This window comes from Equus caballus, chromosome 5 (assembly GCF_041296265.1).
Source record: "Equus caballus isolate H_3958 breed thoroughbred chromosome 5, TB-T2T, whole genome shotgun sequence".
Lineage (NCBI taxonomy): Eukaryota > Metazoa > Chordata > Mammalia > Perissodactyla > Equidae > Equus > Equus caballus.
The window spans coordinates 7,689,972-7,747,675 of NC_091688.1; the positions used below are offsets into that span (position 1 = coordinate 7,689,972).

General features: G+C 46.5%; 2 protein-coding genes across 3 annotated transcripts; one reads left to right on the top strand and one right to left on the bottom strand.

Annotated features, from left to right (window-relative positions):
- The first annotated feature begins 14,789 nt into the window (after window positions 1–14,789).
- MYOCOS (myocilin opposite strand) lies at window positions 14,790–17,661 on the top strand. Its single transcript, XM_070266420.1, has 2 exons — window positions 14,790–14,884; window positions 17,514–17,661. The coding sequence occupies exons 1-2, from the start codon at window positions 14,790–14,792 to the stop codon at window positions 17,659–17,661; spliced, it is 243 nt and encodes an 80-aa protein (XP_070122521.1).
- A 3,679-nt stretch (window positions 17,662–21,340) lies between these two features.
- On the bottom strand, window positions 21,341–33,335 carry MYOC (myocilin). 2 transcript variants are annotated; one of them, XM_070266650.1, is made up of 4 exons: window positions 33,290–33,335; window positions 31,260–31,983; window positions 23,999–24,124; window positions 21,341–22,719 (listed from the first exon to the last, which is right to left on the bottom strand). In XM_070266650.1, the coding sequence occupies exons 2-4, from the start codon at window positions 31,819–31,821 to the stop codon at window positions 21,935–21,937; spliced, it is 1,473 nt and encodes a 490-aa protein (XP_070122751.1). In that variant the 5' UTR covers window positions 31,822–31,983; window positions 33,290–33,335; the 3' UTR covers window positions 21,341–21,934. The 2 variants fall into 2 exon arrangements, with proteins under 2 accessions (XP_070122751.1, XP_005609720.1); XM_005609663.4 differs by lacking the exon at window positions 33,290–33,335 and having other exon boundaries at window positions 31,260–32,415.
- Window positions 33,336–57,704: the final 24,369 nt, after the last annotated feature.

Here is a 57,704-nt window from a genome sequence, read left to right on the forward strand (position 1 = left end):
ATGAGAAGGGGATATAGATTGAAAAGGCATTTTATTTTCACAATACAAATTACAGAAAGGAAAGCTCCAACGTGCTCTTGGCTGGAGGCAAGACGTAGAAGGTAGAATCAGGATGTGTCGTAGATTTTTAAAAGTTGAGAGGAGACTGTCAGAATTTAAATGTATTAGAGAGGTCTTTTCTAACAGGTTACCAGCAATTTTTCATGCTGCCATTGAGGCGTATGTCATCGCTTAGCATTTTTAGTATTTTCATGTTCCCTTTTCAATCTCTTTTCTACCTGTAGTCTGCAGTTAACCACACTTGACCTATTTGTGAAAGGCATCTTAATTTGGTTGTATTTCAGGTGCTTTAAGAAATTTCAGTCATAAAAATTCCTCTTGTGAAATGAAATAGAAAAGCACAGGATGATGATGTCTTAATGTTACACTGGCCATCTTAGTATTTGCATGTTGCTTCCTTTACATTGGCCAAAGAGAAATGTTTCGTGGCCCTTTTCCTTGTGCTGGTCTCCATTCACACCCTCAGGTGTAGGACTGAGTCTGCTGGCAGCGCTCCAAGCAGTGGCTCTCTATGGTTTTCCTGAAATACCCAGAAGACAATGCAGTAGATTTCAGGCCAGGACTGCCGTTAATTTTCAGCCTCTCTTGGGGTACAATGGGTAGAAGCTCATTTCTGTGGTAGGGCAAACATGACACGGTGCCACTTGAATTCTTAAGTAGAAGCTCTCAGACCGTTCTGGACTGCTGGCAGGTCAAAGTGGGAAATCAAAAATTATAGATACCTTAATTGCTTGATGTTAGGTGTACATTTTTCACCCAGTCTTTTGCTGAAGCCAATGCCATTTATTTGAGATGTCTGCTAAACTGGAGTCTTACATGTGGTGAGTACAGAATTCCTTTGAATTTTTACCGGTACTTTCCCTCAGTTTTCCCCACACCTAATTTGACAAGAATTGTTTAGGTGAAAATTAGTAGAAATCAAATAATACAGACTTAAAAGCCTAGTCGCTATGGACATGAGTCAGTGTGTATCATCTCAGAGCAAGTGGTTAAAGTTTGGTTAAGAGTCACTAATTTACTCCATATTCCAATGCAAGAATTGTTTTTAAAAACACACATTTCCCTTGCCAGAGAACTAATGTACCATAGAAGAAAGGGATTTTACCCGAACTAGGGAGTTTAAGCAAGAGATGGGGCTCTGATATACCGAGGCAAGGGGTCACAGGTCAACTGTGTCAGCGGCTGGGCACGTGGAGGACCGTTTCTTCCCTCAACGGAGCCTGGGGGGGGCTCTGGAGACAGGCGGTGCCTTGATGTCTTTCAGGTTCCCTTCACTGAGACCTGACCTCCATTTCCTGGGTGCCTGCAGCCATCTTCCAGTCGAGGCTCTTTCCCTTTCCCTTTCCGTGTATCTACACCGCTTACCTTTCTAAATGTGATGATTAAAATCTTCTAAAGGTATTTAGGTAGTACTGCTTTATCGTTGTTTCTCACCATTTCTTGACAAACTAGCTAATAAGTACAATTGTATATAAATCTGTCTTACTGATTTCTGAGCAAAAGAAGCAGAAGTCAACAGTTTCCTCATCTGAGATGAAAAGGGAACTCCAAAATACGTTAATGTTCAATGGAGAATCGGCGAGGAAATTTCATTAAGCAGGCTGTGGTTCCAGATGACTAAGTCTCAGGTTCAAGGACAGAAAGAGGATGGACAGACGTATTCTGGCCCTCTGGAGTTAGATTTGCTAAGAGGGGAAGTGTTTCGGTTAATTTCGCACTGTCTTGTGTGGAACAATACCCGGTTTACTGACTTCGGCCTGTGGTTTCCAACTGGAAATACACACACTGGTGAACTGAAGCAGTTTTTCTTTAAAATTTTGTTTGACTAAGGGATTCAGTGGCTACAAAATATAAATAGATGAATAAGTTAATCGTCTCAGAGAGGAGCCGCCTCTCAAACTGGTTAGTATAAGTTGAAGAGAAGATTGCACCAAGAGTGAAGCCACACCCCCCAGAGAAGCTGATAGTGATGCCTGTGGAGCCAGTGAGTGGGGACTGGATTTCTATAACCTGGGAACAGAAGTGGATCTTACTACGTTTCCTCTTAAATGGCTCAGTTACCAGAATTTTATAGTCAGCCTAAAGCCTCACAGGAAAAAACAATTACTCATAAACATTACCCACCTATTTTTTTCTTTTGTCAGCAGCCCAGAATCAGGGAATTGAATTTTTACCTTCCTGCTGAAGGTATGTAGTTAGGAAGCACAGAATGGCCCAGTCAGCCTCCCGGGAACACGAGGCAATCCCATTCTTACCCACAGGGAAGAGTACATGGATACTCCTACTTATTCCAGAAGCATTTGTGCAGCACTTAACGTGGTAGGCAGCATGCTTGCTAGGTCCTGAATGTTTAAAGCCCAAAAAGGCCTGGTTCCATCTCCAAGGAGCTCACAGGTAAGTCAGAGTCCACCAAGACGGAGCAGTGGTGCTTCCCTGGTAGTTTAGATTGCTGAAGGGGACGGGAGCTGGCCTCTAGTGCCAGACCATGCTCATACTCTGTAACCTCCCATCACACCCCTAGTGCAAAGGCTTCTCCCAAGTGCGTTTTGACCAAAGGTCACAGGAAGAAAAAAGTGATAACGCAAAGGGTAATATTCTCTGGCCACACATGTCCATCTTCTTCCCTAGTCCTGCTATTTCTGCATCAAAATAGCAAACACTTGGAGACTGCCTCTGTGCCAGGCACTGTTCTAATTAACATGCCTCAGCTGACTCCTCCCAACACCTGTATAACAAGCAGTGGGTTTTTTCTCACCTGCACATGAGGAGAATGAGGCATCAAGAACTTGCCCAAGGATACACAGTAAGTGGAGGAGCCAGGACGTGGTGTGAGCAGTCTGGCGAGCACAAGCTCTTCGCCACTGAGCTACACGGCTGTGGAAGCTCTGGGCGTGAAGTTACGAAGAAAAATCACGACTCCAAAATGGCAATTATTTGTCTTCCTCACAGGCTGTTGATGATTCAATGAAATAAAGTAAAAATATATATAGGTAGGTTGCAATAAAATAATTAATTGCCTTCTTAAATCTACATAGCATAATCTAAACTAGTGTCTGTGCTCTTCACAAAGCTGGAGTTTCCTGAAGTTAACTTCCGTAAGCACGGGACTAGGCCAGGGTTTCTTGCTCATCTCATTTTACGGAGGAGGCGTCCGTCCCTCAGAGGCCTGTAATGGTAAAAGAAGCCAACTTGGGTAACTTTAAACCCTCTCTCCATTTTCATCTTATGTATTGAGGTCCCACATAAGGTTTCACCTCAGAAAAAGTGGTTCTCTACCAAGAAGAAAGAAATTTAAGGCCATTGACATCTTTTCCAATTCTATGGTTTTAACTTTGTTCCCACTCTAAGGTGCTGCATGTGCCCAAGTTCAGCTCCAGATCATCCCCTGCATTCAAAAACCCGCAAGTATCTGGTAGTCTCTCTATATGGGGTAAAAAGAGCACAATACACAGCCGGCCTCGTGGCGCAGCCGTTAAGTTCGCACATTCAGCTTCGGCGGCCCAGGGTTTACCAGTTCAAATCCCAGGTGTGGATGTGGCACCACTTGGCAAGCCATGCTGTGGTAGGCGTCCCACGTATAAAAAATAGAGGAAAATGGCCACGGATGTTAGCTCAGAGCCAGTCTTCCTCAGCAAAGAGGAGGATTGGCATCAGATGTTAGCTCAGGGCTAATCTTCCTCAAAAAAAAAAACCACAATACCCTGTTAGTAACTGTCCATTCATTTGTTCAGCAACTACCATAGTTTTCTTAAGTTCCACAGGAAAAGTGCAAAAGATATGGACAGGAAGTTTATTGGGGTCTGCCCTTGGGGTTAACACTTGTGAGGGATAAAACGTAGGACTGGGCAGAGGGAGGAATTGAAGTGAGACCCTGTTGTAACAAAGGTGGCTGGAGATAGAATATCCCTTCAGTATTACATGGCCTGGAGGCAAGGGGGCCAGCCTTTTATACTCTCACATTGTTCAGTTACTGCCCTGGATGGGGGAGGAGGGAACGCATGATCTTGGCTGGGGCATTTTCTTCAGCTGAGGGCAATTCCTGGAAAGGGACTTCACTCCGAGTCCACACTGCCAGCAGCTGGGGAAATGAGTACCGCAGTCCAGGAGAGGGATCCAGGTCGTGCACCACAGCATCCACTATAGTCCACCCTTTCGCCCCAGATAGACTTGCTTCAGAGAAGCAGCTCTGGGAACAGCTTCAGACTTGGATTGGTCTCCTCCTGGAGAAAAGCGGGTGGGTAAAGCATAGACCTTGCCATTGCAACTGGTCTCTGGGCCACCACTGATACACTTCTCTCCTACCCACTCTACATTTCCCTCACTATCAGCTAGCACCTTTGCTGGTCTAGATGGCTCAACCCAGGCCCTAATCTCTGGGAGGTTCCGAGCCCTTGCTCACCGTGCCATTCCACAACTGGCAGCTGCATTTGTCTGTTTCCTGTCGAAACTGGAGAAGCAAGTACCAAGAGACGCCCCATAGATTACCTGAGTGTCAGACATCTTCCCTTGCCTCCTCTCCTGATGACTGGAGTCAAGTGCCTCTGCTCTGTGATAACTTTCCTTACCTGCTGGTCTCTTTGCAAGGTGACCCCAAAGTAACTTTAAGCTGTAAAGTTTAATGGGTCCCTTCCTGTGTCTCTAGTGGCTGCATCCCTCTGCTGAGAGCAAGAACCTCTAAACTCACAGGGCCTAGAGTTGCAGGGATGAGAAACAAAAATTCCCCAAGTGGGTCATGGGAGTGATGGAAAGCTGTTCAGTTCCACCCTTGGTTCCTAGAAGGGCTATCTGTCTACTTTGGTTGTCTAATGCTGTGTAACAAATTACCCTGAGACTTGGTAGCTCAAATGACAAACATTATTTCAGTTTCCGTGGGTCAGGAATACAGGTGCAGTTGAGCTAAGTGCCTCTGGCTCAAGGTCTTTCACAAGTTCTGTCAAGCTGTCGACAGAGGCTGCAGCCTCATATTAAGGCTCGAATGGGGAAAATCCTCTTCCAAGACCAGTCACATGGTTGTTGGTGGGCCTCAGTCTCTCCACGGGGCTGCCTTCCATGGCAGCTGGCTTCAAAGCGATGAATCCAAGAGACAGTGAGAAAGCACCCAAGACAGAAGTCAGTCTTTTTAGAACTTCATCTTTTAAGTGACATCTTATCACACTGTCGTATTCTATCCAGTAAGTCCGTACTCAAGCGGCAGAGATCACTAAGGATGACCTTAGAAGCTGCCTGCCACACCACCTTCACAGGGTGTTATCTCCAAGCTGGCACCTCAGTTGTATCCTCAAAAGTCTATTCCATTCCACTATCAGGCTGGCGGCGTCTACTGGTACAGTATGTGATACGACTAGTAGACTCTGTGGTTATGCACCCACTGCCACATCTCCTTTGATGTAAGTTGGGTTCCTTGGTCCAAAGAGATGCGGAATACCATGAAGGTAGAACACACACTCTGTAAGCTCTCTGATGATGCTAGCAGAGGTTCTGCAGGCAGAAAAGGCAAACCCATTTACAGGATGCGTCAATTCCAGTCACCAAAGGGTTGGATGGTCTGCCAGTCATTTTCCTTCCAAGCTCCTGACCAACCAGCCAAGCTCTTTACCATTGCCCATGAGTTTGTATATATTCTTGCCTTGGGCCACATCTCTTTCCACCCAGAGTAAATAACCAGAGTTTCAGGTGCAAATTGCCTGAAATTCTGCCTATTGGGACAATTTTTCTCTTGTGGCTATCATATAGAGCCACCTCTGAGAAAAGCTGCAGAGCAGCAGCTGTCTAATTTTGGCTTGCACTCACATATTGAATTCCCAGAACCAAACGAGTTTTTCCTTCTCTAAGTTGACTGTAAGAGACCCTTCACACAAACATGGGGATGGGCTTAGGGAGAGGTGCTGGGACAATATTAGTGAAAGATATGGGGCTAGGCTACCTGCTTGTCCCTCAGGCCCTACTTATGCACAATTCTAGACGTGACACACCCATCACATAGTGGTTGCTGGGCTTGCTCAAACTTAGAATCTGAGGATCTAATAGAACTCAAGATGAACAGTTCTGGACATTTGGTCACTTCACGTCCCAAAGTCAGGTTCTCTGTTTCTCCCAGGAACCTTGCATAAAGGCAGATGGCCATGCATCGCAATTCTCCTGTTGGAGCTTGCCACACATGTGTTTCTGTCACCAATACCTTTATACCATGGGTGTTCTAGTTTGTCTCAACCAAGTGGGCTGTGTGTCCACTTGCCCCACTGCCTGCACCTACAGGGGTCTTTCCTGCTCTGTAACCTGCTTGAAGTTGGCCAACTTTCATGTCACTCAGTATGGGTGTTGGAGCAGTATTCCTAAGTACGGAATATGCTGCCTTAGAATCCAAAGAGGCCTGCAAGGCATTGTGCTTCCTTCTTATTGGTGGGAGGTGGGAGGTACAATCTTTTGTCCTTTAGTTTGGAGGTGGTGGAACAGCATGCCCAGCCTCTGGATCCCTAAAAACTTCACTGATGGGGTGGACCCACATCAATTGCCCCAACAAATAGATTCCTTCTGACTCAGCAGCTGCAATTAGGTTGAGTTGCAGTGGTCTTCAGTATGGTTTTCGTAGAGGCCAGAGGAGCGAATTACATGGGGGTCTTGTGGGAACCACTACCCCTGCACACTTTCCGTTTCTCAGGGTGGCACCAATCACAGCTATGCCTACCCACCACATAGATTTGATGTACTGTATTGACTAGAAGGAGGTAGTCTCAGAGACTCAGTTAGCAACTCAGCATTTCCCACTACAATGCTCTTACCTCAGGCCAAGACCCCATGTGGGAGTACTGCCAACTTCTAAGTAAGTCCATTCCAACTACATCTCAAAAGCATGTGGAAATGACACTGGGTAGGTCACAGACTCAGTGGACTCACTGTGAGAGGTGGACCAGGACTCTACTCCTGGCCTCCATGTGCCCCCAACTCTACCAGAGGGACCATGTTGACCCTTTGAATATCAGTCTCAACTTGAATCCCGTGTCCAAATATCTTCCAAATGTGTGGGTATTCCTCTGTCCCCAGTGTACGGTTACTTGAGTAAATGGCCCTACGTCCCTATGGGGAGTCACTACCATACACACTTGCCATAGTATTGTGTAGTCCTTCCTCCTGGGGCCCGGATTTCCCTTATAGCCAGTGAGTTCCTGGTCCAGAAACTGAGCAAGAGATGGTGACTTTTTATTGAGGTGGTTGTCCTCAGCCTCCTGATCATCCACTGTTGATTTGATTGTAGGAACTGAGCACCACTTGCTGACCATGATTCCTGGGAATGCTGTGTTCTGTTAACCACCTCATGGGGGGGGGGGGGCAGCGGGGAGGGCGGCGGTGGGGGGGAGTAGGGGGGGTTGGACGGGGGGGTAGGTGTCAAACCACCCAGCTGCCCCTCTGATTTTGCTGCTAGTTACGGTAATTTTATCCACCTGTTCCTGGTCACTAAGCACTGCCACCTGACTCTGTTAAGTATCTAATATGCCCGCTGCTGTATGTGAAGCCAATTCCAATAACAGCACGCCCACTGCCAGCCCTTGCCAACAGAGAACAGCCACTCCTGAGCTTCCCAGTGATGCAGGAGCCCTTTTGTGCACTACATTCTTTGTCCCTTTGGTAAAGTGAGTATCTTCCAGGCTCACCCACAGAGTATACCCAACTGGTGGGCTTTCCCCCCTTACACAGCAAGTCCAGTCTAGCATGCCCATTTCTCTGAGCCTTTTGTTCCCTTCTTCCATCATCTGTTCTGGAATTTCTATTTCATTTAATGTGGGCCATCCCTTACTCCAAGATTCAAGAGCCATTGCAGCAGCAGATGAGCACTATCTCCCAGGTCCTTGCTAGAGAATTAAAACGTGTCGCAGGAGAGTGCTCTCATAGACCCCCTGAACCAGCACTCTTGAGATCCAGTCTCATACATCCATAAATACTGGGCCCAATGATACGTGTTAGCCAAGTGCTGCGGCTACTTCCTACTCTAGTCCCTTTCCTCCCTTAGCAGGCCCAGCCCTTTCCTGGTGGGCTATGTGGTGACTTGACACTAGATTTTGGTGTGGTAGCTAGAAGGCAGATCCTGAAGGGGAGCATGTGTTGCCTTATGAGACAGAGGTCTCTGCAGCATCTTCAATCAAGAGGAGTGCTAGTCTCCAACAGGGAGGATTAAACCATTTCTACCCACCTCAAGGGTTTCCAGGTTTCCAAGGGTATCAACCCACAAGTCTTCATCCCAAGTCCCAGGATCCTGCTCTTTCCCAGCCTTGCCAGGACTGAGAAGTCAGCCCTCTCTGGATGCTACTTTTATCATGAAGTCCTCCGCTTTGTCTGCCCTTTGGCTTCAGGAAGTGAGTCTCTTTATATGCCTCCAAGGAAGCCTCTGACTTTCTCTCTTCACCTTCAAGTGCTGATTAATGACCCCTGTCTTTCATTGTCTTTCTCAAACGTATCAACAGCCCTCAGCAAGAGGCGTTGTCCTTATAATTAGTACTTCCCCTGAACTTCTCAAAAGCTTGAGATATTGAGCCTGCTGGTTCTTTCCCTACCGACAGAATTCCATCCCAATTCAGCACCAATGAAAATGTTAACAACTGGCCAGGAGCTATCAATGCTCTACTCGCCATCAGTGATGGGGTTCTCATTGCCAGGTAATCCACCACCAAAATCTCTTTTTAGAGTCTGCTTCCTCAAACCCCTGCTGGTACCCACAGTGTTGGGTTGAGTTTCCCGGGAAACAGAGCCTGAAGTGAAGGTCTGTGTGCAGGAAGTTCGCTGGAGTAGTGCCCTCTGCGTCAGTCCCTGAGGGAGAGTGAAGCATGTGGGACTGGGCAGAGGGAGGAGTTGAACTGCAATGCAATTACAAGGCCTCAATGGAGTCTATAGGAGCTCTGGAGCTGGGATGGAGCTACAGAGTCATCCCAAATTAAGGCAAGGGGGCGGGGCAGTCATACTCCAACAGTGGTCAGTCATTGGATGAGGGCTAGCCTTTATCTCTAGGGTAGGGGCATGAACTTGGCTGAAACAACTGTCTTCAGCTGAAAGCTGTGCCTGGTGAGGGACTCAGCTGGAATCCATCGGCCACCAACTCTCCCAGCAGCTGGGGAAATGAGTGCCTTGGTCTGAAAGGGGATCTGGATAGCATACCACAGCATGGCTACAATGTGCTGGGCATTGCTTTGGTGTTGAGATACAGCAGTGAACGTAGCAGACAAAATCCCATGTTCTTTTCTACGATTTAAATGGTGTGCTCAAGGAAGGCATCACTGTGCAGCTGGCGTTGAACAAAGACTTGGAGGAAGAGAGGAAACAAGCTATGCAGATATTTGGGGCAAATGTTTTCCAAGCAGCAGCAACAGTGAGTGCAAAGCCTGGCTTAAAGAGGGAGTGTCCCTGGGTGTTCGAGGAACAGTAAGAGGACCAGATGGTTGGAGCAGAGTGAGAAATAGGGGGAGAAATAATTGTTGAGGTCAGAGAAATTGGGAGTGAGGGAAGGAGGGAGATTGTATTGGCCTTGAGGGCCATTGTAAGGGTTTTGGCTTTGAGTGAAATGGAAAGTCATTGATGAGTTTGGAGCAGAGAAGTAATATTTTGAAAGGATCACTCTGGCTGTGTGTTGAGAACAGACTGAAGGAGGGACAAGGATGAAAAGAGGCAGATCAGTTAGGAGAGTTTTGAAATTATCCATGCCAAAGATGATGGCGCGCTGTGGACCAGAAGAGTAATAGTGAAGGAGGAGAGAAGTGGCTGGATTCTAGGTATATTGAAGAATAGAGCTGCAAATCCATCTGCTGATGGATTGAATGTGAGTTTGAGAGACAGAGAGAAGACAAAGATGACTTCTAGATTTGAGGCTCAAGCAGCTGAAAGGATGGAATGGCCATTGACAGAAACGGGGCAGTCAGCTGGTGGAACAGGTGTGAAGGAGTTGATCAAGAGCTCAGTCTTGGACATGTTGAATTTAAATGTTTATTAGTTAAACGGAGATGTCAAGTGGGCAGTTGATGTATTAGTCTGGGTTCAGGGGAGAGATCTGGACTGGAGAGATAGACAGATGGATGTCAGCATCCTATAGATGGTATTTAAGTGATGCAACGAGATGAGATCAACAAAGAAATCAGTGTAGAGAAGAGAAGAGATTCCAGGACTGAGCCTGGGATGCTCTAATGTTAAGAGTTTAGGAAGATGAGAAGAAGCAAAGGGAACTGAGAAAGAGTAACCAGCAAGGTCAAAAGAGGGGGAGTTTAGTGTTCTGGAAGTCAATGAAGAAAAGTTTTCAAGGAGAAGGAAGTGATCTATGGTTTCAAATCCCACTGACAGTTGAGTGAGATGAGCAGCATTTTGGTAAATCACTACTGGAGTAGATTTGATAGAGAATGAAAGGAAAGGAATTGGAGACAATGCGTATAGACAACTCTTTTTCAAGAAATTTTTGTTTACTTGTTTTATGGTGGGGAAAGCGGGTCCAAGAGAGGGTTTTAAGATGGGAGAATTAACATGTTTGTACACTGATGGGAAAGCTCCAGCAGAGAGGGGAAATTTGATATTCAAGAGGGGAGGGTGGCTGGAGCAAAGACCATGAATGGATGAGAGAGGATGGGATGTGGCGCCCCACTGGAAGGGTTGGCCTCTGAAAACAGTGCCATTAGTTTATCTACAATGACGGGAGGGGAGGCAAAGCATATGGCACAAAAGCTGGATGGTGGGTAGATGTGGAGGGTAGTGGGTACTTTTAGAAATTCTGATGATTGTTTCAGTTTCTGTCATCTGAGAATGAGAATTAGGAAGAAGCATTGGAGCTTTGAGAAGAGATGAGAAAGTTTCAAGGCCTGGGATAAGCACCCGCTTGAAGTTGCAGTCATGGATTCAAAGTGAGGCTAGTCATCAGTTGTGTGTTTTTCTCTAACCAAATCCAGCTGCATGGGTACAGGTGTCGAGAGGAAGAGACGGGAAAGTAACTCAGCTGGCACTCAACCAAGCAGATAGACCCACTTGAGAGTGGGTCAGGGAGCTGAGGGTTTATCTGAGGGACTCAATCCCATGTTAGTCAGTGCTAATTATCCTATTATCTCAGCTGTGCACATATGTCTATAAAATGTACACCAGGCTTATAAATTTTGCAGAGATTGGGAATAACTGAATCACATTCAAGGTAAAGTGCTAGATCCATAAACTTTTATTGTAGTGATGGCAAGATAAGATAGTCCCTGGAGGTGCCTTTGACTTTCCAGTTCAAGTTTTCCTGTGAGGCCCAGTAGGGTCACCCACCCTGTTCTTCCAAGAAGTTCCCTGTCCCTCTTTGGCTGTGCATATCCTCAAAGCAATCCCTTATCACTTGATCTATGTTCCATGCAACTGAGAGAGCCTAACAGAGATGTTTCAGTGCCTCTATTTTAGAATTCATAATAATGTTGGCAGTTGTATGTTTTTCTATTGTTTTATCTATTTATTTATTTGTGAGGAAGATTGGCCCTGAGCTAACATCTGTGCCAATCTTCCTCTATTTTGTATGTGGGATGCCACCACAGCAGGTCTGGGTGAGTGGTGTGTAGGTGTGCACCCGGGGTCTGAACCTGCGAACCCCAGGCTGCTGAAGCAGAGCGTGTGAACTTAACCACTACACCACCAGGCCAGCCCTTTTTCCTGTTGTTTTAGAGAATATATGTTCTTGTTTTATTTTACCCACATATGTATTTTGCAAGTTAAAAAACGTGGTTAAATTCATGGACTTTAGTGCTGGATAGACCATGTTTGGCATCCCAGCTTTGTCACATGTTATCTCACAAATAACAGCTTCCTTCTATTGTGGTTTCGTTACAGTCAATGTAAAGAGATACAGACTCTCTGACTGCCAATTCACTTTATTCCCGGGGCCTCGTCTCACCTGTCTCAAAAGTGAACTTCGTATTTGGTTGTCGGGATTCAGAAACACATTCTGGATAAGGATGGAGCATCACAGGACGGCTTGTGTCGGAGGTAGGGATTTCTCCTGGGTTGTGCTGTTGTTAATCACTCCAGATACGTCTGAACGACAACAAACTCCCCAAGGGTTCCTTTCGAAAGCTCACACTTTGTTCTCCAAAGCCATTGGGCCAAACAGCAACCAACAAACACAAAACAGCCCATTTAAGAAATCAATACAGAGCCAGTCTTGATGACCTAGTGGTTAAAGTTTGGTGCTCACTGAGTTTGCTGCGGCGGCCCGGGTTCGCTTCCAGGATGCAGAACCACACCACCCAACTGCCAGGTGCCATGCTGTGGGGGAGGCTCACACAGAAGAACCAGAACGACTTACAACCATGAGTACAACCGCATACTGGGGCTTTGGGAGGGGAAAAAAATAAAGAGGAAGATTGGCAACAGATGTTAGCTCAGGGACAATCTTTCTCTGCAAAAAAAAAAAAAAAAGTCTCTCTCTCAAAGAAACAAAGAAATCAGTACAATCACTGTGTCTTTTCTGAAATTTACATGCAGTAATTGCTTCTGACATATTCGACACGAAGCAGAGTTTGTTTATACTTTGAAAACCCTTCACAACCGAGGCACTTGGGTAATCATATAGCTAATGGAACAAGATGGGAACACATGCTAGTGCAGATTCTCCTTCCATTTAGGGAAGTGTTGGGCTCCAGCTGTGAACTCAGCACTCTGCCAAGCCCTGGGATAGGCGGAGGGAAAAATAGGGCTCCTGCTTTTCAGAAGTAAATACACAGTAAAAAAAATTTTTTGAAAAATATATACAGCCATGCGCCACATAACAGCATTTCAGCCAACAACAGACTGCATGTAGGACGGTACTCCCACAAGACTAGCACCAGGTAGCCCAGGTGAATAATGGGCTACACCATCTACGTGTGTGTAAGTGCTCTCTGTGATGTTCGCATGACGATGAAGTCGCCTAACCACACATTTCTCAGAACGTATCTCCATTGTTAAGCGATACGTGGCTGTAATTGAGTTTCTGAGAAAAAACACTACTGGGCTCAATGCATATATTTAAACATGCATTTAAACATTTAAAGATGCAAACAGAAAAATAAGAAGGTAAAATTAGAGGCTTTTGCAAATATTCTCTCCACTCTCACAACTGCCCCAGGAGAAAGAGAGTATTGCTCTCTTTTACAGTCAGAAAAAGCAAGGCTCATCGAAGTAAAATCACTGCCCAAGACCACGTGGCTCGAAAGGGAGTCATGCAATCAACCAGCTCTTTTCATTTCAAAGCCAAGACACCTGCCGCCTCAGCACCAGGGCCGTGAATCCTCAGCGATGGTGATGGTGCTGGGAGGAGGTGTGTGCATGAATTCGCTCTTTGAAATGCAGTCAACAGATAAGAAGTCCAGATGTCATGTTTACCAGCATCTAAGTCAGGGCTTCCTCACTGCCCGTGTGGCAGGCCGCCCCGCCCCTGCTCTGCACTCAGACCCATCTTCTCCCTGCAGCATCTTTGGGGATTTCTCAGGGTCACTTCTTCAGGGAAAGATTACGTCAGCTGCTACCTCTAAGGGCACAAACCAATCCCATTAACTCAGGCTCCTGAGAGAGATTGATGCAGGAGGATAAAAGATGAAAGGGGAGGCTGTTGATGGTGGTGGTGGTTTTTTGGCCTTTTCCTTCTCTAGGAAGGTGGAGTAACTGATACGTGGGTACAGAGCCTGTAACAAGGGCATTTCTTCACAAGACCCTGAGCAGAAGCGTGGAAGGGACCTCATACTGAGCTGATCTGGAATCAGAAGGTAAGTCAGTTGGGCATCCTCCCGGGAACAAATCTTTCCAACTGGAAGATCAGGCGGGCAAGCTCAGGCCAATGCAATTCGTGCTCTAAGAACAGGAGTGTCACCTGGAGAGCGTGACCGGTGTCCAGGAGTGGAGACTCATCTCCTGTTGCTTTGGCAATGGCTTGGCTCTGCAGTAGAGCCTTTGAAGCGAGACAGACCCAGGTTCAGATTCTAGCTCTGTGCCCCCTGGGGAAGCCACCTAATTTCTCCACTTCTCAGTTTCTCCATTCATTCGATGGGGATCATCATACTTAGCTTGTAGAGTTACTGTGGTTGTCAAATAAGAAAATATAAAAGGACATCCCACAGTGTCCGGCACTAAACGGTGGCCACTGTTATTTTTATTATCAATATCAAGCCTCTAGTGTCCACGGTAGGTGTGTATCTGAACAAACAGCCTGGCCCCAAACCCCAGCTTGGTTTGTGTTCCTTTCCTGTTCTTTAGTAGGAAAGTGCTCCGGGAGGAAAGCTCTGTGTGTAACGGGTAGTGGTACCCATTACTGGCAAAACTGCATGGGACAGGGGCCAGCTGTGCAACCTGGAGAGAGACAGTTCACCTCTCTGGGTCTCTATTTCTTCAGCTGTTAGCGGGGGTAACCACAGCTGCCCTTGATTTCCGCATCACAGGATTGGAATAATAACGCCTGTCCTATCCACAAGTGTGGGGAGGACCTCACTCTCCCCCCCACAGCAGGTATTTGAGGAAATATCTGCCTCATGATGGTTGTGGGGCTGGGGCAGTGTGGGGCTGGGGCAGTGTGGGGCTGGGGCAGTGTGGGGCTGGGGGCGGGGCTGTAGGGAGGATTGAGAACATGGCAGTGAAAGTCCTCTGCAAACCACACCTTGCTGGACGCAGGTGGAGCCTTCCTCCGAAACCTGAAGCATGTGGCTGGCGCTTGTGTTTAGACTCACAGGTGCAGTGCCTCTAGACTCCTCGAGTCACCTGAGTGCAAGGCCATGGCTCAGCAGAGCCCCACAGGCAAGGGCATTGACCTCCCCATCAGAGACCTGGCCTTGGAGGTGACCAGGCGCAGATTCACCCTGACCACGAGGTACCCAAGCTCTCCTCTGGCTCCCTGGCGGGGTTGGGATGGAGCATGAACACCGATCCCCACCAAGCACCTGACACTGCAGCAGACACTGGTTTACAAATGTAAAGGCAGATTTTATGGATGAGAAAGCACTTTGTCACCCACTGTGGGAAACAGGCCCTTCTCATGTGGTCCTTCAACAGGCAGTGATGAGGGGGCTGCGATGAGCTCAGTGGCTCCTACCTGGGGCTGGGGATCACTTGATAACTGGATGGAAGTTCTGATGTACCCTCCCAGCATAGCAGTGCATGACCTTGCAAGCTTTGGGGACAGCATGGACTCCCTGAAGCTCGTCCTCAGCCCCAACTAGGCTGAGAGCTCCCCGCAGGCAGGCACTGTTTCTCTCCTTCTCCACTGCATGCCTGGTGACCAGGACTGTTCCAGCAGGATCTTAGGAAGAAGAGACCTTAGCAGCTTGTGTGGCCCGAGGAGAGGGTTTGCCTGTCACAGAGCAGGAAGCTGCCTGGGCTGCATGTGGGACTTCCAAAACTCCCCCACTGCCTGACACCTTCCCCTGATGGAAGGGTCAGCTGACAAAATACAAGACGCCTAGTTAAATCTGAATTTTAGAAAAACAAAGTTTTTTTGGCCTGTGTGTCTGTGCAATTTGTGATATACTTGTAGTAAAAATTAGTTGTTTATCTAAAATTCAAATTTAACAGGGCATTCTGTATTTTCATTTGCTAAATCTGGCGAGCCTACGATGGCCACTGTGGGATGCCTGTCCTCTCTCTGGTCTGAAATCCCCACATGCAGTTGGGTACCCAAGACATCCCATATATAACGGTGTATAAAGAAAACAGTAGGATTCCAGTTTATATTAAAACTGACCTCTGTTGAAACTGATGTCTGGCTAGATGCACCTCTTCTGTTCTGTGTCAGGAGGTCCTGTGGAGACGGAGACCTTCCTGGTGGGAGGGCGGGCGCTACAGACCAGAGGAAGGGAGTGGGGCTTCGTCACTCGCTTGCAGCGAATGCCAACACGTTGCAGTCTCCTCGTGTTGGTTAAGTGGATTTACAAGTTATGTTTTCTAATCTTAACGAGTGTAACCCTCAAAAGAGACCAGTGGCCTAAAAATTTCTGCCAGGAAACCTGGGTTGAAATAATTCTAATAATGCAAATATGAGTAAATAACAAATAGCGGCAGAGCTGACACTTTTGGTTTGAGTTCTTTGTCAGGTACAATATGAGCTTAAAAATAATGATTTTATTAAACCTGATAAGAAGTTAGCCAAGGGGCCGGCTCCGTGGCTGAGTGGTTAAGTTCACATGCTCCACTGCAGCGGCCCAGGGTTCAGATCCTGGGTGTGGACATGGCACCGCTCGTCAGGCCACGTTGAGGCAGCGTCCCACATCCCACAACTAGAAGGACCTGCAGCTAAGATATACAACTATATATGGGGGGCGTTTGAGGAGACAAAGTAGGAAAAAAAAAAAAGATTGGCAACAGTTGTCAGCTCAGGTGCCAATCTTTAAAAAAAAAAAAAAGTTAGCCAAAAAATAAAAATAATTGATTTGAAATATGGACTTCCATCCAATATTGTTCACAATGCTTCTTGACCTTAGAGTTTATTGGGATGTAAGATATTAGTGAAACGATAAAAAGTTATGTACAATTTCTTAGTTAACATAGATATGGGAGTGTTGAAAACCTTTACTGATTGGGCACATGGCAAATTTGACACCACCAGTTTAGACCGTGAGAGTGGGCACTGTCCCAGGGGGCTGTGGTCACTGTGCTACCTCCAGCCAAGAAGGAAGAAACCTCACAATTCTGGGGCCTCTCCCAGCCCTCTCCCCATTAGCCGCTCCCCCTCACCCCACATCCCTTCAGCAACATTCGGGGTCAGCTCCGGCCGGGGATGCAGCCGTGAACTTGGGGTCAGGAGATCTGAGTTCGGATTTCAGTTCTGTCTTTCACTGGCCACACGACCCTTGTAAATCACCTTCTGTCTGGGCTTCCTCAGCTGCAAAACGCACTGTGAGGTGTGGCTGAGGGTTTGCATGTGGTTAGTTTCTAGTTCATTTTCGAAGTCCCTGGAACATAGTGGGTATTCAGAGAACAGTTAAATCTGAATCTTCGATCACATGACAGGCAGGTCCTAGCTCCTTGAAGGCAGGGTTTGCCCAGCCCCAAACAGGATGGGAACTCCCTGGGACACCCCAGCAGAAGGGGAGGAGAACCCGGCAGGCCGGGGCAGGGGGTAAACTAGTCAGAAGGAGAGATGAAGTGAGGCTAAGGCCAGAGAACCACTGGATTGCAAATGAAACTTTAAGAGAGAGCCTGCCCTAGGCTGAAACTATGGAGAGCTGGCTGGCGGGGTGGACCCCAGCTCCAGGGGTCCCATGGGACCAGTGGAGACAGTGGGACCTCTGAGAAGAGCTGACTTACAACTAAGTGTAAATAGAGCGCATCTCATTTTCGCCAGGTGACAGCTCTCTAGGCATGGGTAGATGAGTTAGGAAGGATGTCCTCCCAAATGTTAAGCGGTTCTCTTTAGGTGCTGGGGTCTGGAGAGTTTCTTTTTCTTCTTCTTTTTTTGAATCCCCTCTCTCTTTGAATAACATTCAATGTGCCTTTCCTCCCAGAGAAGAGATGTTTACCAAGAAAGGTGACGAAGCCCAGGAGATGCTCTCTGATTCGGATCTGGAGCAAGTGGGTCCTCCTGGCACAGAAGGCCCCGCGGTACCCCCACCCCCACCCCCTTCTCCAGCCGAGGACTCTGAGGTCTCTTAGCACGGAAAAACGTCAGTCATTTTGAAGTGAACTATTACATAAAACTCCAGAAAACAGTTTCTGTGAGGTCCTTAGGGTTGTCTTTGAAGACTGTTTGGAAGATCTTTGTCCTTTCTTTCCTATTTTTCTTCTCCTACAACCACTGTTGAGCATCGTTCATCCTCACTAAGGCACTTAGAGTGATCTTTGGTTCTCAGGCCAAGTCTCTGACATGTGTATATATCTGAACTTTAATTTACACCATGCTGTAGAACGCTCATGGTAGTCAGTTGTATTCGAATTAAAGAAAAAAAATTATCAGGCTTCAATGTTTGTTACTAAACCTGGGTTAGAGAAAGGTCCAGGTCTCCGTGGCTCTAAAGATTCGAGCTCCAGAGGACTCGGAGGAATTTGGGTTTTCCAAACTCGGCCTGGGACACGGCAGCCCTTTGTACCTGTTTGACTGAGCTGCACCCATCTCTCCTGTGCTGGGGCTAGGCTGCTTGCGTTTCACGTTTATGGACAATATTTTCCAAGTTTTCTTCTAGGAGATGTAAGTGAATTTCAAACTCTGTAACAGGAGAACCCGAACCTGAGACGCAGCGGGTGTAGAGTGACCTAGCTGGGGAGGAGAAGTGTGCTGTCAGATCCCACACTCAAGTCTCTTGTGGACCCCAAAGCGCCTCTAAGGACTTCCAGGCTCTTCTAGATAGTCTGAAAGCATAAAAAATGTGATCATTCAAACCCACACAGGGGGAATGTCCTTCGGTGCCATCTTCTCACCCACTTCTTCACAGAGCACTTATGAGTGTTCTCTCGCCAAACCTGCCCCTGAAATACGCTCAGGTACCCCTCCCCACACAGCCAGCAGGCTGTGCTATTGTGTGGAAGCCCACTTCCTGACTTAGGGTCTGCTGCAGCAGCATGGGGCAGGGGGAGTATGCACAGAGCACCTGTCCCTGCCAGCTGGGTGCTCAACATGCACACAACCTCATCCTCCGTCAGATGAGGAAATGAACCTGCACTGTCCAATAGGGTAGTCCCTGGCCACATGTGGCTACTTAAATTTAAATTCATTAAAATTAAATAAAATAGAAAATTCAGGTCCTCAGTTGTACTAGCCACATTTCAAGTGCTCAGTAGCTACATGTGGCTGGTGGCTGCCATGTTGGATGTTGCAGATATAGAACACAACCATCATTACAGAAGGCTCTATCAGACATGCTGCAACAGAGGTTACGTGACATGTCTAAGGTCACACAGCCAGTTAAGAATAGAATCAAGGAGGAGAAAGAGTAGGAAGGACTAACTCTTGTAGTTTTATTTCCAGTTGTTTCTGAGCAAGTTCCAGGATGTTTTCTCTGTTCATTCATTTGTTCAGACAGCATTATTGAGTACCTGCTATGTGAACTGGGCTCTGTCCTAGGGACATATCATTGAACAAAACAACCAATCCTTGGCCCCAGAGAATTTACATTCCAGTGGGAGAAGACTGACAAAAAGTATTACATACGATTTAAAAACAGTGAATTATATCATATGTCAGGAAATGATAAATGTAATGGAAAAGAAATTTTAAAATGATAAGACAGGGTAAGGAAGATTAGAAGTGGCAGAGGAAGCAGCAGGTCAGTTGAAATTTTAAATAGGATGGTCTGGGTAGGCCTCATTAGGCGACATTAGAGTAAAGACGTGAGGGCAGTGAAGGAGTCAGGTGTGTGGACATCTGGGGCAGAGAGAAGAGCTTGCAAAGGCCTGAAGACAAAAGTGTGCCTGGTGTATTCAAAGGAGGGCAAGGAGGCCAGTGGAGCTGGGCTGGAGCAGGGGGAAGGAGAGAACATTCTAGAAGATGAAGTCACAGTGATGGGGGAAGGAGGTAGGTCATGTGGGGCTTTGCAGTCTGACTTTGAATGAGATGGGAAGCCATGGAGGGTTTTCAGAAAAGGAGAGGCCTGCTCTGGCTTGTATTTCAGTGGGGTCACTGGCTGCTGGCTGGAGAATAGGCCATGCTGGGGAGGGAGCAGGATCGCTTCAGAGTCTATTGTAGTGATCCAGGAAAAAGATGACGCTAACTTGGACAAGTAGCAGTTTAGGGTGGTGAGATATGTGGTCAGATTCTGAATCTGTATTTGAAGATGGAACCAACAAAAGCCTCTGATGGACTGGATGTGGGGTTATGAGAGAGAGGAATAAAGAATGATTCTAAGATTTTTGGCCTGAGCAACTGGAAGGATGGAGTTTCCATCAGCTTCAAGAAGAGCAGATTTGGTGTGTCCAAGGCGGGTGGGGTAGGGAAACTCAGAAATTCTATTCTTGCTGGTTTGTTATGCCTAATAGACATTTAAATGGAGATGGCAAGTGGGCAAATGAATATATGACTCAAGTTCAGGAGCACTGTCTGGGCTGGAGCTAGAAACTGGGGGAGTCACCAGCATAGAGATGGCATTTAAAGCCATGATGCTAGAGGAGATCACCAGAGGAATGAGCAGACAGAGAAGAGACCCTAAACTGGGCCCAGGGGCACTTCAATCTTAAGATATTGGGCTATGTGATGGTTAATCTTATGTGTCAATTTGACTGGTCCTAGGGAGCCCAGATTAAACATCATCCTGGGTTGCCTTCGAGGGTATTTCCAGATGAAACTGGCATTTGAATGGGTGGACTCAGTGAAGCAGACTGCCCTCTCCCATGTGGGTGAGCATCATCCAATCCATTTAGGGCGTGAATAGAACACAAAAGGTGGAGGAAGGAGGAGTCTGCGCCTTTCGCGTCCTGCCCGCCCGCTTCCTTTTCTTGGCCTGGGTTTTACACCATCAGCTCCCCTGGTTCACAGGTCTTCAGATTTGGACTGAATTACACCACTAGCTTTCCTGGGCGTCCAGCTTGCAGACGGCAGACCGTGGGACCTCTCAGCCTCCATAATCACATGAGCCAATTCTTCATAATCTTTTTATATATTTTATCACTTCTGTTTCTCTGGAGAACCGTGACAAATACAGGCTAAAGGAAAGAACCAGCAAGAGAAACCAGGAAGGAGCAGTGAATGACGTAGGGGGATACTAACGTCCTGGAAGCTAAGTGAAGTGAGAGTTTTCGTCTTCCCTCTGTTCCTCCTTCATTCACCCTCTTCTTCCATCCCAAAGCCAGAAGCAGTAGCTGACGGAGGGAAAGAAAAGGAGCCAAGGGCAGGACTGTGCAAGCAGATTCACCTCACCTGTAGCGCGCTCTCACTGCTCATCTCATCCCCCAAAGGCGGCTCCTCACCTTCCGCTTCTCATTCAGCACCCGGCAGTGAAAGGTGCTTAGAAGGGGGAATGAGTTCATGCTTTCTGACTTCCGGGTTTTCTAGTCTTTAAGAGTCTGCTATCAGTGGGGTAGAACGGCAATCCCCAGTTGTAGGCTGAATTGTGGCCCCTCCCCCACTCACATGTTAAAATCCTAACACCCAGGACCTCAGAATGGGACTGTCTTTGGAGACAAGGCCTTTAAAGAGGTAATTAAACCAAAATGAGATCATTAGAGTGGGCTCTAATCCAATTTGACTGTTGTCCTTATAAAAGAGGAGATTAGGACACACACACACACACATACTACACACTTTAGCATCCCGCAATCACAGCTCCCAACCCAGAGGAATTATCCGAGCGTTGAGATCTGTACTGTTCTCAAAAACAAGGTGTCCCACAAAGTTCAGAGAGAATGCTGTATAAGATAATTTTATTTCACAGGACAAAGGTTATGAAATACCCAACTGGGCTCTCCCTGAAGCATTAGAAGTCACCCATGGCAAACCCATCTTACACACGTGCGGTGCTGCCACAAGAGCTGTCCCTCGTCCTTTAGAAGCGCTGGTTTTATTGTGGCTTATGGTAACCATGCGACATGCAAGAGCAGGGGGTGGCCCTAGATTCCACATGGCCACCTGTTTGTCCCAAACTTTTCTCCTCCAAACTTACCCTCTTCAGCCACTGACAGCTATTTATAAAAAGGCTTGTGGTTTTCATGAAGAAAACTACTATGTATTATAGCTTTTGCCCCAAATCACCAGAAAACATAAGCTGTTTTGGTTAAACATCTCTTTAAAAGCCGACAGAAGAAAATATCTATTGTGAACCTGTTTAAATGCCCAGATTGCTGTTCCCGGCCAGTCAGACATGGTGACAATGCACATTCTTCTGGATTAATGAAAGCTTGGAAAGCAGGGAAAAGCAACATGGCTTTGGCTGGCTGGCTCTCCCTCGGGAGCCCGGACCCTCACCTCCTCCTGCCTTTTCTGACACAGCCTGGCTGCTCTTCACATCTTGGAGAGCTTGATGTCGTAGGTGACCATGTTGAAGTTGTCCCAGGCAAAGAGCTTCTTCTCCAGGGGGTTGTAGTCAATCATGCTGCTGTACTTGTACCGGTTCTTGAACGGGACAGCCAGGGCCTTGCTGCTCCCCGTGCCTGTGTCATACGCAAAGTTGACGGTAGCATCCGGTGATGAGTAGCTGCTGACGGTGTACAAGGTGCCGCAGATGATGAAGGCGTTGGCCACCGACTGCTTACGGATGTTAGTCTCCCAGGTTTGTTCAAGTTCCAGATTCTCCGGGTTCAGTTTGGAGAGGACGATGGCGCCCTTGGCCTCCTCGGTGCTGTAGATGACCCAGAGGCCTGTCTCATCCACAGCCAGGTCAATGTCCGTGTAGCCGCCCCATGAATATGGGAACTGGCCGTGGTAGCCGGCTCCCGGTAGTTCCTTCTCCGCCCTCACTGTCTCGGTGTTCAGCTCATACCTGACCACCGTTCTGGACTCGGCCGCCTGGAAATAGAGGCTCCCGGCGTAGACCACGGCGCCGGTGCTCTCCAGCGGCCGGGGCAGCACGTGCACCTTGGAAGGGTAGCCCCGCAGGAACTGGCTGAGGAGCTCGTACTCGAAAACCTGGCGGATGTCGGGGCCGACGGTGTCGATTCTCCACGTGGTCTCCCGGGTGGAGGGGTGCGCGGGCTGGGGGTCTCTCATCCACACGCCGTACTTGCCCGTGATTGTTTCCGCTGTTCTTAGAGTGAGAGGCTCTCCCACCCAAACGAGCTCTCCACATCCTGGTGAATTCAAAATAGACAAAACACAGAACACTTGTCCACCATCTTTCCACGACGTGGAAGCGTGGCAGAGGCAGCAGAAGCGAGAACCCCAGGGACAGACCGTCTGGGTTTAAATCCGGGCTTTACCACCCCCTGGGGGTGTGACTTTGACGCTTAGCTCTCTAAGCCTCGGTTTCCTGATTTGTAAAAAAGGGGATAATAATAGTGTTTGGGGTAGTAGGGCTGTTGTAAGTTTTAAATGTAATGATACCTGTTGAGTGCTTGGTAGGGAGTAAATGCCCAGTCAATGTTTGTGATCAATATGTGATATGAACTGAGCTTCCAGCCGTATCAGCTGTAAGGGTGAGGGCTGCACAGAGAAAACTTCAAACTGTATTTGTCATATTTGACTGCAGCTGCAGGGGGCCCGTGGGGGTTCATTAGATGACTCTCTCTGACTGTCATGTCTGATTTATTTCATTATTTTAAAAAATGAGACAAAAATCAAGTCATGATAATAATCGCTATAAAACAAAGGTTTTATATTTATATTTATAAAGGTTTTCCTAACCAATGGACCACATATTTCAGCATCATTTTAATACCACAAAACCTAAATATAATTTTAAAAATGTAATAAAGAGATGGTTGAAAATGTAGATTTAGGTGAATCATAACAAATCTCTGTACTTGAATGGGCCCCTTCCATTTCCCTATGGAAGGTGGAACCTCTTTGCTGCTCCCAGCTCAGGGCGTCATATTTTGAATATTTCAAAACTCCCCATCCCCATGCTGCCCTTCAGGGCTAGCAATAATTGTCAGTACCATGCATGGATGGTCACAGTTTCTGAGAACCACAGGCTTCCTCCTAAAGTCTGGCTTTCAGGGAACGCTTTGGAGGGGGACAATTGTACTTTTCCTAAGTACCCCCAATTCAGAAAAGATAGCTTTAGCGACAACCTGTGTGCTGAGATGGTGCATGGTGTCCATCTGGCCCTCAGATAAAGATATGAAGGATGTGCTGACAAATGTAACTTTTCAGGTGTAATCAGTTCTATACAACAAGTGAGTAGGTGAAATGGGCATCTTCCCCAGCCCTCTCTGATAAGATACAGGCCAACTTCCTGCCGGCATGCCCTAGAAAGGGGGTCTGTTCCTCTCCCCCTCCCTGTCTCTGCTCCCAGGGAAGTTACCTGTCCTGCCCCCAACTCCCAGGGTGGGCTGACCGACTCTGACACAGAGCTAGACACGGATAAAGACCACGTGGGTACAAGAGAGAAAAGAGCTAACTTCATACCAGCGTCTCCCTCTTCACTCCTGGGCACGCCTGATGGACTCTCCTTCAAACGTTCAGAAGCACGGACCTCAGTTAACTCTGACTTTAGCTCCTGGAATGCCACGTTCTCCAAATTCCATCGAGAAACTGCGTTAAAAGAAAGAGACAAAATTGTACTGGTAGGAAAAACCACCCATGATGGACGATGTTGAGGATGGCATTTAAATGGGCTTCCAAAGAAATGATGATGTTTGAAATTTGTTTAAAGATAATAAACGGGGGCAGGGAGGAGGGGAAGAGGAAATAAGATTGGATACGCTGACAACGGTCAGAGCTGGGTGATGGGTATGTTGGGGTTCATGTTGTTCTCTCTACTTTTGTGAACGTTTGAAAAATTCCGTAATAAAAAGCTCACAAATAAATTGCATAGCAATGTGCCTAGCACAGAGTAAGGTAGTCAAAATACAATAAAGTGAGCTTGTACACAGTTGAAAGAATTCCCACTGGAAGGTCGATTTATGAGTAGGTGAGCTGTGATTCAGGGATATTGGAGAGGTCCTTAGCATCTTCTGGGATGCCCGAAATTCAACAATTAACAATTCCCCACATGACTTACATTTTGCTTTCCTTGTCACAATGCAAATTTTCCTGTAAGAGGTAAGGTCTTAAGCTTTACATGCTCTGTTGAAATATCCTGTCAGATCCCTTTCTGACCAGTTTTGGACAAGGAAGAGAGTGTGCAGGATTCCTATGGGAATTTAGGGGGGGTTGAGCCATGGAGAAGGGAAGAGGTGTGGGTCACATTGGTGAGATTAAGTCATCACAGTGTGTCACACATGGCTCCTTTGGCTTGGGATTATGGTCAGATGGCAGTCCTGGAATACAAGGAAAAAGAAGAGCCACAAGGAACAGGTTTAGTTGTTTTAAAATGAAGGTTTGATGATGATTTAAGTTTGATGAGGCCAACACATCAGGAGACGATTGCCACTGAAAAGACAGTTTGTTATACTCACTGATCCCAAGAGGAGGGGCACACCACCCCACAGGGGGCCACAAGGGGAAGCACCAGGGTGGGTCAGGGAGAGGGGAAGCGTGGGCAAGAGCCTTTATCGTGGTTTCCGTGGGAAGGAACGCGTGAAACAGCGGAAGCAGCTTTAGCATTGGCTACTTTGAATAATCTGGGCAGGCTATGGGGCATAGAGCTGTCCCCATTTGTCTGGTACCTGGCCTGGGATGATCAGGGCAGGGGAACCGTGGCCTGAGTGTGAAAGCCCAGTAGTGAGGGGGGTGCAGGGTGGGCTCGGGATGGATGGGTTTGCACGTGAAAGGCGTGCTGCAGGGGCGTCCTGTGCTCCCTCCAGGAGCCGAACCGGCTGACGCCGCGAGGGGCGGTCCCACCAATGGTTGCAGGCCCAGAGGTCAAAGCGGCCGAATAAAAAGGCATGCTTACTACACGGGCCTCTGCTCTTGCTGACCCGCTCGATCAGTTCTCCGCCCCTGGAGATGACCTGGCTCCCAGCCCGGGTTCCCAGGTGTGCAGGACAGCGCGGAGGGCGGCCGATGTGACGCCTGAGGCTGGGTCCTGGCTGGGCAATTTCTCAAGATCGGGTCGTCGAGCAAGCTCCCCAAGGGAAGCTGTTTTCCTTTCCTTAGAGCATCGCAGACTATTCCTCAGGATAATCCAAACTTCTTAATTGTTTCAATTAATTCTCAGAATACAGGAGCTGGTTTCAGGCAACGTGAGAGAGAGAGAAATACTGCAGTGGCATCTAGAGAGTTCCCTCGCCACACCCCAGCTGCCTGCCCTTCAGGTTAAAATCCTGGCACCAAAATACTGAAAAACAGCTTCTCTGTGAAAAGAGATGATTAACAGGTAATTAGAGCTCTTTCCACATTTCAAAGCAGTTTCACATAAACTATTTATGTGATCTGGTGCCTTCACAAGTTTCAGAGAAATAGAATAGGCTTTAGGACTGCAGTCTGCACCTAATTTAATTATTGCCACCACTTAAGTGCTCCTAGGAGCCAGGTACTGTGCTAGGCGATTAATACCGTGACCTCTATTCCACATAGCCCTGAAAGGGAACTATTATCTTCGTTTTGCGGATGAGGAAACAGGCTCAGAGAGGGTAGGTAACTTGCCCCAGGTCACGCAGCTGGTAAGGGGTGGGACTAGGGCTTGAACCCGTGTCTCCGAAGGCCAGGGCAGTTGTGGACCTTCCCCACCCTGTAGTGGGGAGATGTGTCAGTTACAAAGTCATTGCCTCTCAGTGCCAAATACACCTTTCTAGACGTACTCTCTGGAAAACCAGGCGTTGCTCCTCTGAAACGAGCCCGGGGTGAAGCTCTCTCGGGAGGGGGCGCCGGAGGACTGGTGGTAGGGCGGTGGTCCCCGCGGGCCGGCTGGACAGGCTGCGTGAGGGCCTCCCGGGGAGCCCCGGCCCAGCACCATCCGTCCGTGACCTCGCCGCCTCCGCCCGGCCGCAGCCCTTCGGCAGCCTCTGCCTGGCCCCTTTGCGCCGCGCCCCCGCCGCGCGCCCCCGGCCCCCGGGCGAGCAGCCCCCGTCCACATCCCCGCTCTCGGGGCGGCTGGGCCCCGCCCTTGGCGTCTGTCCTTGCTGCAGGGCCAACCTCAGCCCTAGCTGCTCGTCCATCTTAGTGAATAAAGAGAAATGAAACGTCCCGGACCTAACCTGCTGTGTGCTCTCTGGCTCCGGATGGCACCGGACTGCCACCAGGTGCCGCTCGGCCCCTGGGGAGCGACCAGCTCCCGGAGCGGAGCTCACATCCCAGCGGCTTGCTCAGCACGCAGCTCCCAGGCTGCGCCCCGCTACCCCCACCCCGAGCCCGGCCTGCCTGCCAGGCTCCCTCCCGCACCGCCCAGGAGGAGGCCCACCGGCCCCGGTGCCACCCCCGGCCCCAGGACTCTGAGCAGGGGCCCTTCACCTCCTGGCGCGCTCTCTCTCTCTCTCTCCCCCGCCACCCCCCGCCCGTCACTTTTTGCACGAACTATGCCTTATGCGCTTTCTTCGGAGTAAACAAGAACCACAGTAAGACCTAATGTCAAGGAATGGCTTCCAGAAGGACTGAAGGCCAGTTGGCAGGTGGGCTGGTTGGATTACAAGCCTGCTGGCCTCTTCTTGGTTGTGTCAGCCAGGAGCATCTGGCAATGGCCGGACTCCCAGAGTAAAGCTGTCTGGAATGAGGACCAAAGCCTGAGGGAGAGGATGTGAGACCCAAAGGCAGGGGAGCAGTTGTGTGAAGGGGACTGATCTGGGCCAGACGTGGTAGCTTCCTGGTTCAGTCCTGCCGTGTACCAGCTGTGTGACTTTGGGCAAGTTGCTCAAACTCTCTGAGCCTCAGTGTTCTTAGCTCAAACTATAAATGAAACGATTCTCAATAAAGAAGTGTCAAAACTAAAATTTCTCTGGAATGTTTCAAAATCACTCACATTTCCTTCTGTATGTGGGGGAAAACAAAAAGAGGTTATGAGCATATGAAGGACTATATTGTATCAGACAGTTACATATTTTCAAGGGCTTTTATATGTTTGTTTCTATTAAAATTCAGCCCTTCTGTGGTTGAAAGGTTCATGTCTATGACAAAATTCTGGAAATTTTCTGCATGCTCTGCCCTATCTCCCTTACTTGTGATTTATAGACTCACATTCTAGAGAGCTTAATCTACAGGCTGAACTTATTAACTCACTTACATACCTTTGTATATATAAACACATACTGGCAAATGACATTGTAATGATTTTTGTGGTTCTTTCCCATCACTGCCCGAAAAGTTAGGTCAATATTATATAAATGAAGAGGATGAAGAAAAAGAAGAGTGGAGACGTAATTACAGGTTGTTGCCAACCCTCTAGGAAAGTGAAGATTAGCCGGCAGACTGTGGTCCCGGCGCGGCTCCAACACGCACTGTCTCTAGCATCAGCGCGTGCTGTAGAGATGTTATGTACGTGCCGGTGTTTTGATCTTGAACGATATTTTAAAACGATAGTGGCGCTCAAGCAAAGGAAGCCCTTTCTAGCTACAATCCAGGCACCCTGCTGGACGCTTCCTTATGTCACTTCCAAGGCATAATCACCCCCATGGGGGATTTTTGTCCCCATCCTGCAGGTGAGGAAGCAAAGTCTGCGGTGCTTGTGTTGAACATCTCTGGTGCCTTCCTGTGCATCCTGCACACCTTTTTCCAGCCATTGCTGTGGCGACCTGCCTCGTGCAGGTGTCCCTGCTGGGACCTCACCTCCACTGCTCTGCCTCAGCTTCTCTGACTCTGCAAGAAGCAGCCTGGAGCCCATCTCTGTGCATCGTGGAAGGGGTGACCCTCAGCCAGCAGAGTATGGGCTCCGTGGATAAACGCCCCCTTTCTCTGCCACATGTTACACAGATCTTCAGAAGGTCCTGGTGGGCATGAGCCTCCGCTCCCCACCGTGGTGACCCACTGGAGAAGCCCCCCACCTCCGTGTTGGCTCTCCTTCCTTCCCTGTCTCACTGTCCCCACCTCTCCCCCTGGGATCGGGCCCATATAAACCACTGGCCACAGGCCCTCGCCCCAGGCCCTGCTCTCCAGGAGGACCAGTCCCAAGCAGAGGCACAATGAAGCAGAGTGTGCAGCTTCTCTCGTGACACCAATAACCAACTTGGGTTACCTTTTAGTAATCTGTATATTTTTTTACTTTGAGCTAATTTAAAAGGTTTACAGGCATTTCACTACAAAACTTTATATATATATCTTATCTCAACTCATACATACACACACAGACGTACAAACAAGTGACTTCTGTAATTCTAAGATTTTTTTCTATGTAACAGTGACATGGTGAAGACAGTGGCAGTGAGAATTTGAATTATAGGTGGTGTAAGGAAAAGTCCAGGCCTCTCCTTTGTTCCCTCAGCCCCACAAGCCCTCACTGGCCCCTCAGTTACTGTGTGAAGCACACCCACGCTTAGATTCCAGCCACCCCAAATACCCCTTTACCCGCAACTCTGGGACCTCAAAGCAGACCTTTTGTTTCAACATTTCTTTCCCTGTTGTTTAAATGTCACTCTTCTGTCTTTTATCTTTAGGTTCTATAAAGTGCAGGTCGGTCACCCCAGAGCCATGAAGGGCACTGAACCTCAGGTGGAGGGGCCTGAATTCTGGCCCTGGCTTGGCCACCAGCTGGTGAGGTGACTACGGACCAGCTGAGTAACCTCTCTGGGCCTCAGTTTCCACATCTGCATGAATGAGCCAGGGATGTCGGATACCCTCTAGCCCCTTCTTCCAGCTCTACATTCTTGTACTAATGTGATTTCCTGCTCATGAAAACCCCACTGCTGGAAAGAGCTTCCAACTCCGGAGGTCACTATACCGGCCTGTTGTCCTTATTTCAAAAGTGGAGCAGCTGGAAAGGACACAAAGGAATAGAAAATGAGAGAACACATCTCATAAATTCCCAAAGACTTGTTAAGTGGCCACATGACAATAAAAGAATAAAACATTGCCTCTATTTTCACACACACGGGGGTTTTTGTAGAGAATGTTACTTCGTTTAGTTAGCAGTCTGAAATGAGTAATGCCTCATAACGCTTCTATTAATAACGATGCCTTCCTTTGCGCTCAGAGACTCGGGGTCAACAAGTCCCACCTCTCCTACTGGTCAGCTGTGCAACCTGGGCCGCTCAGCGTCTTCGGACCTTAATTTCCTTTGTTGTAAAATTTAAAATTGGATCTCTTCCAACTCTAGCAATAGAGGATTTTTAAAAATCCTTTACATCTTAGAGTTATTTCATTTGAACCCCGCAAAAATGATTACTCACAGTAAGAATTTCATTGCCATGTTATGGATAAGAAATCAAGGTGCAGGGGTTCGCTGACTTGCCCAAGGCCACACGCAGGCACTGACTCTGGGGTTTCAGTCTCACATCTGTGCAGACCTTCCTTTCACATAGAAAAACTTTGTAGAAAGCAGTTTCCCATCACTTTATCTGGAAGATTTTCAAACCTTTAGAAAAGTTGAAAGAATGGTACAATAAACCCCATGTGCTGTTCGTTTAGATCCCCCAGTTGTTAATAGTCTGCCACATTGGTTTTATCTCTCTTACTCTCACTCTCTATATATTTACAGTCTTTGCTGAACTATTTGAAAACAAACTGCAGCCACTCGGACACCTCACTCCTAAGTACCTGAGTATGTATCTCCTTAGAGCAAGGACATTCTTCACAACCACAATACCCCATCGCACCCAAGAAATTGAACATCAATTAATAACGTAATCTAATCAGTCCATATTCAAACACCCTCAGTGATTGCAAAGCTGCCCCTTCAAGCTTTTGTCCCCTGGATGCAGGAGCCAAGCCAGGCGAGCCGCATTTGGTCACCATGTCTCTTTAGTGTCCTTTTATCTAGATTAAGCACCTCCCCCCCGCCATTTCTTTCTTTCTTGACAGTGAGATCTTTGAAGAGTCTGGGTAATTGTCCCACAACTGGATTTACTTGCTTGTTTCCTCACAATTAGAAAACTCATTAAACAATGAATATTTGGAAGTACAACATTCACAAAAAGTGACACAAATACTGTCTTCCCAACCAATGGAGAGAGTGTGCCCCTCCCTGGGCGCACGCGCACGGACTCACCCCAGTGGGAGCCAGGATGAACGGAAGAGCACCTCAGTGGGCAAAGCCCCCTCAAGGAGTTGTCTGGTGACCTAAAAGCAGAGGTTCCAGATCCGACAAAGAGCAGGAAAACTTCCACAACGGCATGTTGAGGGAACTGACAAGGAGTTACCGCCTCTTTATTTTGCCAAAGAAGGGCTTTTAAACAACAAGCAAACAAACCCACCACCTGTCATCATTTCATTCGTCTATTGTTATTTCACAAATAGAAGTCATTTTTAGCACCAAAGGTAGAAATCACAACCTCCAAACAAAGTTTCACAAAAGGATAGTTTTCTAAAAAGGACAGTTGGCATCTGTCTGCTACCATATCCATATTGACCATATACATACGCATCTCACCTGGTCCTTATAGTTCTTCTTTTGCTAGGGCAGTGTGAGAACTTTGTCCTGGCTGGGCCAAGAACTCAGAACCACTAACCTCAACAGAACTCTCAGAAGGGAAGTTACTAGCAATGCATGGAAGTGATTGCTTTGCCCTCCTCAGCTCATCGGCCTCCCGCTGCTTGCCCTATCTCTGGGAGAAAGGAAGGCCAGGCCTGGGCCAACTGTAACAGGTCACCATGAACCATGTCACCTTCTGGACTCAGGGGCCCCTCCTCCCCCCATTCTTACCTTCCCTGGAGCCTGGCAGCATGTCCTGAGAGGAGCTGTGGGCCTGGGGACACTGGTCTCTTCTCAGCCTTGCCACCTCCTGGCTGCTGCTTTCCAGCCTCCTGGCCAGATCCTCCTTCTCTGCCCCCAGACGCCTCTTCTCTTCCTCCAGGGCTGACTTGTCGCGGAGGAGGTTGCTGTAGGCTGTCTCCAGCTCCCTTGTCTGGGTTTCCAGCTGGTCTCGCTCCCTCCTCAGGGTGTCCAGCTCCCTCTGCAGTCCCTCCTGGGTCTCCAAGGGCCCAGCAGCCTGGTCCGAGGTCAACCGGTGGACGAGACCCTCCAGGGAGCTGAGCCGGGCTTTGATGGACTCCAGGTCTGCACGCTGGGTGCTGCTGTCTCTCTGCAGGTCCTGGATGGCTGACACAGCCTGGCCCTCCTCGGGGCAGCTGGACTCACTGGGGCTGGCCACACTGAAGGTGTACTGGCATCGGCCACTCCGGTCGTTGGCCTTCCGGAGCTGGGCTGTCCTGGCCCCCACCTCCCACGCCAGACAGGCCAGAAGCAGCAGCTGGACAGCCGGCATCTTGGGCCTGCAGCTGCAGCAACGTGCACGGAAGCCCTCAGTGCAGAGGCTGGGCGAGGCTCCTTCTGGAAAGCTCTTCTATGCTGCGAGGTGTCTGGGTGGGTGGCCCTGCCGGCTTATGCCCCAGCTCCACAGAGGTTTATATCTACTGGGGAGCCAGCCCTGCGTGGGGGGAGAAAGACGTGGCCACGTGAGGCCGGGTGGGGCTATGCACAGGGGGGTTGTTTTCACACTGCAAATAAGATTCTCAGAAAATAACCTTCCAGAAGTCTGTTTTGAATTTCTTTTAAGAAAAGAATGTCCCCACTTTATGCACCCCACATCTCCATAATAGTCCCTGTATCCCCACTGCATTTGGCACACACACTAACAGGTGTCTACCTCATCCAGCACGACTGCTTGTGTGTCGATTTCAACAAGGATTTATTTCTAGTTTATCTTTCCATCTACTCTGCAAACTTGGTTGAGGACCTGCCCTGTGTCAGGCACTGTGCTAGGAAGTAGGATACAGACATGCCTAAGACACAAAACCTCTGTCGCTGTAGCAGTGACAGAGACACATAACGGGCCGCAAGAACACAAGGGCAGAATGCCGCCAGGCTTCAGGGAACAGCAGTCCTTGGAAGTGTTGGAAGCAGAACTCTTCCCTGGCTCCTAGCTTCAAACAAGTGTGGGTGTGTCTTTGGGAGACCTTCCCAATTCCAGTCTAGCATCTCAGGCGTCAACACCGACGTTAGCCTCAAGATCAGTTCTTACCATGCGCGTGCCATGACCCCCACTGACAAAACCTGTGGAACCCTTCTCAGGAAGATGTTTTCAAATGTAAACAATATATAGGATTACAAAGGAAACACATATGTTGAAATATAATTATCAAAATATTAAAAATTTTGAAATATATATGTCCTTTACTAACACGTAAAAACAAGGTTTAGGGGCTGGCTTGGTGGTGTAGTGGTTAAGTTTATGCACTCCACTTTGGCGGCCCCGGGTTCACAAGTTTGGATCCCGGATGCAGACCTGGCACCACTCGTTAAGCCACGCTGTCGCGGTGTCCCACGTAAAATAGAGGAAGATTGACACAGAGGTTAGCTCAGGGACAATCTCTCCCCGCCCACACACACACACACACACACAAAAATTACAGAGTCTAGCAGGGGTTATAATTTCAAAGTAGTTCTGAGTGTAAACACTATCTCATGGTCTCTGCAACAATTGGGATGGAAAGTAAGATGTCTGTGATTTCTGCTGGTGGTGACTAATACAACTTTGGATTTTTGGCTGTATCCATAATGGAATAAAATGTTAATCCTCAATTTTAGTTAAAGGGTGGTGAAAACAAAGATGTGCTTTTTCCCCCATCCAAATTCACAGGCTTTCTGGGCCCTAGGTTAATAATCCCTGCTTTACATTAATCAGCCCAAAGGGAAAAACAAACAAACAAACAAAAACAACTGAAAAAACTCACCAAACATACGAAGAACTGTGGAAAGTCCATGGAAATGAGAGCGTGTGCCTCGACCTCATCAGGAAGTTCTAAATAACGTTTGCCCCTGAGCAAGTGCACGTCATCTGGCACCAGCAACATCGCCAATATCTGTGAAGTAAATATTTCAGATGTGGCCCCACAGTCTCACCTCGAGATCTGGAAAACAGAACACATTTTGCTCTAAAGAGTCTGTTCTTATTTGATTGGTTCTAAAGTTAGACCTGAACCTGAGACATTTACAAATGGGTGTCTGTTTACAGCTGACTGAAAGGTGCTGTTCTCAGTTCCTGAATCAGATGATAAACGTTATCGAAGTGATTTTTTTTTAAATATCTTATCGTCAGTAAGAACTAGGTTTAAGTCTGTCTGGCTTTACCCTTAGGAATGTTTTCTTTCTGTTAAAAGGATTAAGGTAGTTCCTGGGCTGCCAACGCCAGGGAGGAAGAGAGTTTCAGATGAAGAGAAATGGGTGTAATCTTCCTGCCTGCAGTTTGCAGGATTACTGAGCTCATAAAGGAAGAAGACAGGACCCGAAGTCAGGTCCTCTGCCTCCCCCTGAACTGATGTCCTTCCACGGCACAGCACGGCCCCATATAATCCAGGAGCACGTGCTCGATAGTTCCTCTGGCTTCTCCAGTCATTCCCACTGCCCTCTAATGAATCTTTGCCTCTTTCGCTCATTCTCAGCCCCTCACTTCTTCCTCATCTCCCTAAGCTGTAGGCCAGTCCATGGCAGGAGCAGTCACTGTTGAGCCACGTGGGTGCTGGTCAGCGGTGAAGAGTGTAACAATCCCTGCCATGTTCTCTTGGTCCAGCCCAGTGCTTTTGTTGTTTGTTTTGTTTTGTTTTGGTGAAGAAGATTGGCTCTGAGCTCACATCTGTGCCAATCCTCCTCTGTTTTGTATGTGGGATGCCGCCACAGAATGGCTTGATGAGTGCTGTGTAGGTCTGCACCCAGGCTCCGAACCCACGAACCCCGGGCCGCCGAAGTGGAAGGGGAACTCAACCGCTATGCCACTGGGCAGCCCCCAGTCCCGCCTAGTTTTTGAACTACAGGCGAAATCTTCCACCGGTCATTCTCAATGTTCTTTACAGTTCCTGGCAAGTGCCATTGTATATATGTAGGGACAGAAAATGTGGCCGTTTGGTTGACTGAGCTTTCCTCAGTCACTGTGGTTCCCCATCATTTCGTCCCCCTGGAGCCTAGTGTGATCCGACGGATCAAGCTCCCACGTTCTGCCTTCCTTCTCCGACTGACCTCCACCACCCGGCTGCACCTCAGCTGCGTGACTCTGCCTGCTGCCGCGCACCTCTCAGCATCTCCCTCTCAGAGCCTTCGTGGAATGCTAGAGCCGCAAGGGCACTTGCAGAAGAGAAAACTAAGGCCCAGAGGAGAGGGATTTGCCCAGCGTCACACAGCAAACGAGAGGCAGAACAAGAAAGAAAACTGAGGTTGCCCGATTCTGAGTTTTCCCACCTTCTTGCATAAGCCGAGTCTACCCAGGTGCCCAGTGGCTGCTCGAGACACACGAAAGACTCCAGTCACCTCTTCCAGGAACTGATGCTCCGGGAAATGAGCTAGCTTCCTATATTCCCATTGAATAAAGGTCTTCAGTGAAGGAAAACTCATGCACACCCTTGAGTTTCTACAGAGATTTTATGAAACTACCGCCTAGAAAAATAGAATTTTTCTCCTAAAAACAGAGAAAAGGGCTCACTGGAAGACACAGGAAACTCCCAGCCCAGGAAACAGCAGTAAACATCTGGTCAGCTTCTGCCTGCCCTTTTTACCTTCCTGCCTTTCAGGACCCGCTCTGCGCCAGCGCCCCCACTCCCTGTGGTTCCCCCCTCCTGGAATTCTCCTGGACAGAGACCCCTTTCCCTTTGAGGAAACAATGTCCACTCCAGATTCGCTGTTAGACTGTGTTCCATCACCATTTCCTTTCTGGAGCCTGAAGCCAGGGAGTCTCCAGCTCAGTTGCTCCTGGCAGCCAGGAAGATGCTCATGGGTGTGTCGGGCCCACCGCAGAGTTATGCTTGGTATTGGAGCCGGCAGGGCAGGCGCTGGCCGGGGCCTCCCGGGCAAGATGGAGGCAGCAGGGGGCTAGGGAGGCCGTGTTATGAAGGAACATCAGTTATGCAATTCGGTTCGAGGTTGTGTTTATTTCCATTCTTTTAGCGCTGGGTTAAGCTGCTTGACTACTGACGTTCTGCATTTCTTCCAGGAGACACTGCCACCTCCACGAAGGTAGGGCTGTGACGGCTTTGCTCGCCATTTTGTCCCCCGTGTCTGGCAGAGGTATGTGCTCAAAAATTTTCAGTGGATGCTTGTATACATACATAATTCAAGCAGAAATAGAAAACAAAAGGGCCCTAAGGAGTGAGAACCCAGCCAGCAGTGGCCCCATCTTCTAGGCTGCTCAGGACACCCTGGGCCCCTCCCTGGGGCTGCCTGCAGGCCTCTCCCAGCTGGAGAGGAAACCTTTGCTGGGGGCACACTCCCCTCCCCCAAAGGCACATGCAGATGGCCCCAAAGGGGATTATTTTGTGTGGACCTTGTTTTCACTACGGATGAGGAGGCTTACTGCGAAGTGTGGTGTGTTAAGTGGTAATTTAACAGCACGAAAATGGGGACCAGGGAAGGGACTGCTGAGAACGAGCCGTCTTGACCAGGGGAGCTCATGGCACCGTCCTCCACCCTGCAGCTTTCATCTGTTTCTTTGCGGATTCATCATTCAAATGATTTCCTTTTAAGCACCTACTATGTGCTAAGGGCTGTGGAGCATACACAGATGTGTGAGACAAGACCTCACAGTCAAGGACCTCTTAGGCTGTAGCACTGCATGCAGCTGTTGGAGTAACCTAAGTGCTGGAGAAGTCGAGGCAATGGGAAAGGCTTCAGAGGGGAAGTGCGCTTTGTGATGAGACTGAAGGAGATGGCATGTTAACAGCGGCTGAGGCACTTGGGCTGTAGACTTGGTTACAGGTCTGCCTTGTGTTCTTGATGTTTAGGTTGTGCCTAACGACAAGGCATGCAGAATCACTTTCAGGTTAAACACATCTATTTTCTTTGTTGCTGCCTCCCACCCCGCTTTGGCCCAAAGCAGGAGGGAAGGTGGGGTCTTAAGCCAGAGAGACTTGTCCAAACTCTTCCATCCAGCGCTGGTCCAGAGGTTGTCCAGTGCTGTCCAGATAGGAGCTGGAAGTGGGCACTGGGGCATCCTCTTCCCGCTGGGATTGAGAGAGAGACTTCCAAGGGCAGGACCCAGCAGCTGCAGACCCATGATGCAGCCTGTAGTACAGCCGGGAGCGTGTCCCTGCCCCAGAGGAAGGCTTTCACGAGGCCTGAATGGGTATGGCCGCAGCCCTCTCAGTGGGGTCCCGAGAGCTCCAGGCGTCCTCTAGCATCTAATTAAAGTCAACCACACTTAAATCATCAAGTGATGTTGTTGGCAAATTTTGGCCTGCAGATTCTACCACTAGCCCCATGAACATCCCACGACACCTTGTTATATGGCATATTTAGCTGATTTTCTTCCAGCTATTGAGAAGTAGGACTTCCACAGGTCATTGGGGAGGTATGGAGATATGAAATGAAGCAGGGAAAGTAAAAGTGAAATCCCTTCAAAAGACTAAAAAATAGCCCATTTTGAAAGAGAGTCTCAGGCCTGTGTGAAGATGGCCGCCCTAGATGAGGCCTGAAGAGCCAGGGTTGCAAGGGCAGGGATTTCAAATGATCCCTAACCCATCAGAACCTTGTATGCCTGACGTTACAAAACTGTTACCCATGTCTAAGTTGATTATGTACCACATATTTGTTTTATATTTAAAATGATTAAAATTTGTTCTCTTTCATGAGTTTCTTGAGATTCCTTAAGAAAACCGGATTTACTAAAGGGCCTTCGGGTCCCTGCCCACAGGCCCTGCTGAGGTGAACTCACTCTGTGTTCTAGGTGCCTCTTAACTGTCTTTTGTTTTACTCTGTGCTTTCATTTTTCCTTTAAAAGCCAGATTTAGGGGCTGGCCCGGTGGTGCAGCGGTTAAGTTTGCACTTTCCGCTTCTCGGCGGCCCGGGGTTCGCTGGTTCGGATCCCGGGTGAAGACGTGGCACTGCTTGGCACGCCATGCTGTGGTAGGCAACCCACATATAAAGTAGAGGAAGATGGGCACAATGTTAGCTTAGGGCCAGGCTTCCTCAGCAAAAAAGAGGAGGACTGGCAGTAGTTAGCTCAGGGCTAATCTTCCTTAAAAAAAAAAAAATTAAAAAAATAAATAAATAAATAAAAGCCAGACTTAATCCAGTCCCTTGTGTGTGTCTCTGGATCCAGACACAGAGATGCTGGAGCCCACTCAACCGCCTGGTCACCCTCCGTACTAAGGCCTCCCCGTCCTCATTTGCTCCTGCATTTGGAGAATTTTGTTGTTATCTTTATGCCTTTTGCTAGCCTGACTTTCCTGAGCTCACCTCTGCACAGCGATGCTGTCTGCTTTTGTTTTTTAAAATAATGATCCACTTTGGGATTTGACCAGATTGTGCTTTTTATGTTTTTCTCATTTTTCCTTCAAGTTCACGTGGAAGTCCCTTCCTCAGGAAGAGGTACTTAATTATCAATTTGGAAATGTCTTTTTCTGAGCTGTTTTTCTTATTCATTGACCTTTGGTTCTCATCATTTTTTCCTGAAATTAGAAACAAGGGGAAAGCTTCTTTTCCCTCGCTGTTTGCTCTCCCGGGATTTTCACATGGACGAGCGCAAACGCCAGGCGTGTTTCCATCTCTTAGCTCCTCCTGATGGACTTGCCTTCTGGGGTCTCAGGCTCCTGAAGTACAGCTTCTGTGAGGAGCAACGCTCGTCACTAAAACAAGAGCAGACACAGCCCAAACCGTTTCCCAGAGCTGACCCTCCTCCTTCCCAGCTCTGTATTACCCGGCCGAAGACACACATCTGACCCCCGGCCAAGAGTTTACAGACCACTTTCCCACAGCTCACCTCATAACCCTCTCACAATAACCCTGAGGTAGGCCGGGCAAAGTTCATAATTCCTCCCTGACAAGTGAAGAAACTGCAGAGCAGAGCGATTAACTGATTTATTCCAAGTCAGATAGCTGGTCTACGGGACTGGGACGTGACTCCTAGGCCTTCCCATTCCATCTAATCTCTAAACTTAATGCTGTTGCCGGGAAGTCCTCAGGAATGAACTTTATAAAGGTTCTCAGATGTTCCTTCTCCACCCAGTCTGTTGACCAGCAACCTGAAGACTAGATTTGCCCAAACATATGTGGGGATGTCCGCTTTGGGTTCACCCCGTGGGGTGGGATTATGTGTCCCACCCTGTGTGGGACCAGAGCAGAAAGGATGAGCAGCTGCTGTGTGACCGTGATGTTACTGGGGAGTCTGGGACGAACCTGAGGGCAATCTAAGACTCATCCTGAGGCTGCACCAGGGCTGGTGTGAATCTTCTTGAGGTGGAGCAGATGTTCTCCCATCTTAGTTTCAAGGCACAGATTCTCATCTCATTTGAGTTTCCTGGAGGAAAAAGTGTGTGTGTAGGGCTGTGGGGAAGTGGAGCAGAGGAGCAGAATATGGTAAATATTCTTCTAAACTGAAACTGGCCTTTTAGAAAAACAGTCAAGCACACTGTTTTCCCTGCTTCTTAGCAGCTGCAAAATCTCACTCGTGGCGGCACTGCTTCTCCATGTATCTGCTCCATTCTTCACTTTTCTAGAATCCTTCTACTGACTTGAGCTTAATTTCGTCCCTTATGGTCACCACAGGCCGAAGCCTACCTCCCAGTATATGGCCTTTCAGCTCTGTTTACTGACTCAGTCTCTGTTTCCCAAAGCACATTCTTGAGAGGGTTGATGGCCTGATCTCCTTCTTTGAAATCGACCACACCCATCAGAAGTTGTCCAGTAGTCAATTGCAGTTCTGCCCTTGGGAGAGAAACTCAACCTTAATCCATTCAATTAGGTGTTGTGCAGGAGGATGAGGGGGCTATTTAGAATAGAAAAGCCTACGAGCAAAGAAGACTCCCTTATACGGAGCTATGAATTGGCAAGAGATGATTAGTAACTCTAGATTGGTGCCCCAAAGTAATCTGGTCCTCACCAGGTACAGGCAATGTTTCTCACCATGGAGGGAAAACTTGTGGGACATTCATCCAGTCACTTTTCTAGGACCTCTGTGTGCCTGGAACCATGCTAGTCATGGGAAAGATGTTTCAGTTTGTTAGTAAAGGTTTTAGGGGAGGAAACGGCTAAGGGGAAGATGGAGACAACTTCTGGATGATGTGGGCTTCCCTTCTCACCCACGCAAAGGAAAAAAAGAAAAATTCATACATAGTAGCCATATAGGAATAGCTTAGGTAAAATGGACCTTTATAGGTTTTTCTGAGACCCTATTTATTATTTACATTTTTCAATGAGAAGAAAAGCATACTTCTTTTTAAATGCACTCAAAGGCTATGTTGGGGGGATAATGGGAGAAATAAAGATGAGCCGTGGTTCTGCTCAGAGAGGAGTTAGAGCCTGGGGCTTTTTTTGCCCAGAAGTCCATGCGCCAAAGCGTATTTTCTCAATCAGTCCATATGACCAGCCCAACAGCTATTCACGTGGGGATCCGTGAAATGTTTTGATATTTACAATAGCTTCTCATATGCTGGAAGTTTATAAATTACTGGTGGAGCACAATCCGCTTGTGATCTTTGGTGTGGAGTCAAGGCTATCCTTGATCTACCGTTAATTAAATAAATGGTCAGCACTCAGTAGAGGGACAGGAAGAGTCTCAGAGAGCCCCACGCCACAATAGCAGCATGTTGGAAAATACACCTGAACCAGGACATACTGAGCTTGGTGTGTAAAAACATACAAACCAAAACTTCTGGCTTCTGAGAAAGTTTACAAATGGATAAAATGTTGCTCTTTGGATAGTCCCTAGTACCCAAACATATTTCCACATTTACTAACTCATTTTCATTTCGAACCTTATGATCATCCTGAGATAAGTACCATTCACCCCTTTTCACAAAGGAGGAAACTGGAAATTAAGTGACTTGCCAATCCATGAATGGTTAAAATTGAGTCCAGCATTCCTCCCATCATGGCTCCCACACTCTCCTATGTTCCTTCTCATCAAAATGATACACAAATTTTAGTCCTGATCTATATTAAGTTCATAATGATTTTTCCTGGCAGATGTTTACTTTCAGAATGACCTCCATGAAGAATTCACAGAAAAGCAGAATATTTTCCATAGAAAGAGATAAAAGATTGTTAAAATAGTCCCATTTTATCACTTTTAGTCTAAGAGCGAAAGATTTATAGTCAACCTGATCTGTCTTGATTATTAAATAACTTATGTTAAAATTGTATTCAGCTTCTTCCAATCTTACTTTTCACTTATATTTCTGCTCTCTTAGGAGTCAGTACACTATAGCAGAAAGAGGATGGGACCTAGACATCTCCACACGGTCTGTTCACTCCTTGTGTCCTTGGTTAACTGGCCATGCCTCAGTTTCTCCAGATTTAAAATGCCTCTGAAAGTCCCCGTGAAGATCAGATGACAGAATGAGCTTGGAAGCCCTTGGAGCACTACAGCAGGATCTTTAGTGCTTGTTTCCACTCATCCTCACCCCTAGTGGAGCAAGGGGACCCCACAAGGGGCAAAGTTCCCCCTCAATTCATTTTTACAAGACATGGCTGGGTGATGCAAGGCTTAAGAATCATTTCTTGGGGCCGGCCTGGTGGTGTAGCATTTAAGTTTGCACATTGGCTTCTGCGGCCTGGGGTTCGCTGGTTCGGATCCCAGGTGAGGACATGGCACCACTTGGCACACCATGCTGTGGTAGGCGTCCCACATATAAAGTAGAGGAAGATGGGCATGGATGTTAGCTCAGGGCCAGGCTTCCTCAGCAAGGAGAGGAGGATTGGCAGCAGATGTTAGCTCTGGGCTGATCTTCCTCAAAAAAAAAAAGAATCATTTCTTGATAAAATTGCCACCATTTATAGTGTCCTGATTGTACACTAGGTGCTTTACATATAGATCCTGTCATCCTTTCAACCACATTATTTTTTCCCCACATTACTTCTGAGGAAATTCAGTTTCTGAGTCTCAACGACACGTCGGTAGGGATGGGAGCCGGGGTGTGCACCCAGCTCTTCCCCGGGGCCTGGGCGCCTGAGTGACTGGTCAGTTCTTCCTTATTTGACTGAAGTGAAGTAACCTTACCAGTAGATAATGATGCGGGGTCGGTGAGCCGAGGAGTTGAAAGAAAGATTTCTTAGACTCTTAAGATCTGGCAGTAGTGCTCTTTTATTTAGAGAGTAGAATAGCATGGGGACAGGACCCATGGTCAGTCAGAGTTTCTGCTGCCGCTGCTTCTGCTGCCCCGGCTGGCAGGGGGACAGGGCCCACGGGCAGGCAGAGCTGCTGCTGCTGCCCCTGCTGGCATGGGGACAGGATCCATGGGCAGGCAGAGCTGGTGAGTGGGGACAAGACCCACGGGCAGTCAAAGCTCCTGCAGCTGCCCCCGCTGGCATGGGGACAGGACCCATGGGCAGGCAGAGCTGGTGCGTGGGGACAGGACCCACGGGCAGTCACAGCTCCTGCTGCTGCTGCTTCTGCTGCCCCCGCTGGCATGGGGACAGGGCCCATGGGCAGGCAGAGCCGCTGCTGCTGCCCCCGCTGGCATGGGGACAGGACCCATGGGCAGGCAGAGCTGGTGTGTGGGGACAAGACCCACAGGCAGTCAGAGCTCCTGCTGCTGCCCCGAGTTGAGGGTTAGGGCTAAATTTAAGGCATAGGTATGTGAGTCATCTCTTTACGAAGACAAAGGAAAGAACATGAAAAAAAGTTAAAATGGTATCAGTGCAGGTGGGGTCTGGTCGTTGGGTGATCCCATGACTTTTAGACAAGAATCAAATCGTATTAAGTAAAGGTCAGAAGCCACCACCCTAAATCAGTTACATGAGACTGCCAGACAGCAACCAACTTAAGTTGTTGCCTTCCCCATTAAGAGTTTCTAGGGATAAGGTCATCTCTCCTCTTCTTCCTGGTACAGAGAGGGAGGCACCTTTTACAGATAGAGATTTACCTTACAAATGTAAATGTGTCCCAACAAGGGCAAGTTCCATTCCCCAGAGCCTCCTTCCCTGTCCCAGTTTATCAAAAGCAATCAGCCCCAAACAGTCCCGATGCCAAAGAGACATATCCTGGGGTGGCCAATTTCAGGTCCCTACAAGGTCATCCCCCCTTCCTTCACAAGTGCAAATGTCTCTCGTTTGAGCAAAATTCCAGTCCTCGGAGCCTGCTTCTCATCTGCAGTTTTAAAAGTAACCAGCCTAAAAATCCTCATCATAAACCATTTTAAAATTAAGCAGCCTAAAAATCCTCATCAGATAATAACTCCGTGCGAAGTGCATTATTAAAGAGAGGGATTTCGTTACTGGGACATTTTCATCTATTCATTTCCTTTCTGAATTCTTTCATTCCACAGAGAACAGAAAATCCCTTCCCCGCCAACCAGTTAAATCCGTGTAACAGATTTCAGGAAGCACGGCTCAAAGGGTTTTTAATTAAGAAAGCATTACAATATATTTTATTTTTAAAGATGGAACTATGATCTCTCACCAGCAAAATTAAGTGACGAGAGAATGCCAGGAGGCAAGCACACACATCCACGTAAAGCGGGCAATTTGGCTTTAAGCGAGAACAGTCTGTCCTTTAAAAACCCAGTGCTGGTAAGTTGTAGCCAAACCTTGGGGGGAAAACTGTCTCAAAAGAAAGAGCTCTCTTCTTTGTATCTTTTTGCCTTATGCAAAAGTGGAAAAACGTCAAATGTGGAAAATGAGACAAGTTCTAGTTGATGCCCCCTGAGCATCCCGGGGGCAATGGCGTGCATTGCAGGTTATCTGTGGATGTGTTTTAGTCCAGCGAGCTCCCGGACAAGCTCCCACTCTCCTAGGCACCTTCCCCCCAAATCTAGCTAGCTGTGGACAGGGAAGTCAGAATGCTTTTGTATTAGCACCAGCAAGACTGAATGAAAAGGAAAATCTGCTAAAAATAAACAAAAACCAAGAACAGAGTTCACCCCAAGTTCAATATAACCTTGCTTTTTTTCACAGTTTATTTCCATTTCTATCGTTGCAGCCTTTTACGTTGATTCTGCTCTCTTTCCAGGACCTGGCTTCATTTTTGTTGCAGCCACACTGCCATTCCCTGGGTCTTCTGGGTCCCTCTGGTTGTTTCTCCTCCCCCTTTGCTGGATGCTTTCCTTCCTTCTGCCCCATGTCCATGGGAGCCCCAGTGCTCTTTCTACAGATCCCTACCTTTCTCGCGATATACACAGCTGCTTGGGGGGCTCACCCATGGTAGCCAGCATCCAAGATGGCTCTTAAAGATCCTGCCTCCTGAATTCACATCCTTCTGTAGTCTCCTCCCACACTGCCCCAGGGCTGGTCTGTATGACCAGTAGCATTGGCAGAAGTGATGGCATGTGACTCTGAGATTAGTCTCTTGGATTGCTCACATGGGGGGAAGCCCCGTTGTGAGCAGCCCCATGGAGAGGCCTACCTGGTGAGGAACTGAGGCCTCCTGCCAACAGCAATGTGAGCGAGCATAGAAGTGGATGCTGCGGCCCCCCGTGCAGGATCACGAGGCTGCAGCCCAGGTGCCACCTTGACTGTAACCTGATGAGAGACCTTGAGCCAGAAGCACCCAGCTAAGCCACTCCAGGATTTCTGATCCACAGAAACCGTGAGATAGTAACTTTTGTTGTGTTTAGCTGTTAAGTTTTGGGTAATTTGTTATGTAGTGATAGATAACAAACGCATCATCCATTCTCACGTCTTTGACTGCAACCTCCAAATTCGATTTTCCAGCCCGGATTCCTCACTTGCACTCCAGTCCCAAAGGCACAACTGCCTGAATGTCCTGCCAAAACAGAGACACTGTCTTCTCAGATGGTCTCCAGCCCCAACAGCTCTATTGCAGGCCTTTCAGAACCTGCTCCTCCTCTCAGGCCCCTACCTCCTTTCAAGGTACCGCCTTCCTCCTAGTCCTAGAGCCAGTGCCTGCTGTCCTTGACTTGTCTCTCCTTTGCTCTCATGTAGAATCAGCTGCCAAGTTTTGATGTTTCTGCCTTCATATTGCCCCTCAGTTCACCTCAAGGGCATCTCTCCACCAGCTTCTCAGGGCCTCCCCTCAGTTCTGGTTCCTCTCTTTCCATCCACCCTGTATCCTGTTTCCAGGCTTATCTGCCCTACTTCCTACTTTCCTCCTGTCAACTCCCTGCTCAAAAAACCCACAGTAGATCCCGGCTGTTTAGAGAATGGAACCCTCCCCCTAGTTCATTGAAAGTCACCTGGATTCGAAGTCAGAAGACTTAGTGCAAGTCACAGCTCTGCCACTTGGTGAGCTTGAAGACTAGATAATTTTACTTAACTTCTCTGAATCTCATTTTTCCTAACAGTGAGAGGTTGAGAGATGACAAGAAATTTGCCCGAGGTCATACACCTAGAAAGTTATGGAGTCAGGATTTGAACAGATGACCCTCTGGTTCTTAACCTCATGTTCTTCTTCTGTGCCACATGCTTGCCTTGCCCTGGTGCTTGACCCTGGGCTGGGGTCAGGTGGGCATTGACTCCTTAGGCATTGACCTAGTCTATGTGTATGCAGCCAAGGGCAGAGGTGAGGATAGGAACAGAGAAAAATAAAACTGAACAGGCAAAATAAATAAAAGGCAATATCTAAGGTCTATTACTTTTTTAAGATGGAAAAAATCTAACGTGTTTATATGCTAAAGGGAAAAAGCCAACAGAGCAGAAGTGTAAGTATTAACAATAATAACAGCTGACATCTACTAAGCATTTCCATGTGCCGGGAGCCAGGCTAAGCACTTTACCAGGATTACATCACAAATCTTTCATAACACACTTATAAAGTAGGTGCTGTGATTATCAAGACATTGTACAGAGGAGAAAACAGATGCTTTGTCCAAGGTCACTCAATGAGGGTGATTTAAATACAGGGGGTCTGAACTGCTGTGCTCAGGAATGCAGAGGTGACGCCTTTCCAGGTTGGTAGGGTAGCCAAGCTCTGTCTAAGGAGCACCTAGGAAATGTCAAATGTTTTATTTACATTAACTGTGATGCTTATGGGATCCCTTGCTGGGTATAAATATCTCCCCATTTTAAAAGGGGGAAAACCGAGCCTCCATGGCTAGGAACTTGCTCAGTCTTCCTCTTTTCTCTTTAAACCCTCTGTCATGGACTATGATAAATGAGGGGCTCTACATCCTCAAACCATCTGTCAGCATCTGTTTCCAGCACTTCTCATCTAGGGAACTGGAATGAGAATTCCTAGCTCAGGAATGATGCTCTGGAGAGCAGTAACTCAGATTTGTTTGGCTGCACCACCCTCCCAAGGAGGTTTAACCCAGCTGCTGTGATGGAGACAACACCCACCATTAGACCTTTGCTTCAGACGTGGGACCATTAGTCCTGCTTTAATGACACAGGCATGGTGCTATTTACGACACCCATTTCACTGAATAAGGCAACTGATTGCATTTCCTCTTTTAAAAAAGTGCAATGCACAGTCTATTTTGGTTTAATCATAAAAATTTTCTGAAAATAATCAATCAGTGGTAAATAATTGAAAATATGTTCAAAGAGTTTAGGAAATGTAATACAAACTCTTGATGAATGAGAAGCTTGGAGAAAGAAAAAAGATCACAGGTAGAAAGACAGCCAGCATGTTATTATTAATTTCATATTTAATCGACCAACAAATGTCACCTGAAATGTTTTGTTGGTTCCCAGTTTCCAAAGCACAATCCCATATTTACTCATTTGCCCTTAACAACAATGGATGTATCAGGGAGAAATGCTTTCCTCCACAGGTAACAGGAAATCTGGCTTAAATAGATGGAGGTTGTTTTTCTCATTTAACAGGAGGCTGGGAAGTGGTGTTCTGGGACTGGTGTGGTGGCCCAACAGTGTCATCGAGGATCCAGGCTCCTTCGACCTTCCACTTCCCCCTTCTGGTAAGAATGCTGGCCTCTTGCATTCAAGAAAGTCACCTCATGGTTGCAAGACAGCTACTCCGGGCATCGCATCTGTGTTCAAGGCTGGAAGAAGGAGGAAGGGAAGGAGCAGGCACCTGGGACGTCTTTGCTTTTACTAGAAAAGCGAAAACTTTCCCAACAGACCTTTCATTGGCCAGAACTATGTCCCTCGGCTGTCCTAGCTGCAAAGGAGAGTGGGAGAGCAATTACGAAGCTTTTCCTGCCTGTCTATGGGGGAGGTGGGCAAGAGGGGAGTGTTCTGGCATGGAAGTCTGGCTGGCCAACGAATAGTGTGGGCCACATAGTATCATTTTCATCTCCAGTTTACAGATGAGAAAGCTAGTGTGTATAATGATCACTTAGTCACAAAGAGGCAGAGCTGGTGCACAGACTTAGGTCCCGGTTCCAGCACCCATGTTATTTCCACCGTACAACTCAGCCTCTCTAAGTTCTGCTACAGGAATATATATGGCAGGAAGAAGACAACACTCAGAAGTGTACAGCAGTGGGGATATATTCTAAATGGATCCATTTTTAAGCCAGTAGTTTTATATCCATATTTCATGTGATTTTTAGATTACTGTTGTTTAATAAACATTATTATTCCATTTTTTATCAATATGTGTAACAACTAAGCTTTAAAGATACTGACTGCAGCGTTGTTTATAATGGTAAAACACTGCAGGGAAATCCTTAATTCTCAACAATAGGGGATTGGGTGAAAAAAGCATATACCATAAAATATAATAGTCAGAAATAAAGTTTTGGAAAAATACTGACATTTACAATATTTTATTAAATGAAATAAGTAAATTATAAAACATATACAGTGTGACCCTGTTTGTAAATATATGTTTTATACATGAAAGCTAGATCTAGCTATAGCAAAATATTCACAGTGATTATATTTAGGTGATAAGAATACATAATATTTTGGTTTTCATCTTTGTATTCCTTGCAATATAATTTTTAAAAGTCAGGTTTATTGAAGTATAAATTTACATAGAGTAAAACTCATCCTTTTTATGTGTGTGAGTTTTGACAAATATATAGAGTTATGTATCCACCACTACAGAAATCAAAATACAAAATATTTTCTTTGTCCCAAAAAAGTTCCCTTTGTGCCTTTTTGTGGTTAATCCCTTCCTCCTTCTCATTGGCTCTTGGCAACCACTGATCTGATTTCAGTCTCGATAGTTTTGCCTTTTCAAGAATGTCACATAAGTGAAAATATGTAATACGCAGCCTTTTGTTTCCGGCTTCTATCAATTAGCATAAGTGCTTTCGAGATCATCCAGGTTGTTGCATGCATCAGTAGTTCATTCCTGTTTATTCCTGAGAAGCATCCAAGAGTATTGATGTACCACAGTATGTTTATCCTTTTACCAGTTGGTAGATACTTGGGTTGTTTTCACTTTTGGACTACTAGTAAGGTATTTGTGTACTACAGCTCCGGTAACAAGGTACCACAAATTAGATGGCTTAAACAACAGAAATGTATTTTCTAACAACAAAGAATGACAAGAGAAAAAATATTCACCTCCTCAAGGAAATGAAAAGGCAGCTTGAGTTTGTCTCCTGAGAAATTGAAACTGTCTCGCACCTTGCACAGATTTGAGGATTGAACTGATACTACCCAAGTGGTCCAGAAACCCCCATGGTAAGAAATAATTTAAAAATTGATCACTGATAATACTTTTGGAACGCTTGTAGAAAGGATGTAAAACTGGAAAGCAACTTCTCTGGGGTCCCTACAGGAGAACGTATTCCTACTAAAGATAATTTAGCAATAAAAAATTTTAAAACAAAGCAGAACCCCCTAGGCCCACCACAGGCATGTGTTTAAGGCTGTATGTTGTGCACAGCAGGGGTACATGGACAATGATGAGAATGGAGGCCCTAGAGTTGTGTGTTGTGGTGGCCCCAGAAACCACCTACCCTCAGCAAGAACCAGCAGGTCCTACAACAGGGGATCAGAGCCCAAGAACTTCATTTTATTGTTAAGACAATAACATGAAAGAGAACATAAAATAGGTATTGTAAAAATAATTGAAGACTTGGAAGAAAGACTTCAAATCCTAAGAAAATAACAAGATACTATAAAAAAAAAAACAGGCAAATTTGAAACATAAATACAACTTCTAAAACTGACAAATATGGTCAAACCAAAAACTCAAATATATAGGTTTAACAGCAATCAGATATAGATGAAGAGAAAGCTGATGAGCTGGAAGATAAATTGAAAGATATTCTAAGATTGCACCATGGAGAAACAAAGAGATAGAAAATATGACAGAAATTAAGTGGCTTGGGGAAAACTGACATGTTCTTTTAAGGTGTGACTCCTTAGCAGTTTTTCCTTGATAGAAAAGAGAATATTATAAGGCAATAAATTCTTTAGTTTCCTCCATTTTCAGAACTAAAAAAGAAAATTACACAGAGAAAAGTCTTTTCCGTTTTTCCTCCAAATCCCCCCAGAACATAGTTGTATATTTTAGTTGTGAGTCCTTCTAGTTGTGGCATGTGGGATGCCGCCTCATCATGGCCTGACCAGTGGTGCCACATCCACGCCCAGGATCCGACCCAGCAAAAGCCTGGGCTGCCACAGCAGAGAGTGCAAACTTAACCACTCAGCCATGGGCCAGCCCTATACACAGAGAAAAATCTTAAGAAGGAATCGTGGCCTTAGGAATATCAGGATGCAACCCCATGAAAGGGTGTGTTATCAGAGAATTAGAATTATTAGCAAGGTAATTAAATGACGAATATAGTTGCTGTGAAGACAGATGTTGTCAGGACAGACAGAAAGCTCAGTTTAGACATTTGATCTCCAAACTCTAAATGGAATAAGCTTTAAAAAAAATCTTTATGGGGGAAGTAATAGTTAAATGGTGATACTTAATGCATGAGTGTAACGTGAGACGACAGCCTCACTTGCACCTTGGCAAATGTATTTCTTTAAATCTTACTCCAAATATTTATTTATTTATATTACACAAAATAGTTATGGGGAAAGTGGGACAGTTATGTTCATATGGTTACTTTTTGTTGTTATAGCATCCTGATTATTCCAGTCACATCTGGAGCAAGTTTGCAATTGGGGGCCACTGCCAAATACAAGGATCCAACATTTACTTGGAAATAGCAACGACAATCACAAGCAGAAAGCCAAGAAGGAAGCCATCAATCTCTCTGGAGCTGACTTGTACTTTCAGTTAATACAGTACAATGAGTATCTGATCACAATTTCCTTGCAGAAATAATATAAACTACTGGTGAATGGATAGAGGCAGGAGATACTGAGAGCTAAAGAGAGGATGAGGACCTTTAGCAAGAGAAAACCTGTTTACAAAAACAGGACCGGGCTGCGTTTGAAAGTTCTCCAGCAGCCATGGCTCTCCATCAGGCTTTCCTGCAGTACAACAAGGAAGCAAGAAATCATTGCAAATTTTAAAAGTGGACTGGTAAAAAATTTAGCTGCATGCTTCTGGGAAAGCTATTTCTCCCCCCGAGCCTCTCCCCTTAAGTAGGGCATACTGTTCAGAATTCGAAACCTGCCGGCCAAGTTTCTCAGATAAACAAGACTCTGTGGCTCTCGAATGAGCCCCTCCTTGAAAGCTGATTTATTTGGAAACAGGAGTGAAGGGAGAGGAAGAGGAGTTCTTAAAGAAAAGGAGTGTGGACTTTAAAAATAAATAACGAGGCTCAAAATGCCTGGATTTTGTTCCAGGCACTAGCATCTCCCAAGGCAATTTCAGGCACATATAAGAAACACTAAGCCACTCTGGCTAAGCCCCGGGCTGGCCGCAGACCTGAAGGAGGCGCAAACGTGAAAGCTGTCAAGGGAGATCGGGCTGTGTATAGAGGCGGGGTGAGGAGACAACCTAAGCTTTTTGGGAAACAAGGATAATATAAACTTTTGTGAAAACGTAAGCTTTTTAATGAACGCCAGGAAAAAAACTGAGATTACTTAAGATACAGAATAAGAAACACAGTCCATTGGATAAATTAGATAGAAAAGTACGAAATTAAGTACCAGAAATGAAAGAAAGTTTCATTTTAAATTTTAAAACTTTGCCTTTAAATTTGCCTTTACAATGCTGAAGAAGTCCCTTGATTCAAGAAAAGTAAGATGAGAAATAAGACTTTTGCCTTAAAGGATGATAAACAGGTTCAGTTTAGTGCTTGCCAGCAAGATTGAAGGTTAAAGGGAAAGAGTTGAAAACAATGATATTTTTTCCAGTTTTCTTATAAAGAAGCTATTGTTCACTGAGTTAGTCATATTTTTTTATGAAGAAAATATTTGTTCTTTTTTTCTTTTTGAGGAAGATTGGCCCTGAGCTAACATCTGTACCCATCTTCCTCTACTTTTTTTATATGTGGGATGCCTGCCACAGTGTGGCTTGATAAGCAGTGTGTAGGTCCGCACCCAGGATCCAAACCAGCAAACCCTGGGCCATTGAACTGGAGCACATGAACTTAACTGCTACGCCACTGGGCCAGCCCCTAGAAAATTATATTTTTTATGATGCTAAAAAATCTAGTTTTTTGCTCTTTATGGAGATGTAGAGTACTCTGACTTGTTTTAAATGTTTTGAAGCAGTTCTGCTGATTGCAGCACGATGTGAAAATTAATGATGTTTTAAAAATTGTATAATTTGATATAAAAGAGTCAGTGGTTACACAACCTAAGTTTCTCTTAGTGGTACATTGTTTCCAAACCCTATGAAAGATCCATCCCAGGGTTTACCAACCTCAGCACTTCTGACGTTTGGAGCCAGATAATTCTTTGAGGTGGAGGTCGTATTCTAGAACATTTAGCAGTGTTCCTGAACTCCCTCAACTCGATACAAATAGCATCCCTCCCCCAAGCTACGACAACCAAAAAACGTCTCTAGATATTGACAAATGTCCTGAGTGAGGGGCACAAAATGCCCCCTGTTGTGAACCACTGGTTTATTTTAATAGTGTTAAGACAAACCACTTAAGATTCACCTTCTAACTACAGTAGAAATAAAGGAAGCTTATTTGTTTAATTAATATTCTCAACAATAGTGTGTTTGTGACAAAGTAACTGGTGTTGAGTTGATGCATATAAAGCACCTAGACTGTGTCTGGCTCTGCTTCAGTGCTTGAGAAGATTAGTGATGATAATGAAAGATGATAGAGAGAAGGGAGGGGAGGGAGAGGGAGGAGACGGAGGAAGAAAGAGAGAGTGCAAAGACGAGGAAGACAGGTCCTGTGCTATACTTCCCATGCTTTTGCAAACAGTACAGTGAGGAAGACAGGTCCTGTGCTATACTTCCCATGCTTTTGCAAACAGTACAGTGAGCAAGCAGCACTCTTGGGGTGACAATAGGACCTTGCCCTTGGGCCAGGCTGATACCAGCCAGTGGGTAGAAGTGAATACAACTGTACTGATTTTAAATTATTGACATACTTCCTTCTCTTTGGTAAACAACTGCTGCTCTGAGCCCCTGAGGGTCCTGCCCTGGCCCTGGGCCCAGCCCTCCCAAGTATCTAAAAATATTTTGAATACTACCTTGCTCAGGTTAGTGGTTTTAATGCTTTTAGCTAGCGACCAAGTTCTATTAAAAAAAAAATCTCATTGAACTTGCAGGTCATACCAAGTTGGGTGGAATATTAAGAGGACAAATTTGCCACTCACAGAGGATAGATGGCTAGGAACAAATGGGAAGAGATTTCAGAGGCATGGCGTGGAAATATGGTAGCAATTTCCCTGACATTGATGATAATCCTCCCCACTCATCTTTGATGCATAGAGAAAGGAGAGTGAAGAACTGAGAAAGAGGAGGCCTGGAAGAGGAGAGAAGAGTGCCTGGCATCGGGTTTATCGCTAGTGCCGTTGAGTCGATTCCGATGCTAGTGACCCTGGACAGCAGAGCAGAACTCGGCCTCATTTACTTATGATGATGGAAAAGGGAAGGGAAAAACAGGGCAACTCATTGTTCTTTTTCCTTTATTCCCTCCTTACTCATCATCAGGTTGAGAGTGTTGGTAGAATGTGCACATATCAAGAAGCAAAATAAAATTTTTTGGGCAGCATTTTCACTGTTCTGATAAGAATGAAACATATGCATTTATGAGTTACAAAATACAAATTGTGCAATGCTGGTGATTCTACACACAAGATAAGAAGCTCTCACAATTTGCATTTAAAACTGGCATTGAATAATATAAGATGAATGGTAAGATCCATTCTGATAATTAAAAATTTAAGTTTTTCTTTACCTAGAATGATAATTATCCCTACTATGCTTTTAAAAATTATTTTTTCGATTGTGGTAAAATACACATAACAGAAAATTTACCATCTTAACCATTTCTAAGTGTAAGTTTAGTTCACATTGTTGTGCAACCATCACCACCATCCTTCTCCAGAACTCTTTGTCTTGCAAAACTGAAATTCTGTACTCATTAAACAATAACTCCCATTCTCCCCTCTTTCTAGTCCCTGGCAATCACCATTCTGCTTTCCATCTCTACGAATTCTGCTACTCTAGGTACCCCATACAAATAGAATCATACAATATCTGTTCTTTTGTGACTTATTTTTCTTTTGTGGTTTATTTCACTTAATGTCCCCAAGGTTCAGCCATGTTGTAGCACATGACAAGATTTCCTTTCTTTTTAAAAAGGCTGAATAATATGCCCTCGTATGTGAATGCCACATTTTGTTTATCCATCCATCTGTCAATGGACAGTTGGGTTGCTTCCACCTCTTGGCTATTGTGAATAGTGCTGCTATGAACAGGGGTGTACAAACATTGGTTTATGTCTCTGCCTTCAAGCCTTTTGGGTATATACCCAGAAGTGAAACTGCTGGATCATATGCTAATTGTTTTTAGTTTTTTGAGAAATCACCATACCATTTTTCATAGCAACTGCAGCGTTTTACATTCCCACCAACAGTACCCAAGTGTTCCAATTTGTCCACATCCTCGCCAACACTTATTTTCTCTTCTTTTGATAGTAGCTACTAAGGAGTATAAGGTGGTATCTCATTGTGACTTTGATTTGCATTTCCCTAATGGTTATTGATGTTGACCCTAGTATGCTTTATAACTAATAAAAACACTTTTAAAGGAAAAAGCTTTATATATTCATACTTTAACATCACTTTCTCCCTGCTTTTTGAACAAGTTGCCCCACATTTTCATTTTGCACTGGGTTCTGGAAATTATGCAGCCAGCTCTGCTGATGGAAAAGAAGGAATAATTGATAAGATGGGCTGGGTATGAGGTAATAATCTGAGTTTATGATACGTCTTTGCAAGGAGATTATTGATCACCTGTTGCCCCTCTCTCTTGACTAAGGAAACAGAGAAAATAGACAGTGGAAGTTTGAGAGATTCATTTCTAAAGGAAAGCTGCCTAGTGCAAGGGGCCGCAGCTTGACGTAAAGGATCCGGTGATTGCTTTCACTTTGGAGCTCAGCCTCTTTGGCTCTGTCATACGTCACCTGTGCAAGTGCTGGGCAGATTGGTAAATCTCTCTCTGAGCCTTGATGGTCAGGCAGGGAGGTGGGGGCCAATCCCAAGATGGGCCAGCATTATCTTGTATGGCCTTGCCTTGTTGGAGGGCACTGCAGAGCCTTCAAGCAAGAGGAGTGAAGGGGAAAGGAGCTCTGTCTTTCAACAAGAAGGACTGGGCCACTTCTGCAGGCCTAGGAGGTTTTGGGGAATCTGAGGATTCAAGATTCTCACAAGATCTACACAGTTATCTGCATCCCAAGTCTAGGCCCTATTCCTTCCCCACCAGGACCCTGACTTTGGCGTGGGAGACTTGTCCGGGCAGAGAACTGATCCTTCTTTGAAGTTCTGCTGCTCTTGTGGTTAAGTTCCGGGCCCAGTCTTCAGCTCTCTCTACTCTTTAGCTCCAGGGAAATGAGGGTCTCATTAAATACTTCCAAGGAGATTCTCTGATTCTCACATTTTGCTTTCAATTTATGATTGATTGCCCTGCACCTGCCGTTTTCCTTTTTCAAAGCTATGAATGGTGTTTAGCAGCGGGCACTCCATTCCAAAGTCCTTGTAATTACTATATCCCCTGCTCCTCTCAAATGCCAGAGATATCGCATGAATTTATGCATCCCCTTCCACCTGTATCCCTCCCACTTCACCAGAGGTGAACATGTGAGCAGTTGTGCTGCCACTGCACGTAAGGAAGCACCAACGTCAGCACCTCCCTTACCAGCGGTGATGAGATCCCTAGTGCCCAGTCAGCTGGTGATCTACTTGCAGAATCCCAGCCTTACAATCTGTTTTCTAGGACCACTCTTGGTATCAACCACCTTAGCTGGGATCCTTAGAAACAGCCAGACACAGGAATTCAGCCTCATTTGTTTTGTTGGGGGAGTGTTTCCGGGAGAAAACCTCCAAGTGACTAAAGGGTGCAGGATAAGGAAGGGGAAATGGCCAAACAAGGATTTGGTCTCAGGGAAAGTCTAGTCCTGGCCAATCCGAGGGGGTGCGTGTGGTCTCTGAAGCACACACCACCACAAGGAGTTGTCCCACCTGGAGACACGGGGTCAGCCTTTCCAACCCAGTATCAGTCAGTTACTGACTCCAGGGTATCCTTAGGGGTGGGGCATAACCTTCAGCAGAGCTGGCTCTCAGGGCCTGAGGGTAATTCTTCAGAGAAGGTGGCAACTGTAGATATTAGCAGCCCTCATTCACAGTAGCTGAGGAATGGGGTCTGGGCATCAGCTGCGCTTTTCACCCTGCTTTAGGATGGTGACCAGTACGGACCACATCACTGGGGATTCCTTGCTTTCTGGTTTCTAGTTGGATTAAAAAAATTGGAGCCCCAGCACCAGATCGCGTGGAAAAAGAGAACAAGCTCACAGTGTTTATGCACCCGGCTTCCTCCCTGGAGGATCACCTAAGGCTGGCTGCATCCCTTGACTAAAAGTCAAGATCTCCTTGTCCACCTGACTTTCTCCTTGTAACCTCTCCCTTCCCTTGTCCCTTCAAGCCAGGTGCTGCACTATCCCTTGTAGTTTAAGTCCTAGCCACACCTTTGTTAATAATCTCTTTATTAAATGCTCCTTGAATTATTTTGAGCATGCTGTGACCTGTGGGGACTCTTATACGGTGCCTCATGCCAGCAGCAACCAATGGGATCAAGGAAGATTAGAAGTTTAGTTTTTAGTGTAAGTTCAGAACCCATCTTCTTTAAGTAGAAGAATGAAATGATCTGATTTTTTTTTAAACTCTCAATTTTGATTTCTCTCTTAGCTGCCTGTACCATGTAAGTTTTCCAGTAACTTTTTTTCAAGAAACACGGATATTGTGTTTTCTGAACCCTCATATCTAATATAGTGTGTGTGTGGCTGGGTATAAAATTCTTGAGCCAAAGTTCCATCCTCTCAACTCTACAGACACAGTTCTAGTATTCTAGAATTTAGTGTTAGAGAAGACCTGGGTAAGCCTAATTTTTGCTTCCTTATAGGTAACCCATTTTTCTTGCTTCAATACTTATAGGACTTTCCCCTTTAACCTTATGATTTATATACTCTGCCACAAAGTATCATAATGTGTCTTTTCTTATATCTGACAAAACCTTTCTGCCTCAGAGGACTTTTTTAAAGTTTGTTTGATTGATTGATTTGATGATGGCTTCTGGTCCACTCTCCTTAGATTTCTTCCACAAGAACACTGTATTAATTCTGAGTAATCTCCTTTTTTTTGGTCTCCTAGATCTATCATCACCCTCTCCATTCACATTTTTTGTTTTTTCCCTCTGTGTTCTGTGACAGTTCCTTGAGTGTCTCTTCCACATCACTGATTTTCCTGAGTCAATTCTACTCCTCACTGTGCCTCAGTGAAGGGCTTAACATCTGCACTGCAATTTGTTTCCTGGCAATCCTTACTTATTTTAACTTGCTCCCCTTTTAGCTGAGCTAATTGTCTTTGTAACTCCTTTAAACGTTATCTCACCTTTTCTCTGACTTTCTGGATTACGGAGGCCATGGCTTGCATCCTACTGGGGATACTGGAGCACTCTAAAAATTCATTTAGTTCTTGAAGTTCATCATTTACAAAATCAGGGTCTTTCTTTGCATCTTCAGGATAACCAACTCATTCATTCAACGACTATTTGAGCACTCAATATGGCACACTCACTGCTGTAGTGAGCACTTGGGGTATAGCAGAGAACAAAAATCTCCTTCTCATAAAGCTTATGTTTGGATGGGAGTAGAAAGACAATAAACAAAAAACATAATTAATTAGATACTCTAGAATGTTAGAGGGGTTAAATGTTCTGGAAAAGTAGAGAGGGTAAGGGGATTGAATGGGAGACTCCACTGAGAAGGTGAAATTTGACCCAAGACTTGAAGGGACACCGGGGAGCTGTTCTTGAGGCTACCTGAGGAAGAGCTTTTCAGACAGGGGCACAGCAAGGCACAGGCCCTAAACGCACGACCATGTCTACTGTGTCTGAGGAACAGCGATGAGGCTAGTGGGGCTGCCACACAGTAAGGGAAAGCAGACAGGCTAAGAGGTCAGAACAGTAACTTGTGGACACATCATGAGAGACCCGTGGGCCACTGAAGCAGTTTTGGCTTTTACTCCGAAGATGGGAAGCCACTGGAAAGTTCTGAGAAAAGACATGATCTCATTACATTTGGAAGAATCATTTCCACCACTCTGTTAAGGACAGGCTATCAGGAGAGAGGAAGAGTGGAAGCAGGGGGACCAGTTAGAGAACAATGCAGTATTCCAGGTGAGAGAGGATGACAGCTAAGGACCAGGTGGTCACTGGCAGACGTGATGAGAACTTGTCAGATACCAGATACATTTTAAAGGTGGAACCAGAATGCTTTCCTGAAGAATCACATGTAGGTTGGGAGGGAAATTAAGAAGTCAGGACGACTCCTAGGTTTTTGGCCTAAGGAACTGGAAGGATTCAGCTCTCATCAACCGAGATGGGACAGAATGCTTGTGGAGGAGGTCTGGGGGAGCAGACTGGAATTTCTTTTGGACATGCTAAACAGGAAATGTATAGTAATGAAGATGTTACACAGAACACTGGATACGAGTCTGAATTCAAAAGTCAAGTGGGAGACATAACTTTGGAATTTGTCAGCACATAAATGCCATTTCAAATTATCAGATTAAATAAGATTAACACGGGGCTGTGTGTAGAGAGTGGATCAAGAGCAGGCCAATGCTGAGACTTAGGGAGAAGAGGAAGAGCAACCAGTCAGAGAAGAAACCAAGCCCGGAAGCAGCATGTATTAAGGGAGCATCAAGTGCATCAAATGTGCAAGGATGAGGATGGAGAATGGGTTGAGCAATGCTGAGGGC

Excerpts from the sequence above, each read along its gene's own strand:
- MYOCOS (XM_070266420.1), top strand. The coding sequence starts at position 14,790 with ATGGCTCAGCAGAGCCCCACAGGCAAGGGCATTGACCTCCCCATCAGA. Across the intron at positions 14,885-17,513 it reads AGATTCACCCTGACCACGAG|AGAAGAGATGTTTACCAAGA; the intron begins GTACCCAAGCTC and ends CTTTCCTCCCAG.
- MYOC (XM_070266650.1), bottom strand. The coding sequence starts at position 31,821 with ATGCCGGCTGTCCAGCTGCTGCTTCTGGCCTGTCTGGCGTGGGAGGTG. Across the intron at positions 24,125-31,259 it reads GCTGCCAGGCTCCAGGGAAG|TTTCTCGATGGAATTTGGAG; the intron begins GTAAGAATGGGG and ends CTTTTAACGCAG. Across the intron at positions 22,720-23,998 it reads GAGTGAAGAGGGAGACGCTG|GATGTGGAGAGCTCGTTTGG; the intron begins GTATGAAGTTAG and ends TGAATTCACCAG.